The sequence below is a fragment of the Pelmatolapia mariae genome, linkage group LG15 (genome assembly GCF_036321145.2).
Source record: "Pelmatolapia mariae isolate MD_Pm_ZW linkage group LG15, Pm_UMD_F_2, whole genome shotgun sequence".
NCBI lineage: Eukaryota > Metazoa > Chordata > Actinopteri > Cichliformes > Cichlidae > Pelmatolapia > Pelmatolapia mariae.
In genome coordinates, this window is record NC_086240.1 from 10,514,004 (window position 1) to 10,574,951 (window position 60,948).

A 60,948-nucleotide genomic window follows, 5' to 3' on the forward strand; every position below is an offset into this window, starting at 1 on the left:
TTAGCTCGGTCATTCTCCATCACCCTTGGGGGCATCTCCCATTTTGACCTCGGGACTTCCAGGTTATACTCGGCACAGATGTTCCTGTACACTATGCCGGCCACTTGGTTATGGCGTTCCATGTATGCCTTGCCTGCTAGCATCTTGCACCCTGCTGTTATGTGCTGGATTGTCTCTGGGGCATCTTTACACAGCCTGCACCTGGGGTCTTGCCTGGTGTGATAGACCCCAGCCTCTATGGATCTTGTACTCAGAGCTTGTTCTTGTGCTGCCATGATTAGTGCCTCTGTGCTGTCTTTCAGTCCAGCTTTGTCCAGCCACTGGTAGGATTTCTGGATATCAGCCACCTCCTCTATCTGCCGGTGGTACATACCGTGCAGGGGCCTGTCCTTCCATGATGGTTCCTCGCCTTCCTTCTCTTTCTTGGGTTTCTGCTGCCTGAGGTATTCACTGAGCACGCTGTCAGTTGGGGCCATCTTCGTGATGTATTCGTGGATGTTTCTTGTCTCATCCTGGACTGTGGTGCTGACACTCACCAGTCCCCGGCCCCCTTCCTTCCGCTTAGCGTACAGCCTCAGGGTGCTGGACTTGGGGTGAAACCCTTCATGCATGGTCAGGAGCTTTCTTGTCTTTATGTCAGTGGCTTCTATCTCCTCCTTTGGCCAGCCTATTACCCCAGCAGGGTACCTGATCACGGGCAGGGCGTAGGTGTTGATGGCCCGGATCTTGTTCTTACCGTTCAGCTGACTCCTCAGGACTTGCCTGACCCTCTGCAGGTACTTGGTGGTTGCAGCTTTCCTAGCGGCCTCTTCATGGTTCCCATTCGCCTGCGGGATCCCCAGGTACTTATAACTGTCCTCTATGTCTGCAATGTTGCCTTCTGGTAGTTCAATCCCCTCAGTTCTGACTACCTTCCCTCTCTTTGTTACCATCCGACTAGGGCTGGGCGATATGGCCTCAAATTCATATCGCGATATAATTTGAAGCATGTGCGATAACGATATATATCACGATATATTCTTTTCTTCTGTATAACGTATTTCCACACTATAAGGCACACTTAAAATCCTTTAATTTTCTCAAAAATCGAGAGTGTGCCTTATGTATGAATTCTGGTTGTGCTCACTGACCTTGAACCGATTTTGGCGTGTAGAAATCTGTTAAAAAATGTTTTAGTACAACTTAGGTAAGCCTGCTGATGGACTGCTTGATGGATTGTCAGAGCATTACGGCTGCCGTAGTGAGGAGTAATCTGGGTCCAAAACTCCGTCCCCTTCAGGTCCCAAAGTCAAACGAACACTGAGAGTTAAAAACAGTCTAAATTCTTTCATCTTTAATTAAATCATCAGCGTTGCTGCTTTATCGGGTGTAACAATTAAGTTTAACATCCATGCAAACATGAAAACAGAATTTATTAAATTTAACGGAGTTAGAAGTTAACAGGAAGTTAGCTCGCTAGTTTATACCTAAACATTTCATCCCAGATAGCAAGGAAACATTGAAACAATGTTGAGTCAATATCAGGCGACGTCATTGAAGCAACGTTGAAGTGTGACGTTGACCCAACATCACTCTTGCCCCCATTTTTAACGTTGAAACAACGTCAGGTTTTGATGTTGAATCAATGTTGAAACCTGACATTGATTCGACGTTATATTTTCTAACACTGTTGACATTGAAACAATGTCAGATTCTGATATTGAAACACTGTTGAGATATGGTATTGATTTTCCACCTCTTTCGCACAGTTGCTTTTTATTGAAAAAAAAACAAAAAACCAAAAAAGGTCAATAGACATGTATCATTTGCAAAATACTTTATTAAAAGACAAAGTTTCCTATTTACATTTCTATGTTTCACGTCACTTTTTATTATTTACTCCGGGATGGGGATGGATGATGTGCTTCCTGCGCGCCACCCGTACGATCTGGAGCATATCTGAGCCATTTCTGGACTGCTTGAGAAAAGACCAACTCAGACATAGAGTTCGCCCCTACCTGCTGCGCCAGGCCATCTAGGACAAAAAATAGACACACACACAAAAAAAGGGAATTAGAGCACATGAATAAGCTCTTGTTAATTGTCTTCAGCAGGGAGAAAGTATGTAAACTCCTAGGCTAATAAACATGAAAGTCACCAGGCGGAAATCAGCAAACTGCCGCATTTGATTCCCAAAGAGCTATAAGCTGAAAATGCGATATGTCTTAGCATGGTGTGCCGTGTATCCTTTAAAAAAAAAAAAGAAAACATGGGTCCTCGGGCTGTACAAAGTGTACAACCCGAGGACAAAACAAGCCGAAGACCAAAGACTCCATCTCCAGATTAACCGGACATGAAAGTCTTGTTATTAAGAAAGACAAAGTAATATAGCAAAAAACAGACATAGGAAATGTGAAACGCACCCAGCACATCAATTGATCCCTTTATTGTTCACTTTAGGCTCATAAAACTACAATAAATGTTAAAACTTACCAAATATGCATCTGCACAGCGCTGTCTCTTTAAATGCCCTTTTTTGCTTTGTCTGGTCCTTGTTTTTTTTCCCCTGTCCAGTTGAGTACAGAGGCCAGCTCCTTTGTAATGGCATAAACCATTACACGGCGGACTCGCACCTCCAGTGTGGTCCAGCAGCACCAATCAACGCAAAGCGTCTCACCTATAGACACATTTTAAGAGATGGAATTAGCGAGTCTCATGTCTTAAATGTGTATGCAAGTGCTTGTGTGTTTACTTCATGTAATTGATGATAGAAACATGTCATTTGGTTTTCCCTAAAGCCTGGTTTTCAAGTCATACAAAGAATAAACCAAAGTATTGGCAGTACAATGTATTTCTATTCCCTTTTGTTGGATATTCATTTGTTAGTTCTTGTAACTGCTAAAAGTGTTTACTAGTTTTTGCCTGTCACATATATTTGTTATACCATGTAAACTGTGAAATTCCAAGATTTTCAAACTTGCCTTGTAATAGTGGCTTCACAGAGTCTCTGGAATCTACAGAAAAAAAAAAAATCACAACAAGATGACATTCAGGAGTATAAACTGGTGTTTTGAAGATAAGAGTACAATGACATTGTGATGCAGCTTTAAAGCTTTTTTAAAAGCATACCATCTATAGGGAAGACATCAGACTCTGCATGCTGGCGAGATCGCAAAGCTGTGTCGGTTTGTGCCGGAGTGGCGAAAGGTGCCGGAAGCTGGGTGGGGCATTATGATGGTTGCTATCAGTGGGCTGGGGGGCAGACTGCGGAGTGATGAGGGCTGTTTAGAAAAAGATAATTTTTTAAGTATTTAAGAATACAGACAACTTGTCAAAAAAGTTTCCTCGTGTCAGACACAGATATGTACACAGACACTAGACAGTATTTTATTACCTGGTATTTTCACTCGAGGGGCCTGGGGAAACCGTTTTTTTGTAGGCTGCTCATCCTCTGAGTCCGTATATGTGTACAGGGGATTTGGTCTAAAGAAAAGAAATTAAAAACGGTCTTAAGTAATTGTAAATATGCTTTTGGCATATTGTTTCCTAAAGTTAGTTTGATTTCTAACAACACACACAGAAAACAGAGACGTGCAAGAAGGTACAGTATACAATGAATTTTTGAAGTGCACAAGTGTACACGGCTTTGCATTTTTAAAAAGTTTACAAACTTCCACTTTTTGGACTATATTATGTGGTGATATTGCAGTATGCAAGCACCACAGATATGTATAAAAGACAAGATCATAAATTCTTAACAATCAAAGATATGTTTGTGAATATAAAGGTTTTACTTGTGCTTTCTTTTAAGACTGGTCTGGGTTTCTTCTTCGGACTGAAGGTCAGACGTATCACAGCGTTCACGTGGATATCTCTGAAGACTGCGTTCTGCTTCGTGAAATGTGCCTGGAAATACAAACACAATGTATGGCCAGACATACATTACGTGTGGACAAAAGGTGCAAACGCATAGAAAAATCAGCGGTTTCAAAAATACGCTGGTACGTGTGGACGTAGCCTTATTCATTATTCAAGGCACAAACGGAAAGTCATGTACGCGTGCAACGTAAAGTTAGTTGAGCGTGCAACGTACAGTCACGCATGCTGCGTGAGCATTCAAACTGAGTCTAAAGTTTTCGTGTGCGCATTGAAGCGAGTGCTCTCCAATCATCAAAAGTAACAAAGTCATTGAACACGTTTATACAGTTAACTTTACGTTTATCAATCATATATCACAGATTTAGAATTTTTTGTAGTACTAAGCAACTACAGAGCGAAAGTCTGGGTCAAGCGCCGAGGCGACGGCAAGAACAAAGGAAACCTCGAAGCGTTAAAGCTAGCTTTGTAAGGGAATATAACGAAGAAATTATGAAACAAAAATGTTTTCTTTGTTGATATACTTTGTTCGCAGTGCAATTTATTTGTTGCCGGATTGTAAGAAGTAGACACAATTTAAATAACAGTAAAAAAAAAACTCGTTAATGTACAACATTAACAAGTTTTTTTTTACTGTTATTCAAATGCAAACATGGAAATACCGAGTAGGAAAAAAAATCATTCATTCTTACCTTATACTAATCATGGTGCAGGCCAGTGCAGTGCATGAACTGATGCCTTCTCCGGTCAATTCCGCTGAGAGTAAATTAAATGTCCCGCTCTACTGTAGAAGACAATGAATACCGGGGGGGGGGGGGGGGGGGGGGGGGTGTACCAATGTGAGAGGGGTGCTGCGGAATAGTCCAAGTGATCGCTGCTTTAATTTCCCGGTCAACTATACATAAATTGCACGTAGACACGATTTTTTAAAGCTGGTGAACTAGACCAAGTCATTGATAACAAATGAACAATAAATTTACTTTCTCTGGTACTTTATACCCGATCAGTTGCAATGCAATTTAATGCTCAACTACAAATCGATGGTTTTTGATGGTGACCGGAGCCGAATGATCGTCAACTATAAATAGACGTTTTCTCGATGTTGTTGTTGTCACCTGGTCGACTATAAATAGATCAAATATCAATGACAAAAAAACAACGGTGAATCAACATCGTTACAACGTCTCTATAGTAAGACCGTCGGTTTACCACAGTATTTCAACGTTGTTACAACATTGGCATTTCAACCCCGACCATATACGACGGTTCGGATGAAAAATCAACATAGATTCAATGTCGTCTTGCTATCTGGGATACCATGTTCTGACTGAGAGATTTTTGAAACTAATTAAAACGTACAGCTCTGCTACCACTTCCAACATAAATGAAGACAGAAAACTAAACAGCAGTGGCATTTGCAGGGTTACCGAAATTGGACTACCTGGTATATAATGTTGTGCTACGTGATTGCTAGCGACACAGCTATGTTAGCATAACATTAGCACAGTGAAGCTGGAGGATGAACGGCAACTTTTTTTCCACTCGATAAAAGTTAACGTGAGGGATTCTGGTGGTTAGGGACAAATGCAATCGCATAGCAGGATGCTATACACGGGCCAAACTTCATTCAGGAGAACATAATTTACTGATGATAATGGTTGTAGCCGCTGTGATACTTTCTACCAAAACAGGCGCAGCTTGATGACATCATCAACATGCGCTATCGCGATAGAGCGATATAGTCAAAATCTCTATCGTTGGCCAAATCTATATCGTTTCTATCGTATATCGTTTATATCGCCCACCCCTACATCCGACTACACTTCTCCAGTCCGAACGACATTCCAATGTCATTGCTGTATATCCTGGTAGTGTGGATCAGTGAATCGATGTCTCGTTCACTCTTGGCATACAGCTTGATGTCATCCATGTACAGGAGGTGGCTGACAACTGCTCCGTTTCGTAGTCGGTATCCGTAGCCAGTCTTGTTAATGATCTCACTGAGGGGGTTCAGGCCTATGCAGAACAGCAGTGGGGACAGAGCATCTCCTTGGTAGATCCCGCACTTGATGGTGACTTGTGCTATGGGCTTGGAGTTGGCCTGTAGTGTTGTACGCCACATCCCCATTGAGTTCCTGATGAAGGCTTTTAGGGTCCTGTTGATCTTGTACAATTCTAGGCATTCCAGTATCCAGCTGTGGGGCATTGAGTCATAGGCCTTCTTGTAATCAATCCAGGCAGTGCACAGGTTGGTCAGTCTGGTCTTGCAGTCTCGGCTGACTGTCCCGTGTACCAGTAGTTGGTGTTTTGCGCCTCTGGTATTCTTGCCAATCCCTTTCTGTGCCCCGCTCATGTATTGACCCATGTGCCTGTTCATCTTAGCCGATATGATGCCTGACAGGAGCTTCCATGTAGTACTGAGGCAGGTTATTGGTCGGTAGTTGGATGGGACCGGTCCCTTCTTGGGGTCCTTGGGGATCAGGACCGTCCAACCTTCGGTTAGCCATTCCGGGTGACTCTCGTTAACTAGTAGCTGGTTCATTTGTGCTGCCAGACGCTCGTGGAGTGCAGTCAGCTTCTTCAGCCAGTAAGCGTGAACCATGTCGGGCCCTGGTGCTGTCCAACTCTTCATACTGGGGACCCTTTCTTGGATGTCTGCCACTGTGATGGTTACTGGACCCTGTTCAGGGAGGTCGCTATGGTCTGCCCTCAGATCCACTAGCCACTGAGCATTGCCGTTATGGGTTGCGTCCTTCTCCCATATGCTCTTCCAGTATTGCTCCGTCTCCAGCCTTGGTGGTGCTGTTCTTTTATTGTTCCCTTGCCACTGAGAGTACACCTTTGCTGGTTCTGTGGAGAACAGCTGGTTTATTCTCCTGCCTTCTATCTCTCTGGTGTACCTCCTCAAGCGGGTGGCCAAGGCTGTGAGTCTTTGCTTGGCAGTTTCCAAGGCCTCAGGTATGGACAGCTTGCTGTATTTCTTATGCACCTTCTTTGTCGCGCCTTTCTGCAACTCCGTTAGTTGGCTAACCTCCCTCTGTGCTACTTTGATCTTTCCCTCTAGCCTCCTTCTCCATGGAGGGTACTGCCCCTTGTGGTTGTTCAACTTGTAGCCAAGCATCTCACTGATCACTGCTGCCGTAGTGTAGATCAGCTTGTTAGTGTCGGTAATCGTGGTTGTAGGTATCATCCGTAGTGCTGCATTAACATCATCTAGCAGACCTTCTGAGGGTACTTCACGTAATCTTGGTAACCGGCTACGGGGGATCCAGGTTTCAAGCTTGGCCATGATCCTATCTTTCAGGTCAGTTCCTCTCGCACTCAATCCTCAATCAATCCTTCTATCACACTTGGGGCTATGTACCCAATCTCGGGTGGGGGTGATGATATCTCCCCCCTGACCTGGCGTCCTGACTCCTCCTTGCCGTAGCATTTATGTTGTACCTCGTCAATCTCTAGCTGTGAGAGCAGTCCCTTCTTTCGAATGTTGGAACACTGAGCTACTAGTTGTTTCGCCGTCATTGTGGATGTTGGGTATCGAAGAATCCATAGGTCCCTCATCCTATTCATGTAACCCCTTCCGCCAGGGTTACTTGCGTAGTAGCATTCCAACAACGCCCTGTTTTCGTCTCTTGCCCACCGATGCCTTCTTGTTCCAGTAGCCCACTTGTCGTCAGGGTGCCCTGGTTGCTCAACACCTGACGCGGACCTTGTTGATCCGGGCGACAAGGATCAACAAGGTCCTTATATATATATATATATATATATATATAGATAGATAGATAGATAGATAGATAGATATCTGTTCTTCGCTTATTCTCTCCCGTCCCTCTCCTGTTGCTACTTCAATCATGAAACTGATCAATGATCAGCTGATCGTCTCTCTTGTTGGTTTCTCGCCCACTTTGCGCCAGAAAGAGGAAACAGCGGATGTTGCGCTAAACAGCAGCAGCACATTCAAGCTTGATAAGCAGTTGTTAGAATTCTTTTAATATTAATTTCTAGTATCAGCTGATGTTTGCTGGAGCCACAGCTGTAAAAGCTGCTGCTCATGATATCGGTTGGGATATGTGGTGAGAGTGAAACATGAAGGTGATACAAATCATTCATATATATATATTTTTTATTTTGTGACCCAGAAAGAGTAATATTTCAAACGCCGCCACTCTGTGTTCAAGCAACACGCGAGCAAGAGCAAATGCAAAAAATGAGCGAGAGGGACTGCTATTGTTACATTTTTTGCACGCAGCATTGAATTTTGTTCACTCAAATTTAGCTTTTCTTCGCTCAAAAAAAATTTTTCCTCAAAATGCAACACTTGCACCTGCAAGCTTACACCTTTGATAAAGTCTCACAAGTATCAGCTTTCTTTTATAGATATAAAAATATGGATATGTACTGATAAATGATCAGAATTATAATATATCTGATTGTCTCAGGCAAAATTTCCCCAATTAAATTCAAATTGAATTGAATTGAATCGTGGATTGAATCTAATATAATAGGTACATTGTGAATCAGAATAGATTTGATTCTCAAAATCAGTGATGATATCCAGCCCTATTCCAGAGCACTCATTACCACTGTTAACCAACTGGACTGCAAAGCTTTCTGTGAATTCATCGATATTTTTTTTTCCAGAATTGTGTTTGGATGTTTTTCTTACCTGTGCAAAAAACACCAGCCACTACATTTGTTTTGCATGTACTGTCTGGATATAGTCTTTGTAGACAATCGGTCAATGTAGACTCCCTTCCACTGCATTTAATTTGATCAGTCCAGGTCTTTCCTGTACCAGGGCCAAGCTGAATAAGCTTATAGGGCCTCCCACAGTCCAACTGTCTGCACACCACTGCTGCATCATTCATGTCCCAGGATTCAGCACACAGAGTCCCCCACTGGCCTTTATCAAAATATTCTACTCTTCCATCACAACGAGTGGATCCACCGGTTAACCTCAGATTACCTGGAAATCAGAGTTGTTATATTATTTTAACAAAAGTAAGGAACACCATATGGGGAAATGTAACTATTGTGGAGTGGATGAACACGTTTTTTATTAAATTGTCAGAAATTTAAGACTGAGAGAAAACCACAGATTCATAATATAAGTAAAGTGGAAGGTAAACAGCATCTTAGAACTCATTTATAACATTTATAAAAACCTAACTGTGCAACTGTAACTTCTGTTATCTTTAATGTGTCAGTTTCTTTCACTGGGACGGTCCTTCAGATTTAGACTTTCGATTTAAGGTTTTTGACAAGACTATTATTTTAGTATTGAGCAAAAGGTGAAATTATATAAATAAATTTTATTTAAAAAGCACCTTTAAAGACACCCAAGGACACTTTGGAATAGGATAAAACACATAATGGAAAAATGACACAATGAAGAACTATAAAACTAAAGCAGAAGATAAAATTAACAAACAGTGGGTTCACAGTGAATATGCAGGTTTGAACAGATGGGTTTTGAGTTGAGACTTAAACTGGGGGAGAGAACCAATGTTTCTTATATCTGGGGGTAGAGTGTTCCACAGCCTGGGAGCAAAGCAGCTAAAAGCTCTGCTTCCCATGGTGGTGAGGCGGAAATAAGGCACAGAAAGCTGGATAGAAGAAGAAGAAAAGGTAGTGCTTAACAGGTCAGAAAGGTAAGGAGGTGTGAGGTTATGAATGGCCTTGAAGGTGAGCAGAAAGAGTTTATATATTTTCTGGAATTTCACTGGGAACCAGTGAAGTTCCTGAAGAACACAGGTGATGTGCTGGTAGGAGGGGGCACTGGTGATAATGCGAGCAGCAGAGTTCTGAACCAGTTGAAGCGTATGGAGGGATTTTTTATTTTTTTTGGGGGGGGGGCATGCAAAAGAGAATTACAATAATCAAGGAGGGAGGTGACGAGACTATGGAAAGAATGGGCGTAGACTGGGTGGAAAGAGAAGGAATAAATCTGTTAATGTTACGTAGATGGAAATAGGCAGAACGGGTGAGATTATTTATGTGATATTTATAAGAAAGTGAACAGTCTAGAATGACACTAAGGCTCTTAACCTGAGGAGAGGGGGAAAACTGTGGAGTTATCTATAGTGAGTGAGAAATTGTTCGCCTTCAAACGGTTGGATTTTTGTGCTAATGAGGAGGATTTCAGTTTTATCCTCATTGAGCTTTAGAAAATTAGATCTTAACCAGGATTGTAATTCGAATAGACATTCTGTAAGCGAAGAAGGTGGGAGTGAGGAATCAGGACTGCATGAGAGATATAACTGGTTGTCATCAGCAAAACAGTGAAAGTGAAGATCAAATTTGCAGAGAATGGTACCAAGAGGGAGGATGTATATTAAGAAGAGGGCCTAAGACTGAACCTTGGGGTACACCAGAAGTGACTGGGAATAGACGAGAGAGAATTTATTTTAGTTTAAAAAACTGAGAGCGGTCAAGGAGATATGACTGAAACCAAGCTAGGGGTGTGTCAGAGATGCAGAAAGAGGAGAGTCTGCTTAGAAGGACAGAGTGAGATAAGGTGTCAAAGGCTGAGTTTAGATCCAAAAGGACGAGAATGTTGAGAAGACCAGAGTCAGCTGCAATTATACGATCATTAGTGACTTTAAGTAAAGCAGGTTCTAAAGAAAATTAAAGAATGTGCATAGGCCAGTCTTTTCCTAATGAGCAAACATGAACTTTGTTATTCTTAGCAAGCACTAGCACAGTATATGTATAGTTTTTTGTCTCTCACCTGAACATACTAGAGAAACACCTTCACATGACCCTCTGTGTTCTTGCAGTTGACACTGGCTGATAGAGCTCACATTATCAGAGCATCTACTTGTGAACCCTCGAAGTGAGCTGTCACCAAAGTAAAAGATGTCCTTGGAATTTTTTGGATCTCCACAGTTGACCTCCTTACATAGGACTGTAGCTTCTTTAAGGCCCCAGTTATTACTACAAAGTTTCCCCCATTGTCCATCATGGAAAACCTCCACTCTCCCAGAACAGCTGTCAGTCCCGTTGATCAATCTGACTGTCTCTGCAAAGCAGAATTTGGGTTTTTAGGTTTTTTATTGAAACTCAGGTTTGAAACTCAGAATATAGCCTGTATTACCTGAGCACACAAGACCAGCATCTCTACTGTGGCCACAGTAATGTTCACCAAAACCACTGTGAGGGCAGTCAGCAAGAAACATCTCATGACCAGTGCACTCCATGGTACCCAGCCAAATCTCATCTTGACCGCTCCCAAAGTAAGCCTTGTACTTGGCTGAAAGAGCATTCCCACAGTTCATCTCTCTACAAGCGACAGTTGCTTCTTGCATCCCCCATCCGGCATCACAGACTGTTCCCCATTGTGAACTATAGAAGATTTCCACTCTACCAGAGCAGCGATTAGTCCCATTCACCAGCCGAATGGGTTGACTGTCTGTTAGTAAAAAAAACAATATTGAGGGTAAGTTTATTCAGAAAGCTTCCAGAAGGGGGACCGTCTGACAGTGTCAGTTTTACAATAAATTAATGATAGTAGTGTAGGCACATGTGAGACTTACTTCCACAGACAACAGTAGCATCATCACAACTTTCATTGACTATTAGAATGGAGCACTGTGAGAGAGAGGTCTCATTTCCAGAGCAGCTGGTTTTGATTGCAGGGAGGTCACGTGCTTCTCCAAAATACGTCAAACTCTGAGTGGGTGGATCGCCACAGCCAGATTCTCGGCACACAACCTGAGCTGCTTGTTTGCCCAAATCACTGCAAACTCGTTTCAACTGACCTTCGTGGTAAATTTGTACTCTGCCATTGCAATGAGTGGTTCCATTGACAAGCCACACAAATCCTATAAAATATAAAACTTAGTTAGTCTATAACAAATAACACTGTGAAACAGTATGAAATCTACTCTACATATAGTCTAAAGCAGAGGTGTCAAACTCAATTGCACAGGAGGCCATAACTCAAGGCACACTTTAGGTCGAGGTCCAAACAAGATAAATATATATTGAAAACACTAAAACAATGTTTTTTTTAAACATAAATACGAATTAAAAACAGATAGGAATATCATTCCAGATTAAATAACCTTAAAAAAACAAACTTTAACTTTAAATGTTTTGCTCTTCATGAAAATATATCCTTTCAAAATTATGCAAGTTAGAAATATGAACATGCTGCCAAAAACCAGAGAAAAAATAAATGAAAGCTTATACAAGGTTCGAACCGCATGTAGATGGAGCTGGGGCATTGCTTCAGGAATGAAACTAATAAACTGTGTGGGCCATTCAGTGTCGTACTTTCCCTTGAGTGTATCATTACTGCAGCTCCATCTGAATCTGCACAGGTGCAGTTCAGCAAAGTCTGCTGACTTGGTTCAACATTACTTGGCAACAGGGAAAGAGAGGGAAGTTGCACTGGTGCATTTGTGATAGCTTCACTTTAAATGCCTTCACCGCATCATACATGACATGTCCATTAGTGATGTGTCGGTCGCAAACGAAACAGCTCTTAGAGCCAGATCTTTGACGTGAACGACGCAAGTCGGCTCCTTATTGCGAACCATGGGTTTTTTTTTTTTTCTTTCTCTCACCCTCTCTCTCGCACTTTTTTTCGCTTCACTCCGCATGGGGGGAAGGGGCAGTAGTTACATTCGCAGTAGCACAGGAACACAGCGGGAGGCAGAGACAGAGAGCCAGGGACAACAACGTCACATTAGAAAGGTATAGTAATCATCAACAACTATTTTCAGTTGCAGATAATAAAGGATTCAGAAAGTTTATTCATGCAGGCCCATATGACAGAGAATGTGCATCTTCTTTTTGTTTTCATATTTTAATTTATATTTAATTGTGTTGTGGTTTGCAGTGTTTTGTGTTGTTTCACTTTAAATGTGTTTAAAAGGACAAAGCTGAAAATTTAAATAGTTAAAAGTTGAAATGTGAATAGTTGGTTTTTGTATTATATGATTTATTTATTACATTTTATGTGGAGTGAATAAATAAAAGTATATTTACGGTGGCCCCTAGAGACAAAGCATGTACAAATTTCAAAACACGTATGAACTCTAAAGCACGTACAAACTCCAAAACATGTACAAACTCCAAAGCAAGTACAAACCCCGAAGCACGTACAAAAGACAACAGAAGTGCTCCAAGATGCTAGGCGCAGTGTTGAGCTTTTGTTACGTAGTGGCTACACAAGCCAGCAAGTAACAACGACTGGATTTGGTGTGTGGTAGTAATAGGTAAATTAACATTTTTTTTAAATTATTTGAATATATATGAGTGCTTGTGTATAAATACACAAACCATACACATATGCTTTCAATTGTGTAATTTAAGTGATCTAGGTAGCTCTGTTTTGGAAGTTCAATTGACGCTAGAAATATGTTTTGGAGTTTGTACATGTTTTGGAGTTTGTAAGTGCTTTGTCTCTAGGGGCCACCGCATATATTTATTTATAAACACATTAAAATAAAACCACTTTTTTTACATTAGTAATTCCTTTTGTGCATAATTTTATATTATTGTTAATAATAAATTAATTACAGCAACAAAACAACCTGAAGAGCCGGTTCGGAGTCGAAAGAGCCGGGTCTTTTTAGTGAGCCAAGCCGAAAGAGCTGGTTCTCTAAAAAGAGCTGGAAATCCCATCACTAATGTCCATGAACTGACAGATTTCCTTTCTGTGCTCAAAAACTCTACTGAGAATTTTAACCAGCTAAAGATCCAGAGCTATCACTGACTTCACACACCAAGTTTCACCACAATCAGACCAAAATTCACTGAATGAGCCGCAAAAGAAAACCACAAAAACACACAGCGGCGCAAATGCGGTAAGACATAAATTGGCTTACTGTCCCAATTTCCGCCGTCATTTTCGCCGGTAATCACGCGATTGCCAGTAGTTACTGTGCCTACCTAGCTGCATCAGAGCCGTTTTCCGTCAACAACCTCCATTTTAGACCCACCTGTAGACGCGTGACTGGACAGACGCCACTTGCAATAAATTTGCACCCACGTGGGTTTAGGCATTACAATGTCTGATTGGTTGAAGTGACGTGAACGTGGCATCATTAATTTGAATCTATTGGCTCAAACGATTAAAAAGAGGTGTCAATCACGCAAATTGACCAAAAGAAACGTTTTGATGCATTCTCAATCATCCAGGAAAGTAAATTTCCAAAAGTTGATTCTGTTCATCTGGACGTAGCGTTTTGTGGGAGAAACGTTTCGTCACTCATCCAAGTGACTTCTTCAGTCTCAGCTGACTGCAGGTTTCCCCAAATCTTATAAACAGTACATTTGCATAATGACTGAAACCAGCCCACTGAAGGAACAATGGGCTGTGAGGTCAGTTCCTTAATCATAATTATGCAATTATGGACCATTGATCAACAATCACTGACCAAAACCCACTGATCAAAGACCACTGATCAATGGCCATGAGTACCTGTCACGATTCACAGAGAGTTGGGGAATGGCTGCAATCACAGCATTGTAAGATGGCGAAAGATGTACCCTTAGGCCCCCTCCTCGATTCAGAGATGGTCTTTCCCTTTTCACGTAAATGGCCTCCTTGACTCCGCGCTCAAACCAGCGTTCCTCCCTGTCCAGGATGTGTACATCCTCATCATTGAAAGAGTGTCCACTGGCCTGTAGGTGTAAATAGACTGCAGAGTCCTGGCCTGACGAGGTAGCTCTTCTGTGCTGTGCCATCCTTTTCACCAGAGGTTGTTTGGTTTCCCCGATGTATAAATCCTGGCAATCCTCCTGGCACTTAACAGCGTACACTATGTTACTCTGTTTGTGTCGGGGGACCCGATCCTTGGGGTGGACGAGTTTTTGGCGCAGTGTATTTTGGGGTTTAAAAGCCACAGAGACCCGGTGTTTAGAAAAAATGCGTCTCAACTGTTCCGATACTCCTGACACATATGGGATCACTACAGGTTTTCGCTTGGGCAGCGGTTGTCCTTCTCTCCTCGATCGGCTGGAGCTTTGTTTAGGCGCCTTTCCAGCTTTGACAAAAGTCCAGCTGGGATAACCACATTTAAACCAAAGTTACAGCCCCTCGGAGTTTAAAGGGCCAGAGGCCAATCAAACGCTCTATGCGCATGGCAGAAAAGGGCCAAAGCCATGTAAATGTGTGGTTAATTCTTCAAAAATATATTTTTTAAAAAGCATTTTTACGCCTGTTAGTAAAATTTATTAATTTCTGCTCTTTAATACCTAAAAAAATAAACGGGCATGGTGTCCAATTGTGTGCCAAAATTGGACATTTTTGTACAACGTCTGGATATTCATGTATTGACAGGGCTGTAATTTTTCACTGTTTCACTTTAGAAACATAAATCTTTGCACAGATGATGTTTATATGTTGGTTACTGGATTTCTGGAACCAAATGTGATCTGAGGCATATTTTTAAAAGGGTTATACAGGGCTCTAGACTAACTTTTTGACATGGGCGCACCAGTACGCCTAACTTTAAAAATTTAGGCAACCGGCACAAAAGTTAGGCGCACTCAAATTTTTCAAACGCATCGCTTAACACCGCAGTTTTACATTTGCACCTGCTTTGGGGGGGAAGTCCATACAGACAATATTCATTTCTAAATTATTAACTAACAATCTGGTGCTTAAAGAGCTTTGTCAATATTGTAGAAAATGTTAAACTTAATCATCATCTTGGCCTCCTCTGACGACCTGTTTGCTGCTGTCTGTTGCTAAAAGGCAGTGGGGAGAGGGGACACTTGAGCAGTGCATTTATTGCAGCATATAATGTGTTTTCTGGATACACTGCTGCTTTTTCAGCATTCAAAGATTGATGGCACCGTGTCAGAGCACTGGCTATAAATTTCAGACGGATCAGGCCTTAATTTAACAAAAAAGTTATCAATAGTTCTTTTCATCTTTTCTTATTACCCACAGCTACATCCACTTCTGTCGGGTCTAGGCTGCTCACTAGGGCTGGGTTTCATCACTGATTTCTATAATCCATTCGATTCCGGTTCTCAAAGTCCTGATTCAATTCAATTTAGCCTCAGACAGTCAGAAATATTATAATTCTGATCATTTATCAGCAGTGTTGGGGAGTAACGGAATACATGTACCGCCGTTACATATTTAGAATACAAAATATGAGTAACTGTATTCCGTTACAGCTACCGTTTAAAAAGGTGGTATTCAGAATACAGTTACTTTGTTGAAATAAATGGATTACACGGCGGTACTTTCCTGTTTCATATTGTCGCGGGTCAGGACTGTTTGGGTTTGTTTGACAGCTACGCTCTGTTGTTCCAGGCGGCAGCGTTATGGTTGCCATGGTTACAGGGTGACGCTCTCTCTCTCTGCGTGTTTCCTGGGTGAGAGAGCGCTTTTTTGTTGTTGTTGTTGTGCTAAGCTAATAGGCAGAATGCTACAGGCATGGCCCTAAAGAATGTAGCCTCATGGGCAGTGTAGTCCGTGCTGCAGCGAGAATGGACTACCATACACGTTATGTGTCTGTGAGCGAGGGAGGGAGAGAAAGGAAAAGTCCGAGCTGTCACGGAGCAGAAACGGGAGCTGGAAGCATGTAAATATAATAATAACCACTGCAGCCAAGAAGAGTACCTGACGAGCCCAGTTGTAAGTACGCTATTAATACTCGACTGTACACTGTGTTCGTGTTTTCCTCCGAAACAATAAGTTCCGTTGGAGCAGCCTTTCAACGTCTCTCTCTGTCTCCCGCAAGCAAAGTTGACCCAGACAACAAAGTAAAGCTAGTTTTCAGCTACGAGCCCGACACGGAACCCGCCGTATTAGTCAGAGGTCCCTTTACTACGGTTCGGAGCCGCGGACCTTCAGTAACAGTAATAAATCACAGCAATAGTACATTCACGTAGTTGTAAACAGCATGATAATATATTAAGTACTCCAAAGTATTCAGAATACGTTACTCTCATTGAGTAACGTAACGGAATACGTTACAGAATACATTTTGGGGCATGTATTCGGTATTCTGTAATGGAATACATTTTAAAAGTAACCTTCCCAACACTGTTTATCAGTACTGATACATGTGAGACTTCATCAGAATTGTGAACATCACAGCAGATGCCTTTGTGTGAAAGTAACTGAGAATAAAACACAGAAAAACATGAAGGAGATTTTCCTGGTCTGGCGTTTTATAACAGATAACCTTAAAAATATTCTGCAATATTCAGCAATTTTGCATAATTTTAAGAAGTTTAAATTTCTTCAGTATTGAACAGCAGAAATTAGGCTTTCTTGTTGGAGGTCATTTACGTGAAAAAAGAAAAAGTGCTGTAAACAACGGTAGACTGGTGGGTAATAAGCGAATGAATAATGCAGAAAACAGAGATTTGACACGGGAAACTGTTCTTGAAGTACACACAGAGAGCTCTGTATGAAGTGTAATTTTTATCGTGGTGGAAGCAAAACAGCAAAAGTCAGAGGGAATTCATGACGACATTGATCAAATGTGAAGCGTAGTTTGCTGCTTCTTTTGCTGCTGGCTCGGCGAATTTTGGTTGGAGAGAGACAAAACCTGCAGCTCAGAATTAGCGCAAAAAAGACGTAAACACAGAGCGACCCGACACATCAGAATCGCTAAGCTCCGACAGCGTGTCCGTCTACGGGCCGTCGGGTGAGAAAGCCGAGAAAGACAAAGCTGATTCTGATGCGTCGGGTCCGCTCTGTGTTTACGTCTTTGTGTGGAATCCGTTAATGAATTGATATCGCTTTATTCAAGCTACTCACCCCCCTCTTCCACCTGCACTTTCAACTGGACCACGGCCAATCAGAGAGGTCCCGCCCCTGACTATCTCTGATTGGTTTAGTCCACGATAGGGGCATAATGTGTGTCTATTGTTGACCACAAGGAGAGTTGCAGAGATTTTTTTTTTTTTTTTTTTTTTGTTACCCGAACAGTTGGTCGCACCGGTGCGACCAAATATTTTTTTTAGTCGCACCACTGAAAAATTTGGTCGCATTTGCAACCAAATTGGTCGCACACTAGAGCCCTGTTATATGCTAACAATTAAAAAATAATAATTAGGCGAGAATAAAATCTACTTACTTTTTCTGTGTTCCAGTCTCAGTAACTTTGACACAGTAATATCTTCTTCAATATGTACATATGTCGGCTCAGGGTGAGAACCGTGTTCTATGGGGGGAGTGACATCCCTTGGCCTTGTTTTCTTGTTGCCTGTCTCTTTCAGGTATGTGGTAGTGGAGCTGTTATAAGCTGTGTCCCAATTCAGGGTTTGTATCCTTTGCATCCTAATCGGCCACATTTGAAGGCCGATTATGTCACAGCAACGTGACGAAGGCTGTCCCAATTCAAAGGCTGCTACAAATGCATCCTTCATTTCCCTGAATTTGATGGGTCGGTTTATCCTTCGTGGCCCAACCTATCCCAGAGTTCAAAGCGCCGCAGTGTGTGTGTGTGAGAATATGATGATTTCATGGATAATAAAGTCAGTAATATATCCACAAACACAACAAGCTGAAAATCATTGAATGCTGCTCGGTTTTCAATCCCAAATATCACGGCACAAGCAGGATTCACTGCACTGTTAATGTAAGCTATGTTATATTGCTGCCTCTGTTCAGTGGTGTCAAGTCAAAAGGACTTCAACGTGTGTCTGAACGAGCTGATGATTCACTCGTTAAGCTGAAAGAAAGATGCTTTAATCACAGGAATCACACATGTGTCCACAGTACCATCTGGGAACCTTTGTTTTTTAGCACTCGTAATAACACAAACACTAAATCCTCCTTCTCTTGTGCTGTTTTGTAGCAGTGTATACACCTGAGACTGTCACCTGTCTGTCTGTGCTGCACTGTCTCTCTTTTTCTTTCTCTATGATTGTGCGGTTTAGCTGCAGGATTTTTGGCTTCACGACCCAGTGCTCTGTAGTGGACATGACTGCTGGCGAAAGGCTGCTCTTCATAGAGGGCTCCAGCTCCCAGAAGAGCTTTAAGAACTCTTGTGTCGTCTTTGCATACCTCCACAATCTCCACATTTAATCTTAAAAACAATTTGGAGATTTTCCATATACCACTAGAGAGAGCCCAAGTACCACCAGTGGTACTTGTACCCAGGGCTGGACTGGGACAAAAAATCGGCCCGGGCATTTTGACTAGAGACCGGCCCACCAGGATAGAGATTGAAAATGTGACGTCATTTAGGGGTAAAACCGCAAAGGATTCTGGGAACTTGTGGCAAGAGGTACTAGCGCACGCAGGCTTTCAATTGAACTCAGTTACACAGCGATAAAAAGAAATCCAAAAAATGGCAAGAAGCTGTTGTATTATTAACTGCATTAGCTGGTTGCATGACAGCCACGGGAAGCCGACGGGTAAAGAGATCGTTTTTTTATCGGATTACGTCTTTGAAGAGAATTTTTTAAGCCATGTTTCCGAAGTAAGAGCCCACTGATGGTCTGGATATACCAAATATAACGTCTCAGAACACTCCAGCTCACATGTTAGTCTGCTCCAAGCATTCCCACAAAGGTCAGTGTTTTGTAGTAGTTAATACATCATTTTTCTTAACATAATTGGTGATATAGGTTACAAGCAAGTCTGGCGCTGAACAGAAATTGTCGCGCTATGCTCCTTTATTTATTGTGCATAAATAGTGAATTGTCGTGACACAATATTGCGTTTCGCTTCTGTTATTACCATGGTACATTGACAAAAACATATACTTTTATTCACAGGATAAAACAGTTGTTTAGTATCACTAATTGTCCAGTGCGATTACAACATACAATATTATTGTCACTGCTACATTTCTGTAATGCCTACCAGAAATTATTTCCACTACTAATTAATTACCATTGAGCTCAAAGGTTATATTAATAAACGGTTAACGAATGTGTATTTATGACGACGATTTGTGAGACTGGTAAATTTACCTTTGTTCGTACGATGGTCTTTCGTTCTACACAGTGCATTTCAAGGTCCTGTACCCATCCGTCGGTAAACTGTACCTGGGCTTGTTGCAGTGACCTGAAGTTACTAAAAACTTCTAAGAACCCCAAAGATAATCTGTGTTCTGGGCTGGTTAATTTAGCCAGGCTACACTAACATAATTGCTGTTTCAGCTGATTTTTCCCTTAGTTTTACTGTATTTCAACCTTTCATTGGAAGATGATGTTGCTGACACATTGCTGATATGAATGAAATCACACAAGCCAAGTGGTAGACGATCAATAGGGGGTCCATCTCCCTTTTGGGTGACACTCCCACAGGGCTTAAATCTGGGACTATCCACCATTTGACCTTAGAAGTGAAGAAGCGTCTCGGATGAGAGGAGAAATGTCTTCAAGCAACTTAAAGAAATCCAGAAGTTTATCTTTTTAAGCTCCATAGACTATGATCACCTGAATGATTGAGAATCTTCACAGACATGCTGATAACAATATTAATACTGGTGAATGCAGATTTAACTTAGCTTTGCAAAAAGCCCAGAAAGTGTTGGAACCAGCCATACTGTCTGAAAGTAAAAAAATCTACCTTCCTAACCAGTTTAACATTTTACGCGTTCCTTGTTTGATCCTTGTATATCGTATGTAAACATGTCGCATTTGTTAAGATAATATTTTATTTCAACCTAGAGTAAGATTGACAACGTTCTTAAAATATGTGTATAAATAAATAAATAAAACACATACCTCAATTCTCCTTTGAAAAAATGTGCATGATGTACACATAATGTAAAATTTTAATATGTCAAACATTATTTAGACATACCTGAACAGACCACTCCTACATCATCACTCTGGAGACAGTTATTTTGCCCAAATGGTCTGTGTTGACACTGAAGGATGGAAGACTCATTCCCAATACACTGTACGTCATCCAACCAGATCTCATCATTTCCCTCTCCAAAGAAAGCATTGGTTTTGACCTCTATAGCTCTCCCGCAGTTCAGCTCCCGACACACCACCTCAGCATTGGCAATGCTCCAGTGATCATCACAGACAGTTCCCCAGCTGTCTTCGTAGAAGACCTCCACTCTGCCAGAGCAACGTGAAGGTCCGACCAGCCTAACATTCTCACATTCTGGATATGAGAAAAACAAAACCACAAAGGATGTTCAATGTTTTACCTTGACCATAACAACATAACGGCATTTTTTTAAAATGTAGAAATTCAACTATCTTAATATTCACGGGTTACTTACTGACCTGTAAACTGCAGCAGACTCAACAGGCCTGCAGCAGAAATATATAGCAAAGTAATCTGATTAAACCTGACAGTTAAGAGACGTTATGGAGATACAGAAATTATTTTACTGCTACAATATAATCTTCAGCATTAGCATTGCATTAATAATATACTCTACAGCATTGATATTGCATTAAGATGTTTATTAAAGTTACTGCCACCATATTAACCTTTCTCTTACAGGTGCAGCCATAATACTCTTATACACACATTGCATATTTGTGCTCATTTAGAGTTGATGCTCAGTCTATCAAGCTTTGTCCGGTGCGATGTCCGAACAATCTATTGTGTAGGTGACTTGAAGCACAGAAGGATAAGACTGCATACACGCTTACAAACACATATAATCCAGAAACCGGCCAGGCCAAAGGCCTGAAATTCATTTAGCTTCTACCTGCATTTTAGTCTACTTGGTAACAGATGACAGAAGACCAGTCAAGATTGGGGACAAGCCCTCAGGGGCCATTTAGGCTTGAAATTTATTGCCATGTATGGAAGGTGTTATAGAAAAAGGAACCTTTGTGTCTGTTTTTAGCCATTTAAGATGTACCATTTACTGTAATCAATGTATTTGATCTGTAATCAACGCATGAAGGGGTGAAACCCTGATGTTATAAACATAGAAACATAGAACATAGACAACAAAACACTTTAGTATTACACTGCACTGTAGTCAGAGCTATAATTCATCAAATATACTCCAAATATGGAAGATAAGATGGTCCCAAATATTATCAAACTGATCCAGTAAAGATATTTAACACTTTCAGTCATGCAGACACTGAAACTCCCACTTCTCACTCATGATACTAACACACAACCAAACATTGTCTTCACTCAAGAAAAAACATGTCTGGATGAAGTCAAACTGAGAAAAACAACCCTACAGTTACTCACCAAGAAACACGTGAAAAATAAATTGCTGTTTTTCATCCGGAATGAGGATCATACTGTGTCTTCAGTGTTGGTCAGATGCTGTAAAACATAACACTCAATCTGAAAAGTGGCTTTTCAGTTGTTTAGTCTTTTTGTTTTTTACCAAAAATGGATAATATACTTCTCTTTTAAATTCACAAAGACTAGAACCTTTTAAAAATGAAATCAGTATTTGCAAAAACTTGCTCACCCTAAGGATAGAAGCCCCATGAACAGATTTATTATTGTGAATGAAAAGGGGCCAGCTGGACATGGACTGCAAACTGGACAGATATTGACATTTTGATCAATCATTAAAGACAAGTCACTGAGTGCATTTTTTTACATAAAGCCTACATATACTAGTTTATTTTTAAGCCTATTTAAATTTTAATTGAGCTTTGACCAAGATAAGACTGTTTATAGATGACTTCGTCTTTCCATGGTAGTGCTTTAACCTGCACTTGTGGATGCTACAGTGAGCTTATCCACACTGACTTATTTTTGTATATCCTATGATATATTGTGAATCAATTTTTGTCATTTGACTGGCCACCCAAGGTTGACAGAAAAATGACAGAAAAGTCCAATGTGGTTAGCAAAGGTTAGCATTGTCCCCTCACAGCAAGAAACTTATGGGTTTGAATCTTGAAGTTTGCATGTTCTTCCGGTTCCTTTGTGTCCTCTCTAGAGGTACTCTGGTCTTCTCCCACAGTTCAAAGACATGCATTTTAAGTTAACTGTTGATTGTAAATTGACTGTAGGTGTGTTTGTGAGAATGGTTTTCTGTCTCTCTGGATTAGTTTTGCAACAGACTGGTGGCAGCTAAGAAAATGGGTGGATGACTGGCCAAATATTTCAGCTTTGTTTGGTTTGTGGTTGCGCTTAGACTTGTGGCCAAAGTCTATGCTTGTGATTTTATATATTGCATTAAATGAAGTCACATAGTAGGTTGATTCCTTTAAAATTCATGTGTGTATTTCTATAACACTCTCCATTCATTTCTTTATACTTCAAAACCAGAGTTTAGCATCTTCAGTAGGATGTATGGGAATAAAGTGATAGAAAAAAATAGATACATTTGTTTATCTATTCAGTTTTATATTATTTGTTACAAAGTATTATTGCCTCAGTCCTGGTAAAAAAAAATAAAACAGTCCTCAGAGGGAAGTACTTGGTTCATCTGTTAAAAGCTTACATGCAGTGAAAATGTCCTTATAGGGACTGTTTGAAGAAAAAACTGGGTTGTAGCCAGCACAACCAGAGGCTGTGATTAACGTGAAAGTACTAACTGGCCCAATGAACTGAACTGAGGCTTGGCAATCTTCTATTTCCAAACTTTGTCAATGGCAGAATTTGAAACTAGTGTTAGAGAATACTGGAGTTTGAAAAGACAGCAGGTTAAACACATATTGACATTTGGGTAAATTATTACAGGATCTGAGGTTCTCTGATAGGAAATTACATCACAAAACTATGTGAAAAAGAAGACACTGTGTGCAGTCTGATAAACAGGGTGGTCATGTCACAAACAAGATAATAGTCTAATAAGTAGAAAGGCGTGTATATACCAGAGTTCTAATTAGAACAGCAGTTGCAGCGCTAGGAGTACTTTTATCTTGTTATTGGCTTGGATTTGTGTTAATATTAGACTGTTGTAAGGACCTTGTGCACTTCCTTAAGACAAATACTTTGCTGGAATAGATGGCATTATTAAAGGCATTTAAAACACAGCTTAGCAGCCATACTGTGATTCACAATGAATTAATGGACCTGCAGAAATTAATAGCTTTGATGCTGTCAGTTTAGAACTGTTTAAGTTTCAAACATCTGTTCACCTGTGGACACAAGGCAATCTATTTCTTTTTTCCTTAAGATATTTTGAAGACCTTAAATTATGTATTAAAGGCAATACTGTATAGTTAGCAACTATTTTTAACTTTCAAACGCTCACTCTACTTCAGCTTGAATTGTTCTAACATTTTTGGCAAGTCCAATAGCGGCCACTGCAGTTTCCCCACAGAAAATAAAGTCAGAAACACTTACCAATCACTATGTTAGCTACACCAGTTCAACTGCTGGTCAATCCAAACATCTAATCAGCCTTTGACATGGCTGCATCTTAGTGCATTTTAGGGAAAGAGACATGCCTGCTAAAGTTAAAACAAAGCACCAGAATGTGGAAGAAAGAGGATTTTAATGACTTTGAACATGGTTGTTGGTGCCTGACAGGATGGTCTGACTATTTCGGAAACTGCTGATCTACTGGGATTGTAACAAAACCCTACTGTGGTATAGGGAAAATATGTGGTATATGGAAAAAGAGAAAATCACTGCATAGATCCATCCTGCTTGTATAAACGGTTCAGACTGGTGCTAGTAGTATAATGGTATATGGGAACTTTGGCACACTTTGGGACCTTTAGCATCGGTTGTGCAGCTTTCAAACACCAAAGCCTACCTGAGTGTAGCTGCTAACCATCCTCTTATGACCTCAGTGTACCCATCTTCTGATGACTGGTTTCAGCAATATAATGTAATCAAGCATCTTTGGGATGTGGTTGAGGGCAAGTTCAAACTACAGCACTTCTGTTCCATTAGGCTATTATACAATATCACATTTTAAGTAGTGATGGGCAAATGAAGCTTTCTGAAACATTGAAGCTTGTATTGAAAAAGGGTGAATTATTAAATGGTTTTCAACAGTCCTCTTTGGTGGCATCTGGTGGCCAAAAACATGAAGAGCATCTTGATTCTACAAATTAAACTGCTTCATTATGAATTCCCACTCAAGAGCTCAGTTGACAGCTTCTATTTAATACCATGTGACAGTTATGTGTGACACTGGGCTACCATTGTGGTGCTGTATTATTTTGGAGTGAAAAAAATGTTGTCTATTTGTTTATTCATCAAATTTATCATTTGTCATTGTGTTCTCCCTTTGTTTGTGACTCCTTGACATTTGTAAACAGTTAAATAAAAAAATAATTCTAAATGTATATTTACACTCTTAGAATAGGTTGGGCGTAATGCTTGTGATATGAGGTACCTGCCTCAACGTGATTATGTAAAAACCAGTGTGTGTCGCACCTTGGTTTGCTATTTCTTGCACCAAAACACCACAAATCCCGCAAACAATCACTTCCTTATCCATGCTCACATTCTCGCTAGTCCGGACTTCATAAGTTCACACGGGAGTCCGGACACAGCGCGATCATTCGAATAGCAGTGTACTTGATGACATCTTCTCTCCGGGGTTTTTACTGTCATCCCCTCTTAATTTAGCTGTGATTAATAATTGCAATGGAAATTACACATGATATTAAAAAAAATACATGTGATGCAGTAGATTTCTTTAAGGAAGAAAAAACATAATTTTAAAAAAGTCTCTTAAACACTGGCAAAATTCACTTTTACGCATCATCTGCATCATAACGTCTAAGAAGCTTCATAGTTAAGCAGAAGCACTACGTGACAGAAACACAAGCTTAATTTCTCTTAATAAAAATAGTATACATGGCCTGAATAAAAACAAACAGGTGAGATGTTAGAATACTTCTTTTTATTTTAGTACACACTCAAAACTTAAAATAGACAGCTGGGATTCACGTGACTCTGACCAGATGAACCAAATGTGGGTTTTTTGGGTGGGGGGTTGAGACACCTGAGCATCAGCTTCAAATGGACCATCACTAATTTTATGATTCTAAAACAAATAGGAACACACTTCCATTCCATTAAAAAAAATGGAAAAATATATTTTTCTCCTCTACTCTTTTCGATTGAGTAAACTTTAATCCATCTTGGAATAAGGCTGTAGAGTCATCTTAGGGTAAAAACTATGTATCTATTAGCTGCTGTTAGCTTTGGTATCACACTGTGTTACTTGAAACGTCACAGTTAAAAGATGTACTGTTCTAAACCTGGCTTCAGTTCTCCCCACAGAAGCATATTTCTGAACCACATGATTGTATAGCAGCTATTACTGAAATATGGTCACCCAGACCTGACCTACAGGGCACACTGCTGGCTAACCGTGATATTGTTGTACTTCATTACTGTACTAAAGTGGAATTTACAGATATCTGTACTTTACATGAGTAGTTATTATTCTGACAACTTTCTACTTTTACTCTCTATATTTTTAAATTAATATCTGTACTTTCTACTTCTTTCCTCTTCAATACAGGTTCGTTACTCTTGGTTAGTGGGCCAGTCCGGAGGAAGTGTATGTGTGCCTAAGTTGTGGCCTTGGTACTATATAACATTTGATAAGCATTACAGAACAGGAGTGACCATAAAGGAAGTAATGTTTGTTTTGTCCTTTTTTTTTTAACTGTCAGGTAATTTCTAATGCAACATTTGAAATTACATGCAAGCAGCAGAAATGAGCTTCCTCCAAAGGATGGCTGGGCTCTCCCTCAGAGATTCAGGGACAGGGACACAGTACAGTGACTATTCTGATACTGGATGACTGGTTTTCTTTGTTTTCGAGAAAGCATCCCCCTTAATACGCTGTTCTATTTTGTTAGCTGCATGAACAGAAGATGCATCTGGTTTAGTATAAATAATATAAAGTGCCTCAGTTTTGTCCACTTGCCTCAGAGACACAGTGCATCCTGCTGAAATAATCTCCATTACTCTGTATCATCTCACAGTACTCATGGTGGAATTCATTATTTCCTTCTGTTCTTTTCTTAGCATCAGGGGTCAGACCTGAGCCACCCACCAACCGGACTTGTTCTGCATAAAAGAACAGAAAGAGTGAATACAAATACAAAGGGACATCTTTAAAACAAACATCTACATGCAGTTCTCAAAAGACATCTGTGCTGTACATGTGTACACAATATATTGTACAATATTTTCACATTAATATGTAGATCATATAGCTTAGATGCAGCTAACAGACTCTTTCGATTTTCAATGAATAACAATTACTTAATGTAATATTATTTGGATATTATATAGCATTTAGTCACTTTTATATAAAATGAAACATTAAAAGTGTATACTACTCAGGTATACAGTATGTAAGAAAAGAAACTAATGAACTAAATTAGGGTAGCTGTGAAGGAAGAAATGCCAACCCTGGCTTTTACAAAACATCCCTGTAAGCACCTCTAAATCTTAAATACCAATTTATAACAAGTTATACCAAGCTGTTGGGTTTACCTACTTCCTTACCTTACAAGCACGAAAGTGCTGTAGATTTTTTTTTTATCTGTTCAGGATAATGTAAAAAACATTGTATTTCCAAAAATAGCAAACTAAGCACTTATTTGCATTGTGCAAATGAAATCACAATTTTTCATGCCCCAGTTTTTGTGGAATCAAATGCTGATGAATTTCCTCTATATTATGTATTTGTCTCATACGTTAAAACAAAACATCAAATTAGTCTCAGGTTCTTACAAATAAACCTACCTGCTTTTTAACAGCCACCAGGAAGTGACATCTGTGGTTTGCAAAATGCCTCCTGTCCTACCAAAGTTTGAGGGAAAATGATTCTAACTTGATGCCTATGAAAACTTTCATTCTGAATTCATGGTCTCAGTCATTCAGTTAGGTCAGATTGATTAAAATAATAGTAAGTCAGGAGTGTACTGGTAAAAACATTTGCCTTACAGGTGAAAAATTCCCAGTTTGCGACTGGTACGCATAACAAACTCAGCAAAACAAGGTCACAAGTTTGATACCCCCAGCGCTGGGGGTATCAAAGTACCAAGATGGTGATGGTGAAAACACTTATCTCAAAGCTCCATAACGGTACATCAGGGCAGTGGTTGATGGAAGTTAGGGTTACCCTCATCATTGATACCGTCTATGACCTTAAGAAAAAATGTGCCAGAATATTGAACACATAATAATAAAAGTCTTTACCTGCACAGAGAACACCAGCATCATGTTCATGCCCGCATGTTGCTCTTGTAAAACCTTTGCTCGAGCATTGCTGAAGAGAAGTCACATTATCGAAGCATGAAGAGCTAGCCTCCACCACTGGTCCACTGCCTGGGCCGTAAAAAGCAGCACCAGGAACATTCATGGCACGTCCACACTCCAGCGTCTCGCACACCACTTGAGCTTTACTTAGAGTCCAGTCTGTGTCATACACTGTGTGCCACTGCTCGCCATGACGGACCTCCACTCTTCCAGAGCACTCACATCAGTACTGTTAACCAACCGGACTGCCAAGCTTCCTGTGAAGGCAAATAAATTGCATATGTAACCACAGGTATGAAAGAATGAGTAACAAACAACTGCGATGTATTTAGGTATATTGTACACTATTTGAATTCAGACAATATATTTAACAATAAGAGAATATGAAGAAAATTTCAAAAGAAATTTCCATTCTGTATTCACAATAGAACAGAGAAAACACATCAAATGTTTAAATTGAGAAAATGTACAACTTTAAGAAAACCTTTAACTTATTTTGAGTTTTATGGCAACAACATGTTCCAAGAAAGCTGGAAAAGGTTTGTTTTCCACCAAGTTTACCATTCTGTAGCATCCTCCCTTCTCTTAACAACAGTCAGTAAAAATCTGGGAACTGAAGATACCAGACTTTTGCGATAGGAATGTTATTCCATTTTTGGATGACATAGGGTTCCGTCTTCTCAAAAGTCCTGAGTCTTCTGTGTCATGTTTTGTGATGCTTAAAGTGTTTTCAATTGTTGAATTGTCAGAATTGCAAGCCTTCGCTGTGTAATCTACGATCCCATTACGCACGGCTGCAACCATCCAGCAATTTTCACGTCAACATTTCAGTGTTTCCTCTCTTCACCCCAACCTTAGGTTCGGCAGTAAGGCACGTTCCATTTCGAGTAGGTCTGGGTTCCCGAAGCCTCTATATAAGGCAGCTTCAGCCTGTGCACATATCATTGTTGAATCGGACACACTCTGTGCATTTTATATGATAATTTGGTATTAATAATGATAATAATTAAAACCCTCAACCTTTTTTATAAGCCTCCACGACTGGCATTTCTTAGCTTACTGATTCTCCACTACGCAAATTCAGGCTTTTCACTAATCTTAGGACATCTCAAATTTTCCCCTCTCAGATGAGAAATCAATTTATGCACCATGTCTGGAGGTTCTGGGCACATTAGGCATCCTAAATAATCTAGTCCTGCTCAATTTCCGGGTTCCCTTTGAATATTAGCTTTCTCCCCTGATTGGCCATCTAAATCTCTTTCATCAAGTCGTTTAGCCTTCTTTCAAGTCATGTGCATTTACTCTAGATTATTCATCTGGGCTCTTCATGCAATTTCTACTATTTTCTGTCATTCAGGCTTCTGCCTCAGGAGGTTCGTCTCAGTGGTGTTGTGGAAATAACTGCAATAAAACCAACAACTGAAATTCTAATCAGCAAAAAAAAAAAAAGAATCCAAAGGGGCATTTAAATGTTAAAAAAAAGACACTGTATTAAATGAAACATCAGTAGTATATACCTGAACAAATAACTCCTGCATCTTCACCGTGACCACAGTTATGTACTCCAAATGGTCGATGCCTGCAGTGCCCAAGGGACGTCTCATTACCCAAACAGTTGACATTATCAAGCCAGATCGCTCCTTGGCCTTCACCAAAGAAGGTCTTAGATTTGGCTGTGTTGGGTGTTCCACAGTCCATGGCTCTGCACACCACCGCAGCATCTCTGAAGTCCCATTCATCATCACACACTGTTCCCCACTGGCCTTCATGCAGAATCTCCACTCGACCAGAGCATCGGTCAGCGCCGTTCACAAGCCTTATTGGTGGCTTACCTGAGGACACACGTTACAGTATCAGTAATGAATATTTCAATCACTCAATCTTTTTAAAATTCAGCGCTAACTGATTTTTAAGGATTTTTTTTCAAAAGAAGAGTCTGACATTATCTGAACTACAACCACAAGAGGTTATTGGCTGTCCCCCTTTTCAGACAATAGCTCATACTGGACTGGTCGTATGTAGTTATCCAAGAAACTTTGACGTGTGGCTAACTTCAACAGCAGGTGTATTTTAACCCAAAACACAGTCTTTCATTAAATTAAACCTCGTTTGGCTCTCAGCGAAGGCGGTCGCACTTTTCTCCTCTCCTCCTTCCCCTATCTTCCCTGCTTAGCCGCTTATGTCCTTGTCTTGTCTCGTGCTTTTTTTTCTTCTTACTACCCTGGAACACTCTCTCACAGCCAGTGTCTAAAACCTAAAGAGAACTATGGATTTGATCAACTGGTCTCTGAATGCTATTGACACCCTCTTCTCAACGAGAAGTTTGGGCTCGGGAGAGCCTGAGTGCCCTGGAGGGACTTTCCCTGCTGGATACACGATGGACGGGTGGCAGACATGGAGGATCGTGTGCCTGGCGGGACTGTCGATCGAGGACGCTGAAGATATCTACCTATTCGGAACCATGATAGCAGGGTTCTTGCTGATCGGAGCTGGCTTGGCCCTGGCTTATCGGAGAATCAAGACAGCGGGACTGGCTGCTCAAACCCCCACCAAGCTGCCTGCTGAGATTGGATTGACTGGACGAGGCGCGGCTTCTCAGAAAGGGCTCACAGACGGGGACATGGTCAAGAGCTTGGAGGCTATTGCGGCTGCAGTGAATACTCAGAATAACATCTCTGAGCGGATACTGGGACACATCAGGGAAGAATCAGCTCAAATCAACAACTATGGGCGAAAGCTGGAAAACCTCACGGATCAGTTGGCTGCGGTCGCGAGGTCTCAGAACCGGCTCTGAATAATATGACTTTAAGGACTTAACAACATTACTTCAGTTATAGTACACCAACCTCTCTTATACATTAGCACTAAGGGAACACTAAATGACCTGGTGGTTTTTGTCCATAAAACTACTCTTCAAAGATTACCAAAAAGTAAAAGATCTCTCAGCAAAATTATTGCATTCATTTCACAGAATAAAATAGTGAACACAATAAAATAGCAAATATAAAAGTACACTGTAAATACACATGAGTAATAGTTATCCTGAAAAAAGTGAAGTATATTGCACCTGTCAGCAGGTAGCAGCAGAGTGTAAGCAATTTTAAGTATTGTACCATGCTCTGCTAATGTATTGTAAAATGTAGGGCTGGGTATGGTCACTGATTTCTAGAATCGATTCGATTCCGATTCACAACGTCCCGAATCGATTCGATTCAATTCAAATCAGGTAAATTTTGCCTCAGACAGTCAGAAATATTATAATTCTGATCACTTATCAGTACATATCTATATTTTTATATCTATATTGTTTGGAGAGAGATATAACCTGCAGCTTCACAATCTAGCACAAAAAGGACGTAAACGCAAAGCGCCCGCCGACGCTTCAAAATCAGTGAGCTTGGTGAGGTTGAAAGGGTACTGTTCAGGGTGTATCAGCGGTTGGTGTGTGGATGAAGAAAATAGAGGACCCAAATGCAGGTCTTTCTATGCCGCAGGATAAGTCTTTCAAATCATTTCATGACTGCAGACATTAAAGCAATACATTTGTAATCATTTAGACACTTGATGACTGCAGATGACTTTTGCACAGTAATGTCTTCAAGCATCTCCACTGCCATTACTACCTGCTGGACATGGGAAAGAGATCTGACACTGGTTGACATGGCTTTCTACAACAGATATTGGAGATACTGGGGCTCACTGAGCACTAGTCGCTGATTGAGAAAACCTGGAAGCGGTATTGGGAGGGAGAAACTGCAGTCAAAGAAAGGCTGCTAGTCGGCTTCAGGACTTCACTGTTTGGAAACTATGAGATTGAGTTTATGAGGCTCTACCAGGTGCTGGGCAGCTCTTTGGCACCTGGGACCCTGGGACATTGGCCAGGTGTGATGGCAAGCCACACATGGTAAGCTCCACACCTCACCATTAATTGCTTCACTTTAGTTTAATTTGCAGTCACTACTTTAACCTCCTAGGGCCTGGTGTCCACATATGTGGACATCACATTTTGGGTTATTTAGACCAGAATACTCAATTTTGCTCTACATGGGCCTGATATCCACTTACGAGGACATTATACTGCTACTGTTCTATCAAAATTTTAAACAACTATCCTCATATGTGGCTCTTAATTTTCTTAAAAACAAAAATAAGGTAAAAAAAAAAAAATCTGGTAATTCTTTGTTTTTACATTCATCGGGCCCCAATATGCCCAAATATCAAAGAGAAATTAAAAATGCATGCCGTGGAAGAGTTCAGGTCTTAGGAGGTTAAATATATTCTGCTTATTGTCCAATATATTCTTCCTTTATTAAATGTATTTTTTTCCATCACAGCTTAGTTACTTACTTTTTTCCTGTCTGTCATTTTGTGTGTCTCTGCTGTTGTGCATAAAGGCTCTTCATCCTGGGGTTCACATCGCTTTGCTCTTCTGCTATGTAAATGTCATGCTATATTCTGTATGTATTTTCTTGTTGTTCATATGAATCAGTGTATTAAACTCTGATCCAAGAATTCTACTCTTTTCCAGAGGATCGTTTTGAGTGCCTTGATTTTAATTGAATCAAAAAGAAAAAAAAAGCTGGATCTCCACATCATTGGTGGATGAAGGTTGTCATGATGGCTTCAAAATGTGAGAAAGGCCTCCAGTCCTAAAAGTCTGAGGGGAGATGCGTTTCTAAATTTACCTCTATGGAAATTTTCATGCTAAGAGTATGGTTATAGTCCATTATTTTTGGTCATATTGTTCAAAATAATAGTAGCAGCGTACCTGTACTACATTTCCCGTACATGCAAAAGATTCCCAGTCTGCAACTGGGTGGGGACACAAACTTTGAATTTTGAACACAATAAAGAAGCTTTAACTCCCCAGTAAACACCAGCATCAAATTCATTTCCAAATACTAATAGACAAAAAAATACAAAAAAAATGTAGAAAGGAATCATATAAAAAAGCCAGAAATAAATCATAAACCCACAAAAAACCCCACACTAAGGAAAAAAGCAGAAACCATGACAATGAGAGAAGGCTGATTCAAAACATCAGTCAGTGTAATTACCAAAAAGTAAAAGATCTCTCAGCAAAATTATGCAACATTTTAGGCACACTATTGCCCCTATCAAGTCAGTGAGCTGGGATTTTTTATTCTGAACATGAACTACTGTTACAGCAACAGGCATGGACTACTGGTGTCCCACACAACAACTCAGTGGCCACTATGTGAAGGAGCCAAACACATGCCTTCTCCTCTCGTTAATCTATAGCACCAACTCATCAGTCAGTCACCTGTGACCTCGCCTCTTCACCTCTGTCCGAGCTACAACATGGCAGAGCTGCCTCTGTCACCTGATAAATAACACAGAGACATTCCAAATACATGCAGTCACACATGTGCTTCAAATACAGTAATGAACCACCAAGTCATCATCCAATTTCACCTGTGATCTTGTATCACCGTTACTCTCTGAGCTTTGTGTTGGTTCTTCTGTCACTTGACAAATAGGACATACATGACAATAAGAATAAAATGGGGAGCTGCTTCAGTGTTTCTGTCAATTTGTGCAGTGTAATTCCAGCGCTCGTTTGAAGCCAGATTAAATGGGAGGGTTAAATCAGAAAGAGTATATGTTTTGAAGTCAGTACCAAATCAAAAATACAGATTAATCTGCTCTGGTGACCCCTTGGGAAAAAAGAGAAAAAATATTAAGTGCATAAATCTCAGTTATTATCTGTTTCAAAGTATAATCAGTGGCTTACAACTTGTAATTATTAACAAATAAGCGTGTAGTTTACTAGTTAACCCCCACCACCACATCTCATTTCAAAACTGGATGGATCTGTGTTGGACACGCGACAAGGTGCGAATGTGCACGTGTCAAATTAGGGGCGTTTGGGGCGTTTTCGCTCGCGTCTATCGCGTTCGGTGTGAACACACCGTAAGTATCACAAAGTAATGTGGTAACATCTGGACTGACGAGTTTACTGTCAGCATTTTAATCGCTAGTTTAAAGGCTGTAGGTTGCAGCCATTGCTCTAACACTGTATAAATGTAACAGGCCTCAGTGCTGGTTCTAATAGTCTGAGCTGCTTCCAGCTTTATTTGTGAAGAGCACAGCAGCTTACAAAACACGTAGCTAGCTCGTACAGCTGCGACGTAAAATTTTCATAAGCTAAGATGACCTTAAAATAACGGGGCTACGTGCGGTGATGCTAGCGTTAGCCTTGTTAGCACGTTACCTTCAACAGGTGGTCAGACTGCGTAAACAGGCACTCAGTCAGAGGTTGAGCTCTCCGTTTCGCTGCAGGGTCCCTTCATTCTTCACATATCCGTGTCGAGCCGAGTGTAAATCCCGAGGCTGAACGGCCTTTGTACAAGCACACACGCTTCTTAGCAGGGCGAAACTATGAGCTAGGCAGACAGCCTGTGTCTGACCAACCAATCAGAGAGCTCCTTACATCCCACGGTGTGGCTAATTTGAATAGCAGCAGGATTTTTAAAACGAAGTTGTTAATCCAACTGCTAATCCAACTGCTAATCCACATGTTAATCCCTGAGCGAACAGGAAAGGGAAATGGATTTTGAAATGCAGTTTATTAAAGTGCAATTGAAAAAGGTTTTTGAAATGAAGTTTATTAAAGTGCAATTCGAAAATGTTTTTTGAAATGAAGTTTATTAAAATGGAATTCAAAAATGTTTTTTGAAATGAAGACTTAGAAAGCATTTTAAAAATCAGTTTATTAAATTGGAATTCAAAAATGAATTTACAAATGCAGATTTTATTCTACAATTCATTAATTAAGAACAGAATTTTTTATTTCGATGCGCGTGGCTCTTGTGGTCCTCCATATACAACTACAACAGCAATTTCAGCACTAGCAGTATATTATCATGTTGTTGGCTCATATTTGTGCTAACATTAGACTTTTTTTCTTCCTTGAAAAAGTACTTTATTGGAATACATAGTGGGACTCACAATGACTTAATGAAATTGGAGAAACTGGTACCTTTGATGCTGTGAAATTAGGCCTACAAACATCCCTTCACCCATGGACACAAATTTATACATTTTCAATTTTTAATTTAAGGCATTTTGACCATCTCTTTGTACATATTTTATAGACAATGCTGCATCGTCAACATTTTCAATGTCCAGCTGTTCACCCTGCTTCAGCTTGAATTGTTCTGCTATTCTACACAGGTCCACTAGTGGCCACTGCTGTTTCCCCACTGAAAATAAAGCTGGATAAACTTTCCCTCCACTACATTAGATACACCAGTTCAGCTTCTGGTCCATCCAAATGTCCAATCAGCCAATAACATGACAATATCTCAGTGCATTTAGGCATGTAGACAAGATAAAAGCACCAGAATGGGGAAGAAAGATGATTTAAAGGACTATAAATGTGGTATGGTTAATGGTATCAGATAAGTTGGTTTTCTGGGAATTTTCTCACACAACCATCTCTAGAATTTTTGGAGAAAATATCCAGTGAGTGGTTGTTCTCTGCATGGATCCATTCTTGTATCAAGGCTGGTGCTGATGGTGTAATCGTGTATGGGATTTTCTGTAGTTAGCTTTGGGCCTCTGGGTGTTAATCAACAAGTCTGCAGAACTGCGTGATGCTATTATGTCACATGTGCCAGAATCTCAGAGGAATGTTTCCAGCACATTGTTGAATCCTTGCTATGACAAATTAAGGCAGTTCTGAAGGCAAACAGGGTCCAACCTGGTGCTAGCAAAGTGTGCCCAATAAAGTGGCCAGTGAGTGTATCAACATAGCTGCTCCCCATTGGAAGTAATTCATTCTCTGCGTGAGTTTGCAATATGTCATCTTATATTTCCATTAAGTTCCTGTTTGAGAAACTTTACAGGAAATGTATCTCTGCAGCAGAAAGCTGAATTCAAAGAGCCGTTCACACAATTTGCATTATTGGCATAACACGAGATAAGACATATAGAGCATTTAAAAATTGATTTTTTTAATGTTCTCTTCAGTTGTCAGTTTGCTATTCTTAGTTTGTTCTGTTTTTAAATCAATACTGACTCTATGGTAATTCTCTTATTTTAATTGTAATAGAATAATAACATGCAAACAGAGGCAAATTAACTGACAATATTATAATCAGCATTGTGCAAAATATGCTTTACAGTAATGTGTCACATGAGTACAAATCTAACAAGCTTCTTACAAGCAGTCGCAGGGAAAGTTGAAACACAGTACATGTAGTGATTTTGTTATTTAACATATTGTTCACAAAAATTTACAAGTTTCACAATTTTCTTTCACACAAATCAGCAAAACAGAAATGTTGTGATTGTCATCAGTGATGCAAGTTTATGATCAAAGCCGTTTGATTGATACATGTGCAACTCAGTCATCCTTTTACACACAATGGCACAACATTTAGGGGAAAAGGGCGTGTCTATTTTTTCCTTCACCTGTAAACCTAAAATCAGCTACCATCCAAATCCATCTGACTGGGGAGAGTCACGTAAATAATATGATCAGCGTTGGTGTTGGGAAGAGGTAACACAGAATATAGATTAATGAATAGGAAAGGACAAAGAGCTGGACCTGATATGCTACATATATCAAATTTAAACACACAGAGGGTAGTTTGCTCACATTTCACATTTATAAATATTGAAAGAAGGGAGGCACAGGTTGTCATTACAAATTCTGAACTTTGCCCAATAGCTAGATGATCAATCTTGTGTAGTAATAGGAAGACTGTTATAGCTCAGGTATTGGTAATTGTGTTTTAGCAATAGCAAAATTTGATTAAAGAACAGAATTAATCCAGATTCTGACACAGCTTAATTCTGTTTAATACGGACTTTAGTGTTAGTAAAACTATTAAATAATGCACTGGTAAGCCACAGAACTGCAGATTAAGACAACCCCACATCATCCTACTGTAAATACTCACTAGCACCAAATGTTTATTAATCAACAGCTTAAAAAAAGAACACGTACACTTGTACAACAACTGAAGAGTGCTGGAGCTGAGCGTCACACAGTGTAGGGAGGTCACAAAGCAATGAGAAACTTGTCATTTTGATTTATTTTTTTAAAACAATGCCAAGTAAAATAATACCAGGCAAATTATTTGCAGAAACTTTGGCAGTGGATTAATATAAGAGCAAGATCAAGGTGATTCAGCATAAAAATATTTAGAATTATTATTAATTCTTAATATGCTTTATGATTCTTGGGTCTCATCTGCTACGTTGTCAGCTGCAGTGCCTTTTGTTTAGATGGCTACTATCACTCTCATAGGTACACACAGGCGTAGGTTGTTTCAGGTTGTCATTAACAGCTGCTGATTGAGACAGAAACACAAAGACACACTGCAGCGGTATATTCAGATGATCTGCTCTACACTGCTGCACATGATCTTTCCCTTCCCTACTCACTGCATTTAGGTTATCCAAAGGGCAGAAGCTGCTACATCGTCTAATAGCTCAGAATATTTGCTACTTTATTCTGAAACAGTGTTTGCCGCCACAGTATGTTAAACAAAAAGGAAAGACAAACTGATTCATCAAGCTAATCTTCTGTGTCAGTGAGTAAGTCTCTGACTTCTTCAGAGTCAGACACTTGGAACTTGGTGATGGTCGAAAAGTGTTTAAGGAGTTTTTCAAGTCAGAAGAGGTCACACGAGGTAAGTCCACATGTAACGGCTTTTGGCAAAATGCTGTAAGGAGAAGTGTGGAAAAGGAGGCAGCAAGATCCAGGAAGAGATACTAATTCTGGACAAGTACCAGCAGTCTGATCTATGACTCTGAATCCTGTTGGGGGGGGAAAGAGAGAGAGCACAATAGTCAGTTTGCTTAGTGTGAAAAAGTATTTCTTATATCTGCTGCACCAGTTTTTTTTGTACTCCAAAGCCAGACAAAAAAAAACAAAAAACCCTGCTGGTCTAATCAAATCACTCCTAACTCAGTTATCCAATCAAGATCTAGGCGAGGAACAGAGATGGGTGTGACTTGGAGAAATCAAATATATGCTTTATAGTGAGGTTTCAAAACCGGTCTCTTTCATACTTGATAAATAGGTCCTCTAATTCTGCATTCTTTCAAAAGAACCAGTATAGCTGGTCTTCTATGTAAGGACTGACTTTTCTTGCAACTCTTAGCACAAAAGCTAACTCTTTCTGGAGAAGCGTAGGAACTATCATTACATAATAAATTCTAAGAGGATATCTAAGTGAAAGACATAAAGGATTAATGCTAATATATTGAGGAGAGGAGAAATGCTCACTGAATCCACAACTATGGGATTTCATGATTTTTCTGAATTCTCCATTTTCAACTCCTCAAAAAAGCTGATGTGCATGAAATTCAAAGTATGTAGTACATAAGCGACAAACCAAAGTTTGCAGAGATTAAAGATGCTGATGAAGCAGTAACACTGGAGGTTAAATGTGACTGGAAACCATGTCAGCGGTTTGACTTACAGTTAGAACAATATGCTTTGTGTGTATGCACATTCACTTACTTTAACAGAGGGTTGGGAACTGAGCCCAAGGAATGCAAATACAGTGTTGTTCTCTTTAGACAGGAAGAAGTCTTCATAGTCCTGTCGGGGGAGAGGAGAATGTTAGGTTTTGAGTAATTGGAAGATTGAAAGGTGGTTACACGCTTCCCTGAAAACCAGGCCTTCTAAGTCTCCTTTTAAAATATTTGTTTGACATTGTAGATCAGTGTTGAGAGCCTTGGCCAGTGAGAGTGATGGCAAGCAGAGCAGATAATCTGCCCCATCCGTGAAACCGGATTACGACAGGATTACAGAGCAGCCTGCAATCTCAATGGAGGATGTAAACTGGCAACTGATCAAAATCACCATCATGTAGGTTGCTTAGATTGATATATTGACACATATCAGTGTAAACTAAGGGCATACCCTTAAAATTCATTTGGCGAAATCCATGCATCAAGCATTCTTTAAAATGTATACCTCAGCAGACATATATATATATATATATATATTTGGATATATATTTGTGGGCCGATATATTGGCTGCTATTAACGATTTGGTGATATAAAAGTATGGTGACCCCCTTTTTCTTTTAATTTTGTTTCTATGTTCTATAAACTTGGAAAAAGTACAAAATAAAAAGTAATTAAAAAAAAAAAAAAGTATGGTGAACCATAAATCATGTTATGAACATTAATTTTGTGTTTGCTGATCCAAGTAGAGTCAAGCTGTCCATGACTTATATAAAACAAGAATATTGTTTTATTCTTCAGGTTTCAGAATACTAGCCCACAAAGCAATAGTTGTCTCTGGCAAATGGTAAATTTAGCTAGTTCTCATTCTTTTCCGATTAGAGCCATTTCTCACTTAGAGCTAGGGAGTAGTACACACTGAACTGTGAAATCATTTGCTTTTGTTGGCAGTTGCTTGCTTCATTTATTATAAAAGGTTTCATCTGAAACTGAGTACAGGAGAAAGAAAAAGGCATGTGTTTTGGGTGATTCTGAGATATAAGCCAAAACACTCAACTAGCAAAATTTTCCTTTTGATATTTCAGCTATTTTGAACTTTTGACTGCATTTTCACACGTTTTACAGCTTTTCCTAGTGATAAAAACCTAACCCCAAATGGCCATTCATACTACACAAAAGTAATTAAGTGACAGATTAACAGTTAAATGAGAGATTTCTCACAACCTGCTACAGAAATGTCTGTTTTCTAGTGTGCGTTCACTGTTAAAAATGAATTACTGAAAACTTTTTATTTTATAATTAAAGGGCATAATGAGCAATGAGCTACCTGAACCTATCATGTTGAACAACTGAGACGTACTGTTGAAATTACACTTCTTTTTCTTATATTAAGACTAGGAATAGAAATCGAGAACTAGTTCTTTTACCATACTGTTTCCCAGTAGTTCAATTCCTTGGAATTGCTAGTCTGCTTGCCTATTGATCCTGCTTATCAGTTCCACTTGCACTAACGCTACAATTAGATGATTGCAGTTCATGCGCCGGAGGAGGAAAATAGTGGCACAGTCTACAGTTTGAATATGGAAGTTACCTTAATTTTTATTCCATAAAAAGATGTGATGGTAAAGTGGAAATTGTGTCCAAGACAGCAACAACTGCATTATGCTGCTGACACTGATATCAATAACGCAATCGGAATCAATTCCCCTCCCTAATTAAGACATGGTTAAATGTTCAGGTAAATGTCTTTACACTGACAGAAAGGAGAGTTTCACTGATCTGGCCCACAATGTAATAAGAGTTGACATCCCTGTTTTACAGCAGCCCAATAGTGTAGACGGAGGGCAACAGTCCTCTAAGCTTTGTAGTGCAGATTTTCTTTCATTTGCTTTTAACCTGGAACAACCCACCCACCACCACCACCTTCAAAGTACAAGGTCAAGGCATAATTTCAAGGCTTAAACTGGAGATCATTATTTTCATAGATTAATCCATACTGCATTATGCAAGTATGCCTCTGGGGGCAGAGGGCAGTTTTTTGGTGATTCCAGTGTAATCAGTAGATATCTAACCAAGATAAGTCATAATCAGACCATAGCCAATGTTTATCAGATACAACAGGAAAAAAAATACAACTGAGAGTCTTGTTAAACACTGGAATGGAAGATGCGATCAAAATATATGTCTGTGGTTATAAAAAATGTGATAAACATAACCCCATCACCACCACGTACACCACAGTAGCGATCATCGTTGAAAATCTGCGGAGGCAGCGGGTTGCCCTTCTCTGGTTGTTTATCCCTGGGGATGTTGCGGTACATCCAGAGCCGCTGCTCTTCCAGCATCGTAATGTCTACTTCCTGGAAGTCGATTCGGTTGGCCTCCAGGAAACCAACTACTGCCTGCTGATGTTTCTTTACCTAGATGGCAATTGATAAAAAGAAAGAAATGGGCAGAGAAAGAATTCTTAAAATTCTTAAAAGAATCCAAAAAAGAGAAGTGACAAGAATAGAGGATTTTATAAAACCAAAAAGCTCAAGCTAAACAACTACACTACTTTCCGTCTGTCATGGTTAAAATGCTTCATATGTGTGTTGTTAAGTACAGTTAGAAATGGTACTTTCTATGTGTTTGTTTCATATCCATTGCCTCTGTGCACTGGCCCTGGCTAAGCAGTCAGGTATTTAATGCAGTCCTGAAATGACAAGTGGTAAACTGACACCAGTAAGTGTGAGTGGAGCTCTCCCCCTCTCTCTCTCTCTCTCACACACACACACACACACACACACACACACACACACACACACACACACACACACACACACACACACACACACACACACACACACACACACACACACACACACACACAGAGGGAGTACAGTGTACGCATTAACTGCAGATCGACTCTGTTGGTAATAAGCAGGATTATTGATTAGATTAGTAAAGGGCGTTGCATTTGAAATCCAATACTCGACATCCTTTTCTACTGTATGTCTTGTCTTATATCAATACAATTGCCAAATTACAAGAGAGATTATAGGCTGGATTGATTGATAATTATTCAATCACTTTTATTCCATTATTAAAGTAACAAATCTGAATATTTCACATCATTTAGACACGACTCAATGTTCACCTGTTTAACTGTGGAAGTACTTTTTTTTTTTTTTTTTTTAATTTAACCTTTATTTAACCAGGAATGTCCCATTGAGATTAAAAACCTCTTTTTCAAGGGAGTCCTGGCCAAGAGGCAGCACATTTCCAAACAAATACATACAAACAAACAAGATTAAAAATTACACAAAACAATTACACATTATTGAGGCAGTCTGTAGGCCTTTGAGTTTAGTTTTAAAAACATTTAAAGAGATACTTACATTATATAGGCAAGCTACAACTACAGCTGTATGCAGGAGTTTACCCCATTCTTAAAAGTGCCCTATGGAGCAAACTTTTTCAGCTGTGGTCTAGGATGGATGCAACTACTCCCTATAGTAGTGACCCAAGTACTCTGGGACAGCGTGTGTTTGTGAATTGTGGGAAAGCAAAGTCCAAGGATATTTTTAGAAGACAGAACACTCCCACACTTGGTCATAAACACACTTTAGATGCACGGTCCAAATGTCTCAGACCTGCGACTGTTGGCGAGTGTTTGTCTCTTTGTCCTCCAAGCCTTGATGGACGGCCTTTTCTTGTTTCAGAATATGCAATCATTCAGAGTTTGAAGTCGTTTGGGTAGCAACATCAATCGTAATGTAATACAAAATTCTATTTGCCACTTCCAATTTGTTTATACATTCATGCAGGCCATTGTTGTTTGTGCAAGCACAACAATGGACTGCATGCTTGAGCACTCATTATCATCATAAAAAATAGATCAATTAAAACAATTTGGGCAGAAGACCCCTCCAAAAAAGATGAATGGGCTTTCTTGTGACCAAATGTACCATCAATTATCCATTTCCTTATTTTTTTCCCCCCCAAAATCTGTCTTAATGCAAAATATTTTTGCTGTGTTTTTACATTTACTCAACATTAAGGAGCCACAATGATCCTTTTGTTCCAACTTAAAGGACAGCAAGGGATTGTTCTGCTCACTTGGTCAAAAACACACACCCAAACAAAGATTCAAGTCATCTATTGTCTCGCTCTAAAAGCTCCTCTGTGTGCGGTCATAAAACAGCTTTATCTGGACCGATAAGATACTTATAGGACAGTAAATGATGGTTACTGACAATCTTTAAAGAGACAAATTGGGTTTTTTTTGTCCAGGTCACAGGTTTAACCTTCACTTCACTTTTACTCCTAAAAGCATACTGTTTGTCACAGTGCTAGTAAACAGCACAGCATATATGAGACGGTTGGTCGTCCTTTGAGGTGAAAGACAGGCAGCGTGGGCCTAAATAATGCAAGAGGTGCCCCCTGTGAGTGTGAGCGAAAGAGTGCATCAGTGGGATGGGTGAGTTCAGATTTTGTGTGTGTGCGTGCGTGCGTGCATACATATAGGATTTAAGACAAACAATCAAGCACACAAGAGTAAACACGCTGTGTTTGAGAGGACTTAATGAAACATGGGGATTAGTTTAAGAGAGAATTAATCCTTCAGTCACAAACAGGGAATATAAATGACATGTGATGGAAAAGCACTGCTACTGATAATTAATTACACCTATGTTGGGGATTGGAAATGTTTTAAATTCTAAAAAAAAAACATGCATGTTTTAGGTTTTTTGTTTTTGGTTAAGATAAAGATCAGGAGGTTACACACATTTTTTTTTTTTACCTTCATACTATGCCTAAAATCTTGCGGCACACAATGATTATTCCTAAGAGAATGGTTGCCCATGCGTGCCCAAAGCCAACATTTCAACAGTTATTAGGCCACATAATGCAAAGAGTTTTAATTAATAGAAACTATGAACATAGTAGGTCATTTGGGTGAGACTTAACACATAACACATCTACTAAAGAGTGGGGGGATAACCTGATTTACATCTCATTCATTCTGTGCACATTAGATTCCGCCCCACTAATTTGCTGCGATTAAACCGTGAGCTGCACCCCCCACTCAATGTGGACACACACACCGTTTTTCCTAATTTGCAGCATTTGTATTTTGCGTTCTCCAGATTTATTAAAACTGCAGCTTTTCATGTCATCTTCCACCGTCTCCATCTTTCATTGCCATTATCTACTATATTTTTCCCAGCACACACACACGCCTCACCTTTCCTCTTTATCCAATCACATGTAACTCAATTGAAGAGCATTCAAAGTGAATTACATTCACATGAGCTCAATACTGGTTAAATGGTAGACCTATTCCACCAAGCATGACTCTTTCTTGTCTCTGGGGGAGAAAAAAAAGGGAGTCTGTCTGTTTTGAATGTATGTGTCATAGGGTTAAAAATAACTCCTTTGTAAACGCTCAAAGATTGGCCTGCCCTCTTCAAGAGACGAAGCATGATAACATAAATATTACTCATTTGTCCCATTACCTAACTCTTTTAGCATTCTTGCGGGAGTGTTGTGTGATGGTTTTTCTGCCCACGCTCAATATCAGCTGGACTTTCTCTATGGCAGGAAACTGCAGTTAGCCAAAAGGGACAGCAGGACTGCAGCTGCATCCAGTTCATCTCATTGTGCACTACATTACAGACTAATAAAAATCAGTGGAAACCTGTCAAATGTTAGCAACAAATCATATTTAATTTACAATAGAAAACTGTGAGGGAAAAAAACCAGAAAAAGTACTCCGACTAAACTTACACTGGACATGAACCACTTGAACTAAACATCCCACATAGGGATGTTTAGTTCAAGTTCAACATCTCACTGGGAAGAATCACGTTCTAGCTGCCAGCAGGTCTACTATTTGTTTAACCCATAAAAAATAGACTGTTCTTTGTGTTTATACATCAACCTGATCTGATAATAGTTTTAATATCCGCTCTAATATATGCTGGGATGCCACTTAATCACATGGACTTAAATGCCCTTTATATTTATGCTGGGTCAATCAGACAAAACTAGACATTTACAGGAATTTCTGAGGGTATAGTTAACGTAAGAATAAGAAGTAGGGTGTTTCTGTTATTTTGTCAGTACATTTAGAGGAAGCCTAACGGGATCATCATGGCTTGTTTATGCCCACAGAAGAGACAGGTTTGTTTGTTTCAGCTTCGCTGTGTTCCTCATACGAGGCCACAAGCCAGACTAATTGCAATACCAATTGAGATGCAAGTGCATATACAGTGCTTTTAGAGAATTAAATAAATAAATAAATAAATAAATAAAGCTTTTAACAGGATCTGTCCACAGCACAGACGAAGACTTCAAAGTCCACCTAACCAGAAATGCGCACCTTAGCTACCGAGCAGCCTTCTCACCTGTCTATGATGCTGACTGATTTCAGCGCCTGTCTGAAGTGGCTGAGCGCGAACAGGCGCACTCCTAGTCCCATTACATAATTGAGTTCAGCCGATAAAGCGGCAGTGAAGATTTACGCACGGCGTTTTTGAATGCACCGTTTCCAAGCACCTGTCAACAAGTTCTGTGGCACATTAGCAAACACTCACCGCGAGAGAGCCAGTTGAGGAGGCGACGTAAACCTTGATGACCATTTTAATCCCGAATTAATGTCAGACGATCAGCAAACAGTTTGGTGGCAGCGAGCCTCGTTTATTGCCACCCTTCAAAAAAAAAAAAGAAAAAAAAAAGAAAGAACAAAAAACGCTAAATTTGTGAAAACTATGCAAATGTGCTTTAGATGAGCAAAGACACCAGGCTCCAATATTCAAACTGAGCCATCACAATTACACAGCGTGCGCTTCTGCTGACTGTTACACCCACACCGCTCACAGCTCAGCTCAACGCACGTCATTACATTAAAAGGAATATATAAACAACATCCATTTCCGGTCTCACTTTCAAATTAAAACAACCATGTCGTTAAGTTACTGAAGTTAATACCGAAGTATTTTTGTGCCTGATTTGTATATCTTTTGTAAATATACTCCCGAGTCATATTCAGGTGGATCCACCATAAAAGAAATTTATTATTTTATGATGGTCAGCACTTTTCTGGTGTAGTCGTTGCTTTTATGGATCAAGTATATTTTAAGGAATTAATTTATGAGCATTTCCATTTTAAAACCATTTTTTATGCAGCTATAGGCCCAAATACTCCAAATGCAAATAATATTGTGTTAATTGAGAGAATTGGTGATTAAATTGGGCGTGTTTTGTGCTTTTGTCGTCTGGTATGCACGCACCTGCAAATAAAAAAGTTTTTATATTCATATAAAAACACATATAGTTTTTATTCAATAACCCCCCAACCCAACACACACACACACACACACACACACACACACACACACACACACACACACACACACAAAACTGCAATAAATCCTATATATTTACAATACGATTTAATAGTTCTTTTTCGGTAATTTTTAATGATCACGACCATCCATTGATATTAACACGTACAACAGCGCCACTCTGGTGGTAGGGTAGTATTGCAGGGAGAGCTGCGGTTGCCATGGTACGGCGTCAGCAGCTACTCTGAAGCAAACGTCTAGGCGTGGACTGGAAAAAAATGCTATTGCACTAATTCTATGGCACTAAAGAGAAGGACTACTTTTAGCCGACGACTTGGTGTTTTTCTCTTGTTATTGATAAAGCGACAGCCATGACAGTTTATTTCAAAAACGGGTGTACGACCCATAGTCTTTATTTTATATCTAACGGCAGCTAAGTTAGCTAAAGTTCAAGCTAGCTTGCTAATAGCTCTTTAGGTTGCAGTAGCCGATCCAATCAAAACAAGAAACGGGTAAGTGTTGCACATTCAGGCGGAAACTGAGCAGCATTAACATACATTTCTAAGTTAGCGCAAAAAAAGACAGTTTAGTGCTGAAAGACTCCGAACGCTACAGCACACTCCACCTGTTGATGATGGTGGTGATTTTGTGTTGCTATGCTAATATTAAGTGGCTGTTGTTAGCTGTTATTCACCTAGCGGCACCGTTAGCTTTACAGTGACACTGATATTATGTCGTCGAAGAGCTTTTTAAAGTCTCGTTTGCCTTTTGCTTGCACATAATTGAAATGTGCAAGCTACATAAACCAACAGAGGGTTCGGTGAGTTATGTGATAAAGTCCAGGTGATACATTTTGTTATTTTTATTTGACAGGCAATCTGTCAACAACAGAGTACCTGAAACAGCACACGCTTTACTTTAATCCCGTCAGTGGGATCCACAAAGTGCAGGGCAGTGCCGCTGCTGTAAGCCAGGGCATCCTTTGTCTTCACTTAATATTGAGACTAAATTTTATTAGAATGACCAGGAATCTAGAGGAAATGCCAATGATGGGCTGCTATTTCCTCCAGGTTCCTCCTGAGGCAAAAGATGCGATGAAGACATGAGGACAAAGTCGACTAGAATTTGATATATAAGGTGACCCTCACAGTTACTTGCTTCTGTTTTCTAGCGATTCTTAATGTCCTGTCAGCAAGTATACTTTAATAGGAGTGAGAATTCCCTAAATTTTACTCGATATTGACTTTCTTCACAGAAATATATCCTGTTTCCAACATTTTAGCAAGATTTTATTCTCTAAAAGAACATTATATATACAATATATGTGAATATGTAAAATCACATCTTCTTAATAAAGGTGTGAATAAAGGATATCCTTATTCACATCACTTTAATTCTACTTTTTCTTTTCTTTTATCTTTTTTTATTTATTTAATTGATAAGCTTTGTGCACTGTGCTACATTCAGTCATTAATAAGTCACCAGGGCAGATGGAGGCAATGTACCGTTTAGTTTTCTACTGCAGAAGGATGGTGTAGACCACTGATATCATACGGGATTCAGTCTCATGGAAAATTCTGCCTCACACATCTTGTTGCTTGGTGACCAAGACACATAAAACAAAAACCTAAAAGAAACCAGTTAGCTTAGCTTCTTTTAGCTTTAAGAATATTCTTTTTGGTTGAACATTACTCATTATAAATGTAGAGCTCAGTTCAAAGGTAACAACCTAAATTTTAAAGAAAAAAATTCACTACACTCCATAATCTATTCTGTTTCTCTGTTCTTGTTTTTTAAATCCAGCATGTCTTAAGTGACGACATGGAATCTGAAAAAGTAGCTCACCCATATGAAGACAACCGGGATTTAAGTCGCCAGTCCTGCCGTAGTACAAAGAAAGATTCTCGGGCTTCATCCGTCCAGGAACACAAACAGAACTTCTGGGACAAGATGCACAGCGAGGATACAAAAGTTGACTCAGGTGATGTCAGATCTATAACCAGAACTTGGCATTCAGATCCTGATCGGGATCGGATGTCAGAAGGAGAGGGAAGCAAAAGTGGTGGGTCATTTTATTCTGAGGATTATGAAAACGAGTCTCGTTCAGAGCGCTCTGTCTCACCGTACTCCCGGTCCCGGACTCCTTCACCCACCCCACATAGAGGGGTGCGGGCAAAGAGGATCTCTGGCAGCCCTCTCCACAAGACAGGTATGTGAAGAAGAAAGGAAGTGGATAAACAGTTAAACTGATGAATGAGGCTAAAATCTCATTCATTCAACGATTAAATTGACTGTTTAGATGATGGCAGTGTAAGGCACATTTTGACTGCCTGATTGATTTAAAAAAAATCTTTTCATAGGAGTTTTTGTCATCATGTTTTTAGATTTTACATGATATGTCTTTCTCTGCTTTGCAGGTGGTTTGGGGCGCCGGGGCTTGTCTCGCCCACAGCGACCAGGTGGTCACCCCCTGACCCAGCAGTATCAAAGGGGGGTGCGTTCTCACAGCAAGGAGTCCACACCGCCTAAAGACCTGGACCTGGTGACCAAGCGGATGCTCTCGGCCCGCCTCCTAAAAATCAATGAATTGCGCAATGCTCTTTCTGAGCTGCAGCAGCGCACGGACGAACTGCAGAAAGAAAATCGAATTCTTCGACAGGTAGGCCTGTTTCAATATTTAGTTTAAATGCTTTGAAGGAAGAGTGTTCTTAAATAATTTCATGGCTCTTATTCATGTTTGTAGTAAAAAAGAAACAGGATAAACAGACTTTTTTACAGGAAAATCAATTACAATTCTCCTTCTTCTTCACCACTCTCAATGCAACCTTTGCCATGCTTCAGCTTCAGGTGCGTCAAGAGAAAGCCCTGCAGCGGTACGATGATACAGAAAGCGAAATCTCCCAGCTCCTATCCCGGCACTCCAACGAGATCCACGTGCTGCGTGAACGTCTCAGGCGCACCCAAGAACGGGAACGGAAAGCTGAGCGACAGCTGAGGGACACCGAGGAGCGGTTTCAGAGGGGTCAAGCTACGATTTCACGGCTGAAGAAGCTGGTCGAGCAGCGGGATTTAGGAGCCAGAGAGGAGCTAAGTCGCAGGCTAGAGGAAGAGAAGTTGCGGGCCCAAGAAGCTGAACGTAAGCTTAAGGTAAATAGACGGTGGAAAAAATGATCTAACCGGAGGATCTTTTGGATTCTGATTAAATACTTATTGACCTGAAATTAAGTCTTATTAACCCTGATTTCTAGAGCCCCACATACTGCTTTGTAGCATGAATGATTAACCTGGAACATGTTGAATGTTGGGTTTCTGGTTTACAATATTACAAACTGATGCACATTTATGTGCAATCTCTTGTCAGTGAACAATCAAAATTGTAGTTCTCATTTATTGTTTTTATCCTAAACCATGGGTTCCCTTTCAATGCAGCAGCTTTCAATGAGTGTTTGTGTTTGAAGGAGGTGGAGCGTAGCATGGAGCTAAGAAATAGCAGTTATCAGAGACAGCTTGTCGCAGAGAAGAAGAAGACGCTTAGTGCCCAGGAAGAGATCAGGGCTCTCCAGGAGGAACTTGAACGACTGAACAATAAACTCAAGGTACATGTACACAAAATAACCTTAAAAAATACCCGCTGCCCTCGAAAGCAGGACTGTGCATTAAAAGCAGATTGCTCATTGTGTAAAACAGTATTTTTTGTTGTTGTTTTAAATTTCTTCTTAAAATTTTCAGGAAAAGGAGAGAGAACTCGATGCGAAGAATATTTACGCCAACCGCATGGTGAAACCCTCACAAAAAAAAGAGACTGAAAGTGACACAAAGCAGAAAGGTAAGAATTAACTTGCTGAGGCTTATTGTGTAGTTCATTTGACTTTATATCAAAGTGAATGTCAGATGGTATCATGAGTCACAAAATTCACTTTTTGTGTTAATTAGAATCCTTTGGAAAGCCTGGATTTTTTCCCCCCATTGATATTTGATACATGTTTTTGCTGTAACTTCATTGCCTGTGTCTGAGTCCATACTAATGCATGCATGATGGCTAAAAAGCAGTCAGGATTGCTTATAACTAATGATAGTGCTTTGTGTAAAGGGATGGTCAGAAATATGTTGAGTAAAGTGATTTTTACTTTTCCCACACATAGTTCCCAGCAGGAGCAGCTCTAAGGCGATACAGACTGAAGGCAGGATGCTGAGTCTGGATTTTCCCACACCTCCCCCTGCTATCACAGATGCCAGCGAGTACAGGGAACATCCACCTGATGAATATTTATCACTTAAGGTGTTGTGTCTACTCTTTCCTTGTACTTACTTTGTCCACATCTTTTACCACTAATTGCTGTCATTCATCACTTTTCAAATTTCTGCTATCAGGAGCTTAACAGAGCAGTCAATCAAGCAGAGGCAGAAGACAGGGGACCAAACTGGGAACAAAAGAGTAGAGAAAGACATGAGGAGGAAGAGGTGGCGAAGGAAGAGAAAGAGGCCAAAAAGTACCTTGATCAGGAACAGAACGCGCTTGAAGTTAAGGCAAAGCTTTTAAGAAACGGTAAGCCAAAGATTAGTTAAGAGTAGTTGTAGAGCATATACTTCACTTATAAAAAGCATGTCAAAGCAGCATTGTTTGTACTTTAATCTGAGGAACGCTATCCCAACAGGCTCGGAGAAAGAAAAGGATAAAGAATGCCAAAAGTGGACAAGTTCCCTGTTCAACCAGAATGGGGATGATAACTACAAGAAGCACGGTCATGTCCAGGGAGAGGTGGAGAGATGGAATCAGGAGGCACTGGCCAGTCAGCAAGCATCAGAAGAAGCGCAGCGCAAAAAAGAGCAGCTGCTGGCAAAGATGCGGGAAATAGACAGTCAGAAACAGGGGGCCCAGGATTCCTTGTTTGCCTCGAGTCCTTCTGAGTCCAATAAGGGTCTCGGTGAACATTCTTCTCCACGCCCTCCTGAGCAAAGGAACCATAACTCTTCAATTTTCAGCCTAACTAATTCAGAGGAGCCGGATGGTTTGCGTGCTGGGAGCAGAGAAGGTGGAAGGAGGAGACTAGGCATAGAGGGTGGAGCAGTTACAGCAGGGATAGGGAGGAGAGCGCTCCGGTCTCAAATCTCCAGCGATGACTTGGCATTCGGAGGTTACGCACCTTCGTTTGTACATTCAACTTTTCGTGGTTCCTCTGGCTTCCCTCCACCTCCACCCAAAGAGGACAAGGAATCTGCGTTAGAAGCAATAGGGGTGTTTAATATCAGTGCGGCAGAGGAGAGGGAGACAGAAAAAGCTCAGGGAAAGGACAGGAAGTCAAGTCTAATGCAGCAGCTGTTTGGTCCCCAAGCCACAGCTGTTGGTGATGGCGCGAATACCTCCAATAAACTGGAGCTTCTTAATAGTCCTGCAACAACCAATGGAGTGCGTTCAAGAAGGGATGGACTGCTCAACTTCAACTCAGGATCTCCCACTGCTCCAGCAGCCTCCTTTAACACCCTCCATGTTGCAGATAGCAGACCTGCCATCCGTGCCATCACCTCCTTCGAAGACGAGATTGAGGAACTCACATTATGAAATTAATTTAGATTGAAAGTAGTCTGGGTCTTTGATGGCAAACCATCAAATCTGAGAGGTTATTTATGAAATATAAGAACAACCCAGCATTAAAAATATGAGAACATCAAAAAAAGAAGAAACTTGCAGAAATTGATTGTTTCATCCATCAGTCCTTTTTCTTAACTGCCTCTGTCCAGTTGGATCAGCCCCTCGAAACACCCCTAAGGTGGACAAGCAGTTAAGAAAAAGGATCAATGGGTTAATGTGCAATTTGTATGTTTGTCACATTGTTTTTCTTAGATGTTCCTTTAAAACCAGCTTAACTCTCATAACAGTGATTTTTATTTGTAGCACTTGTGAAAATTAAAGAGTAGCTTTTCTGACAGACTATGGCTGAAGCTCTTACTCCATTTAGATATTTTTTGTCTTTGTCAGATAGTTTGTAATCATAGATTTTCCGATAATCTGAAAGGGCTGCAGTAGGGAGGAAAAAATTACAATGCATGGTACATAATAGCACCCTTTCTACAGTTCCCCCTTCTCTGTTCAAAATACCTCCTACCAGATGGCTTCACACTGGATTTAAACTCTACTGTATCAGGTGAATGCCCTCTGCTCATCACTTTCTACACAGATTTGATTTAGTTTTTAATAAACCACTAGATCTGTCGTTGGCCATTTTTTTTAGTCATCAACTAGCTTAATTTTTAAACAATACCAGTGGAGATGCAGGAGTCTATCTCCCTTTCAGATCACTTGAATTAAAATCCGCTTGAAGGCTGGATGTGTTCTCCAGTGGTGCCAAAAATATGTTTCCCACTCCTCCTTTAATTCTTTTGCAGATATTTTGACATAAAAATGTACCCCTAAATGACAAGACAATCACACCATGTGTAGGTCACCTGTACAACATCTGACTGTTACTGTATGATAAACGAGTTATCAACTTGATATGTAATCTTACCAGCACTCTAAGCACATGTAAGTCCCAGGTCTTCCTTTCGCCCAACCCATTTAGGGGTTGGCCACAGCAAATCACCAGCCTCCATCTAACCCTAGATCCACAGCAGTTCTCACTACCATCTTTGTTTTATTGGTTTAGTTGGTTTTTTGTTTTTTACATTATGTTCACTAATCTACAAGATTTGTGTAAATAATGCTCTGTATTACCACCAATACCAGCTTAGTCCATGCCCTGCACCAGAAAATGTAACATCAGTCTTATGTTGCCAGATCCTTCTGTCTTTGCTTTCTGCACTAAATGTCTTGTGATGGGAGCGCTTTACTTTCAAAAAGGCAGTCAGCCCGGTAATAAGCAGTCTGATGGCTATATTGAAATGAAATGAAGACACAAAATGCTCTTATTTTAATAATCATTTGTTATTACACTCGAGCTACATTCAGACAGCACTTTTTAAATGTGACACAAAGCTGTCACCGCCCTCAGTCTAAAGTTGATACCTATTATTTACTTGTGAAACTCTTTGTATTTATTCTGTGAAGCTTATTTAATATGAAGCATGTAACCAGTTACATTTCGTCTAATGTTTAAAATTGTTGAATGAATTAAAGGTTTGTACAATAGTGACGCTGTCTCCTGGTCATCAGACTGTGGCGCACTTGCAGTAATATTCATCTAGCGGGAAGTCGGATTCCTTGGACGTCTCCAAGCAACCACAACCTGACGCAACCTTCCCGCCCCTCCTCCGGTAGCTCCCTGCTCAAAAATAAGTGCACCGCAGAGCAATAGAGGGGATCTTATCAGGGAGAGAGACTGGCGGTGATGGTCTGCGCCGATGTGGCTGCCAGGATTCAGCGTGGTAAGTTGGACCGCTGCTGGGAGGTTCCTGAAAGGTAAACGAAGTCGTAGTCTACGTACGTAGCCGAGTTTTCAGGTGATCCCCCCCTCAGGGTATCACCTTGCAGCACGCTGCCAGAAAAGCAGGAATAGGCTGAAATGAATCACATGCAAAATAAAGCATCGTGCAAGATGTTCCAGGGGATTTAGAAGGAAAAAAAGGGTGCTTCGCAAAATTTTATCTTTACAGATGGTGTTTGTTCCCTAGTGAGCGCAATAGTAATCACAATTGTTTCTTTTATGCTGTGAGAACTATCAGTATGTTATTTTCTCATAAATAAAAAAAAAAAATTAATAAAAAAAAAAAACACTTTTTATTACATGCCCGCTTTCACTGTCAGAATTAAATGGCACTTAAAATCATAATGGTTCTCTCCATTTCAGATACGACTTCAAGTTCTATAATAACAAGTCCTGTTTTACCTTTATTATTACTATTACTGTTATATGGATCTATATATTTCAAATGTTGTAACTCTCAAGAGTGTCTTTGTCACTTCCATTGTGCGTTATGATCAAGTTAATCGCTTCTTTTCTGAATACAGTCAGAACTGTAGAGCGTCTACTTTAGGGTTTTTTTGGGGGGGGATTTTCATAATTGTTTACTAATGCAAAGATTGGTTCACTTTGAACTGCAGACTGCTTTATTGGGCTTCTGTTGCCACAACACGGGGGGAAAAATCAATACGCTGCAGCAGTGTTTACACTACTAACACGAACCTGGAGATAATTTCTTTCGATTATGCTCAGTATCAAAGATGAAATTGAAATCCCTGCAAATTACTCAGGGTCAGGTTATATTATAGATTGGAGGACTATACGCTAAAGCTTCATTTAGTTACTCTGTGGTTGTGTTTCTTATGTAGACATGACCTCATGTTCCAGATAGGAGAGCCAGACTTCCTAAGCTGCTCAGCCAGACCAGGTTTTGGCATCTCATAGAAGTCCCAACACCACAAAATATATTTTATTAGTGTGGCAACTGGAGTTTAAAACCAGAGGAATGTATGGGTGATGTGTGCTGATTCACTTAGGACATTTTGATAGGGACAGCTGGACTTCCCCCACTGCCACCCCCCTCCCTGACATCTAACATTTGACAGTGTTTTTATATGCCCTGGGTGAATTTGATATTCAGGATGTAAAACTTGGCTTCCTAGAGAGGCAGAGTTCCTGCTGGCCTATTCAAAAAAGTGACTGGCTTCACCAGACCAGCCAGTAAAGAGGGGTTTGTGGGTTTAAAAAAAAACCAAAAAACCTCTATTTCTTTATAATTGTGATCACAGCTCATTATGTGATACAGACACACTTTTCCACATCCTTTCTAAGTCTTCTGGATAAGCAGTCCCTATTCCCAATCTAACCAGTTCCTCACTGTACACGCACGGTCCTTACGAAGTTAAAAATGCCTGCCTCCAGCTTTAATGCTCTCTCTACACAGTGCGGTCTGCAGCAATGCACTGATTCCTGTAGATAACAAAGACAGCATCCATTCCCAGGCTACTAAAAAGTCAGCTACTCATCACAGTTAAAAGTCTATTTTCCATTGCAAAGCAGCCAAGCCGGCTGTATCATTAGATCCAGGGGCAGGGACTTCACTGCTGCTGTTATAGAATAACAGCACACACCAACCACTTATTGAGATCTTATGGACTCAGTAGGAAGCCACTGAGCAGTAAGAGTGCTTTTGCTGTTGTTGCCCCTTTTACCAGTTGTAACTAGTCTTGCATTCCAACTCAACAGGTCCTGAGAAGGGGTTTTTTTTGTTGTTGTTGTTGTTTTAAAAAAAAAAAAAAAAAAAAAAAAAAAAAAAGCACATTCAAATTCAGTGTGGCTTCGGGTTTATTGAGGCAATAAGCCTCGTAGACAGGAGGTCGGAAATTGCTGATTCATTTATAGCACCTCTGTTGTTGCTATGGAAACAGTTTGTTTCTGTTAAATGAAAATCCAGGATCTGTTTTATCCCCCTCTGTGTGCCGTCCCCTAATTTCTGATATTAGAGAGGCCACATGCTTCATCTAAATCAGTTTATAGAAATTCAATGAAGGTCTTTCTAGAGTGTAATCTCATTGGGGGCCCAAACTGAGGTGCAGTTTTTTTTCTCTATGTTGGCATATTAGGTTTGTCCTTTGTCATTCTCAGCAAATGTTTCATAACCTGTGTCTTTTTTCTTCTACAGATCCAGAGATATTATGCATTTGAAACATCTGATTCCACTAAAGACTGAAGACTGGGTCTCCTGAAGAGTATAAAGGGTAGAAAAGTGAATGCTGAACAGACAGAATGGAAGCCTGATGTGATTTATAGCGATGAAAGAGGCCAGATAGCTTTTTTTTGGTTTTTGTATTTAACAGGTTAATGATGAATTCACACTTGGCTCCACAGATTGTGGTTAACAGGACAAATGTCCAGGACGAGGCAGACTGTGGGGAAGGTGTAGATTTGCCTACAGATGACCATCTGATGACTTTGAAGGCCTTAACAGAGAAACTAAGACTGGAGACCAGGAGACCCTCCTACCTGGAGTGGCAAGCCCAGCTTGAGGCAGATCGCTTCAGAGACTCAGAAACTGGGAAAGAACCAATCACAGTTGAGCCTAAAGGGAAAGTAGTTAGGCACAAGGGGACTTCAGTGGACCCAGATGTGAGTCAGCCCAAGTTGCCATCAGGTGGACTCAAGGGATTTGAAAACATTGATGAAGCTCTAACCTGGCTCAGAAGAGAACTGGTGAGGCACTGTCTAAATTCTCACCACCATCTAATCTTTATTTTGTTCTAATTTCTCATAGATTTTCAGAAATGTTTTGGGTTACAGTGTAATCAGCTTGCGGCATGTTTTTGTACTAACACTTCATAAAAGGAATTAAGGAAACAGGGAACATGGCCGTAATGAGGGATTTAATATTGGCTCCACGTGTTCAAAAGAGGAACACATGGCTCTTTTGATAAGTTCAGGCTGCTTATACTAATACAGACAGGAAATGGAGTGAATGAACTGCAGACTTTCAGTTTGAAGTCAAGGGGTTTAAGAAAAGTATTGCATTAATTGTTTACCTATTTATACACAGTTCTCTAATTTTACAGGGTCAAAATATTTGGACAATACTTGGCTACTTAGTTGAAAATCCTTCGCAGTCAGTCATTGCCTGAAGTCTAGAACCCATGGACATCACCACACACTTTGTTTCCTCTCAATGAGGTGCTCTGTCAGCCCCATTCTGAACCCACCTTCAGTCGCTGCTTATTTGCGGGTCTTTCTGCATTCAGGTTTGTCTTCAGTAACATGAAAAGCATGCTCTATTAAGTTGAGATCAGGTGGTTGACTTGGCCATTGAACAATCTCATTTCTTTGTCTTGAGAAACTAATGGTTGCTTCAGCAGTTTGCCTTGGGTTATTATCTGGTTGCACTGTGAAGTGCTGTCTGATCAGTTTTGAAGCATTTGGCTGAATCTGAGCAGAGAGTGTAGCCCTGTACACTTCACAATGCATTCTGCTTCTTCTATCAGTAGTCACATTAGCAATATGGGCATGTATGGACCATACCCATGAACCATGCCATAGCAATGCCTCCATCTATAGTCTGCTGTAGTCTGCTTTATGCCATGAGCAAAGTCTAATCTGACCTTCTTGTTGCACCTTGTTGCAAACCCTCTGTATTTCCATTTATGAAGGCGTGTCTTGATTATAGACCTCTACCATGGAAATAATTCTGCCATCACGCAGCCCTGACTTGGCCTGACATTTCTTCAGACGTCATGTTGCAATCAAAAGCTATAAAATACAAATAGAACACACTGAATCAACTTCAGATATTGTGTCTGCTTCGGCTGTCATTAAATACTGAAACAGTAATCACCTGACCATGAAGATGCTGGGCATTTAATTGTGAAATTAATTCTGATTTGAAAATGTTTTTGTTTTTTTGTTAAAGCCATTGAACGAAAGCTTGCACTTCAATCATACCCTTATTGCTTGATTTAACATTTAACATTTTTGTTCTAGTAATATTTTGTTCCACAAATTAGTGTAGTGTGAATTGTAGTAATTATTCTCCCTTTGTGACCATGTTTGATCAGCATTGCAGTCCCAAGATGTGCAGAACTTTCATTCCTATACAAAACAGAAAATACAGCATGCTTCCCCTTTGTCCTCGTGATTACATATAAAGGGGGAATAGTTCTTGTTCCCTTGTACCTACAGCTTTCTGTTGTCCTGTAATTAGTACAGTACAGAGTTAGGATAGAGTCTTATACTATACTTGGATTAATTCAATTGTATGATTATGACTGCAATTGATTTATTTTTCCTTATATTTTTCTTTTGGTTGTGTAATTTAGGAGGCATTGTTCTACACTCAAAGTTCAAGTAGAAAAGTTCACGCTCTTAGCTAATTAGAGTTTAACAGTGCACGCGATGTTTAATCACCAGGCAGAAGAATCCCATTCATTCTTATTGGTGAGTGAGATTGATTGCGACCCCAGGCAGCAGAATCTGGCATTTGTTGCGTGCAATTTCTGCAACTGTAATCATTTTTACTCTGCTCAATTACTCTGCACATTCAGCCATAGCTCATATGCTTGGACTGTGCACACAAAGAAGCACTGATAAAAGGCAGACTCACAGTACGTGGCTACAAAAAAGAGAGATGATTGTCATCTTTGTGTAGATGTTTGGACACAAACAAAGAAGAGCACCACGGTATCCCACCGTGAGTTTTCTTTTGACAAAAAAGGACCTCACGGAAGCACCTCTGGTCAAGCTCCACAGGTGGACTATACACAATATGTTGGTGTGATTGAGTCCTCCATAAATGAAAAGAATAATTAAGATTAGAATAGATTAGTTTTAGCTTTCAATCTTTTAGAAAATGACACTTTGACGTGTCCATTCGGCTTCGTATAAAATGAACAAATTCATCTTCCATCCTGACACCTTTGTCTTCTCTTTTGCAGACGGATATGCGCTTGCAGGACCAGCAGCTGGCGAGGCAGCTCATGCGGCTTCGGAGTGACATCAACAAGCTGAAGATTGAACAGACGTGCCATCTGCATCGCCGAATGCTCAACGACGCCACCTTTGGCCTCGAGGAACGGGATGAGCTGTCGGACCTGTTGTGTGAATGCCCGGTCACCCCGGGCCTCGGCCTCTCTGCCCCGCTGAGACTTATTGGAGTCACCAAGATGAACATTAACTCTCGCCGATTCTCGCTCTGCTAGTGGTAACGACGGAAGAAGAAAAAAATCCTGAATACAAAAGACCCTTTATATACTTACTTTTCTTGAGTGCAGCCAGCCAACCGCAGTGATTAGATAATGATGAGATCTTTTCTGTTTTCAGAGATAAAACCACATCACACCTGTTTTTATGCTCACTGAAATCAAAGAGAGAGATTTAAGAGATGAGGAAGAGTTTGAGTTTTAGTAAGTGTGGTGTTTTTGCCACTAAACTCAACCCTGGAGCAGATTTCATACTTTTAGCCTTCCACGACTTGAAACAGAGTACATGCAGTTTTTGAATCAGTGCAAAAGCAGTGTTAGGCATTCTGTTGTTTTTAAAACCATATTAGTACTGATTACCTTAAGTATTACCATCTACTTTCTGCCATACTTTATCACGCACAGATTAAATGTTTATATATATATTCACTACATTCAGACCTCTTTAGGACATTTTCAGTGACAATCACAGTCAGTAAATTTGTTTCTACCTTGTAAGTTTTGTTGTTGTTGTTTTCAAAGAGATGCCTTAATATTATAGAGACTGAGCGCTGTATGCTCATTTGTGTTTGTAGAATATCATGGATATAATGGTTTATTCGGTGTAATGATTGTCAAATTACACTCCTTTCTGAGCTTAGTCTCTGGAGCTTTGCCTTTTGCTCTAATAGTAATCATGTGAGTTGCCCTTGTCAGTCTGAAACAAAAACATGCTTTGTTTTCTCGGATGAACACTAAATTATAACTCATGTAGATCTCTGTGAGCGCCCATTGACATGATTATGTGCGTCTTGCTATGACCCCTTTTTTATGCTGGAATCACAGTTATAATTGACTATAATTGAAGGCAACCTTTTCTTTACAAGACACTGACTTTGGGTTTGCATCTATAGTACAGTACTGTGCAGATGTTTTTCTTTAGACATTGGATTTTTTCACATGTTTTTTGTCCAGCTCCTTGTACCTTGCCCACAAGGTGATTCCCAAAGAGCTAAAACTTGGCATGTCTCGGCATTGTGTGCAGTGTGTTCTTAAAAAATTAGGACACTGGATAAGTGTAGGACAAAAGAAATCTTAGGTCTAAAAATGATCAGAAGCTGATGAACAGTATCTGAAAGTCATGTCCTTAAGAAATAGGAAATCTAGCAAAGATCTGACACAAGACCTGAGAGATGAATCTGGCCCTTAGGCTTTTGCATCTACTGTCCATCAGAAATAGTCTCAGCGGAAGGGTGGCTGTCAAGAAGCTACTCTTAAGGAAGGGAAACATAAAGAAAAGGCCATTGTGTGCCAAATTATACAATAACCAAACTGAAAGCCAGGGGCAACAGGTCTTCTGGAATGATTAATCCAAAATTTTAATTTTCGGTTCAGTTGGCTTGAGCAGTTGTTATCAATATGTATGGAGAAGGTCAGGATACAGTTACAACAGTGAGTGTCTACAGGCAGGTCTTGGGCTGCATTTCAGCCAGTGATGCTGGAGGTCTTGTTAAAACTGATGGAATTCTGAATGTACCACCAGATTTTGATCTTCTATGCATTACCCTCTGGAAAGCGTTTGATTGGCAGCAGCTTCATTTGTGAGCATGATGATCCCAAACACAGTACAGATACAGTAAAAGCATACCTGGATAGAAAAACACACAATGGATTACTCTCCTTCATGGATTGGCCCCCCCAGGACCCGGAGTCCAACATTACTGAAGCAGTGTGGGATCATTTTTAGAAAGAATGGAACAAATAACAGCCAACATCCAAAGAAGAGTTTTGAATGTCATTCAAGATGCCTGGAGAACTATTCCTGAAGACTCCTTAAAAGAAATGTTTGCGTAAGAGAGTTCAGTCTGTGTTGAAGACTAAAGGTCACACCAAATATTGATTTTCATGCTCATTAGAATTGTACAAACTCTGCTCTTTCCTACTATACTGTATTTCCATCTATCCATCTAGCCAAGTAACAGATGTGGGTTGGTCAAAGACTTTTACATATTACTGTATAAGTGCATGAAATTTGTTTAGTCATGTTTAGTCCAAGGGAAATGAATGCACAATGAAAAAGAGCTTGTCTCATGGTTTTGATATATAACAAATACAATATCAGAGATTTAAAGCTTTCCCACGTGCCTTGGCTTTTGTTTTCAGCAGTGGTATTAGTAGAACAGATTACCTCCTGTAACGCCCTCTGAAATAATAAAAAAGACCACAGTGTCTACTATAGCTTAGATTATCTTAATACTTAGCCTTTGCCCCATTTAACAGTGTTCTTGAAAGATGTAATGGAAAGAAGTAGTCCATCAAGAGATGGATGCACTAAATGCATTACTTTCTCACCGTCTAATTTGCTGCCTTTAAAGGAAAATTTTTTATTAGTAACATCTTATATTTTCCTATAAAGCCTGTCTCCCAAACAGAGTGAACCAGATGGAGGTAGGATGGTGTTTACATCACTAATGCTCTTATTTAAGAACCAGTGGTAAGTGTTTCAGAGGGGGTTGGTTCTTGACTCAAGACAATATCAGAACTCTTTGTTCTGATACAACCCTACTCATATCAAGCCTTAATTAAAAAAATAAATACTTAAAAAAACAGTTGGGAGAAAGTGGAGAAAATTAGGCCT

General features: G+C 40.1%; 3 protein-coding genes and 1 long non-coding RNA gene across 8 annotated transcripts; 2 read left to right on the plus strand and 2 right to left on the minus strand.

Moving 5' to 3' along the window:
- Positions 1 to 1,801: 1,801 nt before the first annotated feature.
- Positions 1,802 to 3,208, minus strand: LOC135933806 (uncharacterized). The gene is made up of 4 exons (XR_010573945.1): positions 3,109 to 3,208; positions 2,961 to 2,993; positions 2,473 to 2,656; positions 1,802 to 2,014 (listed from the first exon to the last, which is right to left on the minus strand). It is a non-coding gene; the product is annotated as an uncharacterized LOC135933806 (long non-coding RNA).
- Positions 3,209 to 35,982: 32,774 nt separating this feature from the next.
- On the minus strand, positions 35,983 to 45,244 carry sh3bgrl2 (SH3 domain binding glutamate-rich protein like 2). Its single transcript, XM_063495836.1, has 4 exons — positions 44,966 to 45,244; positions 40,619 to 40,804; positions 38,433 to 38,513; positions 35,983 to 37,723 (listed from the first exon to the last, which is right to left on the minus strand). Exons 1-4 carry the CDS (start codon positions 45,008 to 45,010, stop codon positions 37,709 to 37,711), a joined length of 327 nt encoding a protein of 108 aa, XP_063351906.1. The 5' UTR covers positions 45,011 to 45,244; the 3' UTR covers positions 35,983 to 37,708.
- A 700-nt stretch (positions 45,245 to 45,944) lies between these two features.
- Positions 45,945 to 52,841, plus strand: lca5 (lebercilin LCA5). Of its 2 annotated transcripts, XM_063496191.1 has the most exons (10): positions 45,945 to 46,227; positions 46,786 to 46,852; positions 47,519 to 47,924; positions 48,133 to 48,374; positions 48,557 to 48,862; positions 49,174 to 49,311; positions 49,445 to 49,541; positions 49,858 to 49,994; positions 50,087 to 50,261; positions 50,371 to 52,841. In XM_063496191.1, the coding sequence occupies exons 3-10, from the start codon at positions 47,537 to 47,539 to the stop codon at positions 51,273 to 51,275; spliced, it is 2,388 nt and encodes a 795-aa protein (XP_063352261.1). In that variant the 5' UTR covers positions 45,945 to 46,227; positions 46,786 to 46,852; positions 47,519 to 47,536; the 3' UTR covers positions 51,276 to 52,841. The 2 variants fall into 2 exon arrangements, with proteins under 2 accessions (XP_063352261.1, XP_063352260.1); XM_063496190.1 differs by lacking the exon at positions 46,786 to 46,852.
- Positions 52,842 to 52,990: 149 nt separating this feature from the next.
- fam167ab (family with sequence similarity 167 member Ab) lies at positions 52,991 to 60,397 on the plus strand. Of its 4 annotated transcripts, none has more exons than XM_063495137.1 (4): positions 52,991 to 53,077; positions 55,295 to 55,370; positions 55,470 to 55,842; positions 58,068 to 60,397. In XM_063495137.1, the coding sequence occupies exons 3-4, from the start codon at positions 55,474 to 55,476 to the stop codon at positions 58,329 to 58,331; spliced, it is 633 nt and encodes a 210-aa protein (XP_063351207.1). In that variant the 5' UTR covers positions 52,991 to 53,077; positions 55,295 to 55,370; positions 55,470 to 55,473; the 3' UTR covers positions 58,332 to 60,397. The 4 variants fall into 4 exon arrangements, with proteins under 4 accessions (XP_063351207.1, XP_063351208.1, XP_063351209.1 ...); XM_063495138.1 differs by having other exon boundaries at positions 55,501 to 55,842; XM_063495139.1 differs by having other exon boundaries at positions 53,018 to 53,111; positions 55,501 to 55,842.
- The last annotated feature ends 551 nt before the right edge of the window (positions 60,398 to 60,948 follow it).

What these genes read in the sequence shown, in the direction of transcription:
- sh3bgrl2 (XM_063495836.1), bottom strand. Translation starts at nt 45,010, where the DNA reads ATGGTCATCAAGGTTTACGTCGCCTCCTCAACTGGCTCTCTCGCG. An exon ending in CCTCAACTGGCTCTCTCGCG is followed by an intron (nt 40,805 to 44,965) that starts GTGAGTGTTTGC and finishes ATTGCCATCTAG; the next exon opens with GTAAAGAAACATCAGCAGGC. An exon ending in ACGATGATCGCTACTGTGGT is followed by an intron (nt 38,514 to 40,618) that starts GTACGTGGTGGT and finishes CTCCCCCGACAG; the next exon opens with GACTATGAAGACTTCTTCCT.
- lca5 (XM_063496191.1), top strand. Translation starts at nt 47,537, where the DNA reads ATGGAATCTGAAAAAGTAGCTCACCCATATGAAGACAACCGGGATTTA. An exon ending in AAAATCGAATTCTTCGACAG is followed by an intron (nt 48,375 to 48,556) that starts GTAGGCCTGTTT and finishes GCCATGCTTCAG; the next exon opens with CTTCAGGTGCGTCAAGAGAA. An exon ending in GGCAAAGCTTTTAAGAAACG is followed by an intron (nt 50,262 to 50,370) that starts GTAAGCCAAAGA and finishes CTATCCCAACAG; the next exon opens with GCTCGGAGAAAGAAAAGGAT.
- fam167ab (XM_063495137.1), top strand. Translation starts at nt 55,474, where the DNA reads ATGATGAATTCACACTTGGCTCCACAGATTGTGGTTAACAGGACAAAT. An exon ending in CCTGGCTCAGAAGAGAACTG is followed by an intron (nt 55,843 to 58,067) that starts GTGAGGCACTGT and finishes TCTCTTTTGCAG; the next exon opens with ACGGATATGCGCTTGCAGGA.